At 43.0% G+C, this 68,718-nt stretch overlaps 11 non-coding genes and 42 pseudogenes across 11 annotated transcripts; all 53 read right to left on the bottom strand.

Moving 5' to 3' along the window:
- Window positions 1-18,972: 18,972 nt before the first annotated feature.
- Window positions 18,973-19,087, bottom strand: LOC136729280 (U5 spliceosomal RNA). The gene has a single exon (XR_010808892.1). It is a non-coding gene; the product is annotated as a U5 spliceosomal RNA (small nuclear RNA).
- Window positions 19,088-26,831: 7,744 nt separating this feature from the next.
- LOC136729588 (uncharacterized) lies at window positions 26,832-26,950 on the bottom strand (annotated as a pseudogene).
- A 221-nt stretch (window positions 26,951-27,171) lies between these two features.
- On the bottom strand, window positions 27,172-27,290 carry LOC136729013 (uncharacterized; annotated as a pseudogene).
- Window positions 27,291-27,498: 208 nt separating this feature from the next.
- Window positions 27,499-27,617, bottom strand: LOC136729692 (uncharacterized; annotated as a pseudogene).
- A 216-nt stretch (window positions 27,618-27,833) lies between these two features.
- Window positions 27,834-27,952, bottom strand: LOC136729181 (uncharacterized; annotated as a pseudogene).
- Window positions 27,953-28,157: 205 nt separating this feature from the next.
- On the bottom strand, window positions 28,158-28,276 carry LOC136729721 (uncharacterized; annotated as a pseudogene).
- A 216-nt stretch (window positions 28,277-28,492) lies between these two features.
- LOC136729078 (uncharacterized) lies at window positions 28,493-28,611 on the bottom strand (annotated as a pseudogene).
- A 212-nt stretch (window positions 28,612-28,823) lies between these two features.
- On the bottom strand, window positions 28,824-28,942 carry LOC136729160 (uncharacterized; annotated as a pseudogene).
- Window positions 28,943-29,157: 215 nt separating this feature from the next.
- On the bottom strand, window positions 29,158-29,276 carry LOC136729746 (uncharacterized; annotated as a pseudogene).
- Window positions 29,277-29,494: 218 nt separating this feature from the next.
- LOC136729490 (uncharacterized) lies at window positions 29,495-29,613 on the bottom strand (annotated as a pseudogene).
- Window positions 29,614-29,832: 219 nt separating this feature from the next.
- On the bottom strand, window positions 29,833-29,951 carry LOC136729712 (uncharacterized; annotated as a pseudogene).
- Window positions 29,952-30,165: 214 nt separating this feature from the next.
- On the bottom strand, window positions 30,166-30,284 carry LOC136729607 (uncharacterized; annotated as a pseudogene).
- A 205-nt stretch (window positions 30,285-30,489) lies between these two features.
- LOC136728849 (5S ribosomal RNA) lies at window positions 30,490-30,608 on the bottom strand. The gene has a single exon (XR_010808822.1). It is a non-coding gene; the product is annotated as a 5S ribosomal RNA (ribosomal RNA).
- A 216-nt stretch (window positions 30,609-30,824) lies between these two features.
- Window positions 30,825-30,943, bottom strand: LOC136729577 (uncharacterized; annotated as a pseudogene).
- Window positions 30,944-31,166: 223 nt separating this feature from the next.
- On the bottom strand, window positions 31,167-31,285 carry LOC136729184 (uncharacterized; annotated as a pseudogene).
- Window positions 31,286-31,508: 223 nt separating this feature from the next.
- LOC136729709 (uncharacterized) lies at window positions 31,509-31,627 on the bottom strand (annotated as a pseudogene).
- A 218-nt stretch (window positions 31,628-31,845) lies between these two features.
- LOC136729506 (uncharacterized) lies at window positions 31,846-31,964 on the bottom strand (annotated as a pseudogene).
- Window positions 31,965-32,188: 224 nt separating this feature from the next.
- On the bottom strand, window positions 32,189-32,307 carry LOC136729451 (uncharacterized; annotated as a pseudogene).
- A 210-nt stretch (window positions 32,308-32,517) lies between these two features.
- On the bottom strand, window positions 32,518-32,636 carry LOC136729408 (5S ribosomal RNA). Its single transcript, XR_010809007.1, has one exon. It is a non-coding gene; the product is annotated as a 5S ribosomal RNA (ribosomal RNA).
- A 223-nt stretch (window positions 32,637-32,859) lies between these two features.
- Window positions 32,860-32,978, bottom strand: LOC136729144 (uncharacterized; annotated as a pseudogene).
- Window positions 32,979-33,201: 223 nt separating this feature from the next.
- LOC136728865 (uncharacterized) lies at window positions 33,202-33,320 on the bottom strand (annotated as a pseudogene).
- Window positions 33,321-33,528: 208 nt separating this feature from the next.
- LOC136728923 (uncharacterized) lies at window positions 33,529-33,647 on the bottom strand (annotated as a pseudogene).
- A 217-nt stretch (window positions 33,648-33,864) lies between these two features.
- On the bottom strand, window positions 33,865-33,983 carry LOC136729637 (uncharacterized; annotated as a pseudogene).
- Window positions 33,984-34,204: 221 nt separating this feature from the next.
- On the bottom strand, window positions 34,205-34,323 carry LOC136729029 (uncharacterized; annotated as a pseudogene).
- Window positions 34,324-34,538: 215 nt separating this feature from the next.
- LOC136729526 (uncharacterized) lies at window positions 34,539-34,657 on the bottom strand (annotated as a pseudogene).
- Window positions 34,658-34,866: 209 nt separating this feature from the next.
- Window positions 34,867-34,985, bottom strand: LOC136729650 (uncharacterized; annotated as a pseudogene).
- A 214-nt stretch (window positions 34,986-35,199) lies between these two features.
- Window positions 35,200-35,318, bottom strand: LOC136729745 (uncharacterized; annotated as a pseudogene).
- Window positions 35,319-35,534: 216 nt separating this feature from the next.
- On the bottom strand, window positions 35,535-35,653 carry LOC136729529 (uncharacterized; annotated as a pseudogene).
- A 210-nt stretch (window positions 35,654-35,863) lies between these two features.
- LOC136729445 (uncharacterized) lies at window positions 35,864-35,982 on the bottom strand (annotated as a pseudogene).
- A 220-nt stretch (window positions 35,983-36,202) lies between these two features.
- LOC136729436 (uncharacterized) lies at window positions 36,203-36,321 on the bottom strand (annotated as a pseudogene).
- Window positions 36,322-36,529: 208 nt separating this feature from the next.
- Window positions 36,530-36,648, bottom strand: LOC136728924 (uncharacterized; annotated as a pseudogene).
- A 217-nt stretch (window positions 36,649-36,865) lies between these two features.
- LOC136729651 (uncharacterized) lies at window positions 36,866-36,984 on the bottom strand (annotated as a pseudogene).
- A 220-nt stretch (window positions 36,985-37,204) lies between these two features.
- LOC136729145 (uncharacterized) lies at window positions 37,205-37,323 on the bottom strand (annotated as a pseudogene).
- Window positions 37,324-37,542: 219 nt separating this feature from the next.
- On the bottom strand, window positions 37,543-37,661 carry LOC136729446 (uncharacterized; annotated as a pseudogene).
- A 220-nt stretch (window positions 37,662-37,881) lies between these two features.
- LOC136729438 (uncharacterized) lies at window positions 37,882-38,000 on the bottom strand (annotated as a pseudogene).
- A 207-nt stretch (window positions 38,001-38,207) lies between these two features.
- Window positions 38,208-38,326, bottom strand: LOC136728925 (uncharacterized; annotated as a pseudogene).
- A 217-nt stretch (window positions 38,327-38,543) lies between these two features.
- Window positions 38,544-38,662, bottom strand: LOC136729551 (uncharacterized; annotated as a pseudogene).
- A 220-nt stretch (window positions 38,663-38,882) lies between these two features.
- LOC136729146 (uncharacterized) lies at window positions 38,883-39,001 on the bottom strand (annotated as a pseudogene).
- Window positions 39,002-39,219: 218 nt separating this feature from the next.
- LOC136729084 (uncharacterized) lies at window positions 39,220-39,338 on the bottom strand (annotated as a pseudogene).
- Window positions 39,339-39,553: 215 nt separating this feature from the next.
- LOC136729403 (5S ribosomal RNA) lies at window positions 39,554-39,672 on the bottom strand. Its single transcript, XR_010809003.1, has one exon. It is a non-coding gene; the product is annotated as a 5S ribosomal RNA (ribosomal RNA).
- A 216-nt stretch (window positions 39,673-39,888) lies between these two features.
- LOC136729465 (uncharacterized) lies at window positions 39,889-40,007 on the bottom strand (annotated as a pseudogene).
- A 216-nt stretch (window positions 40,008-40,223) lies between these two features.
- On the bottom strand, window positions 40,224-40,341 carry LOC136729469 (uncharacterized; annotated as a pseudogene).
- Window positions 40,342-40,551: 210 nt separating this feature from the next.
- On the bottom strand, window positions 40,552-40,670 carry LOC136729199 (5S ribosomal RNA). Its single transcript, XR_010808853.1, has one exon. It is a non-coding gene; the product is annotated as a 5S ribosomal RNA (ribosomal RNA).
- A 224-nt stretch (window positions 40,671-40,894) lies between these two features.
- On the bottom strand, window positions 40,895-41,013 carry LOC136729141 (uncharacterized; annotated as a pseudogene).
- Window positions 41,014-41,223: 210 nt separating this feature from the next.
- On the bottom strand, window positions 41,224-41,342 carry LOC136729455 (uncharacterized; annotated as a pseudogene).
- Window positions 41,343-41,551: 209 nt separating this feature from the next.
- LOC136729405 (5S ribosomal RNA) lies at window positions 41,552-41,670 on the bottom strand. The gene has a single exon (XR_010809004.1). It is a non-coding gene; the product is annotated as a 5S ribosomal RNA (ribosomal RNA).
- A 555-nt stretch (window positions 41,671-42,225) lies between these two features.
- On the bottom strand, window positions 42,226-42,344 carry LOC136729358 (5S ribosomal RNA). The gene has a single exon (XR_010808963.1). It is a non-coding gene; the product is annotated as a 5S ribosomal RNA (ribosomal RNA).
- Window positions 42,345-42,559: 215 nt separating this feature from the next.
- Window positions 42,560-42,678, bottom strand: LOC136729062 (uncharacterized; annotated as a pseudogene).
- A 219-nt stretch (window positions 42,679-42,897) lies between these two features.
- LOC136728794 (5S ribosomal RNA) lies at window positions 42,898-43,016 on the bottom strand. Its single transcript, XR_010808817.1, has one exon. It is a non-coding gene; the product is annotated as a 5S ribosomal RNA (ribosomal RNA).
- Window positions 43,017-43,223: 207 nt separating this feature from the next.
- LOC136728856 (5S ribosomal RNA) lies at window positions 43,224-43,342 on the bottom strand. Its single transcript, XR_010808823.1, has one exon. It is a non-coding gene; the product is annotated as a 5S ribosomal RNA (ribosomal RNA).
- Window positions 43,343-43,558: 216 nt separating this feature from the next.
- LOC136729431 (uncharacterized) lies at window positions 43,559-43,676 on the bottom strand (annotated as a pseudogene).
- A 210-nt stretch (window positions 43,677-43,886) lies between these two features.
- Window positions 43,887-44,005, bottom strand: LOC136729341 (5S ribosomal RNA). The gene has a single exon (XR_010808947.1). It is a non-coding gene; the product is annotated as a 5S ribosomal RNA (ribosomal RNA).
- A 215-nt stretch (window positions 44,006-44,220) lies between these two features.
- On the bottom strand, window positions 44,221-44,339 carry LOC136728954 (5S ribosomal RNA). The gene has a single exon (XR_010808831.1). It is a non-coding gene; the product is annotated as a 5S ribosomal RNA (ribosomal RNA).
- Window positions 44,340-68,718: the final 24,379 nt, after the last annotated feature.

The raw sequence follows: 68,718 nt of genomic DNA on the forward strand, positions 1-68,718 counted from the left end.
TAGTCCTTGACAACTTAATTGACTCAAATCTTGGGCTTAATTGGTCAAAATGACCATTGGTTGAAGGTACTCAGGGACTGATGTGTAGAGAGACTTATTAAACCTGCAGGATTGTGGTTTTCCCAGATCAGAATTAACCAGATCACCACAAAGGAACATGGTAGGTGCTATTGCAACACAGATTACACAAATACATTGAAATCCAAGTTTGCAGTGGTCCTTGGGCCATTGGGTGGTGATCCAGATCACTTCAGCAGGAATTTTGCAGTGGTCTGGACTACAACTCTCTCTCTCTCTCTCTCTCTCTCTCTCTCTCTCTCTCTCAATTCAGTGCATTTGAATTGTCAAAGCAATTGGACATGCATACATACATACATACATATACACTCACCTAAAGGATTATTAGGAACACCTGTTCAATTTCTCATTAATGCAATTATCTAATCAACCAATCACATGGCAGTTGCTTCAATGCATTTAGGGGTGTGGTCCTGGTCAAGACAATCTCCTGAACTCCAAACTGAATGTCTGAATGGGAATGAAAGGTGATTTAAGCAATTTTGAGCGTGGCATGGTTGTTGGTGCCAGACGGGCCGGTCTGAGTATTTCACAATCTGCTCAGTTACTGGGATTTTCACGCACAACCATTTCTAGGGTTTACAAAGAATGGTGTGAAAAGGGAAAAACATCCAGTATGCGGCAGTCCTGTGGGCGAAAATGCCTTGTTGATGCTAGAGCTCAGAGGAGAATGGGCCGACTCGATTCAAGCTGATAGAAGAGCAACTTTGACTGAAATAACCACTCGCTACAACCGAGGTATGCAGCAAAGCATTTGTTATGCCACAACACGTACAACCTTGAGGCGGATGGGCTACAACAGCAGAAGACCCCACTGGGTACCACTCATCTCCACTACAAATAGGAAAAAGAGGCTACAATTTGCACAAGCTCACCAAAATTGGACAGTTGAAGACTGGAAAAATGTTGCCTGGTCCGATGAGTCTCGATTTCAGAGTCAGAATTTGGCGTAAACAGAATGAGAACATGGATCCATCATGCCTTGTTACCACTGTGCAGGCTGGTGGTGGTGGTGTAATGGTGTGGGGGATGTTTTCTTGGCACACTTTAGGCCCCTTAGTGCCAATTGGGCATCGTTTAAATGCCACGGCCCGTTGTTTCTGACCATGTCCATCCCTTTATGACCACCATGTACCCATCCTCTGATGGCTACTTCCAGCAGGATAATGCACCATGTCACAAAGGTCGAATTATTTCAAATTGGTTTCTTGAACATGACAATGAGTTCACTGTACTAAACTGGCCCCCACAGTCACCAGATCTCAACCCAATAGAGCATCTTTGGGATGGGGTGTGTAGCGTTATGTTGGGTGTATTTGGATAAGAGTATTTGGGCTCTGAGCTGAAGCACGGATCTAAAGAAGACCTCTCCCCCCCAAAGTTATCAGATTTCCTTTGCTCATCAGCTTGGAACTGGTTTGCATCAAAGTGACAGTTTTGGGGAGGATGGCACCGAGAAGAGGCCAAATAGTTTGTTATTCTGCTATGAGATGTCTGGAGAAAGGGGCCTGTGGGTGATAAAAACTCTTTGAAGTGGATGAGAACCGAAATCCCGACATAGAGCTACGAACCCAGGCCAACCGGCATTTCCAAAAGATGGCATGGATTGACATCAGTCATAAATCAAGCCCCCCTCCAATAGGACACTGGGGGCTGAAACCGAAATCCAATCTCAAGAACGCAGGAACCAATCACCTATTGATCTGACAGACTATAAAGGACAAACACGGCCTTTCTTTCTCTCTCTCTCTCACCTGAACCAGTAACTCGCTGCCACAGCTCAACCTGTAGCTCTGTTGCCCGAACCGGAACCAGAAACCAACCAAGTCTTTGCCGGCAACAGAAGAGTTAAACTGGGAGAAGGAGATTGAGCGAAGAATTCTTTTAAAGGACTTTATTAAATAAATAACTTTACAGACCCACCTGATCAGTGGAGTTTTACAGCTGGACAATTGACTAAGTCGACTGAATACGAAAGTGTCAGTCATTTAAATAGCTATTTGAGTTTTAAGAAACTTGACCCTTGGAACGAACAGGGCCCTGCTTTCCTCAAAGACTTTGTCTTCAAGTAACTACGGTGGAACCCTGCTTACAAAGAAGATTTTGTGCACAACCTTGGAGCCTTCAAACCAGTGGAAAATCTGTTTGGAAACGACTCTACTTTCGCGAAACCCCAACTTCCAGGTGCATCGACTGAGTGGAAGTTCTTGGACAAAGCCGAACCGGACTGCCTTTGTTCCAAACCACACGGACCTCGTGCCGTGTGCTGTTATCTGAGCCCGAAGGCAGAGAGGCCTCTCTGCTACGAAGTTCACATAAGTTTAACAGTTTGGAGTTCATGATTCATGACATTTGAGAAATCAATAAGAAATGTTAATCTGTGATTCATAACTCTAGAATGTGTAATATCATTTAGTTTTCTTAAATATAAATGTGTGTTGCATTAAACTGTTTTGTTGATAATTTTAGAAATAAAATCTGTCAACGCCGAGAAATATCTTCTCATTCCTGTTTAACTGTTTAGTCTGAAATTGACACAAGTTAATAGACACCAGATTATAGGTGGCCTGCCTGCCTATCCTTAATCATTGAATAATAATCAGTTAAGGGAAATTGTGGTAACAAGTAATGATAGGATCTTTCTCTCCACCTAAACGTTAATGAGACTGATATATATATAACGAGAAGTTACCTGACATAAATACTAACCTGCGTAGTTATTTAATGTCTGACTAATAATACTAACAAGAGACTCACCTTCATGTTACTAACTGGTATTGTAGTCAATGTGTTTATAACCTCTTTTGTTTAACGATTTGTGTTATCATATGCGATCCCATGGTCTTTGATTTGGTCACGGAAGTGATTTGTCTTTGATTTGTTGATATAGAGTTGAATTTTAATTAGTTTTTCCCTTTTGTATAATTAGTGTAGTGCTACATTTAGTCTTTGTTTTGAATAAATTTGACAATTTATATCTTTGGAATTGGTGTCTGCGTCCAATTATTACAGAAATTGAGTTCTACAAGATTCCAGGATTCGTGATAAGGTGATACTATAAATTCACTTCTTTAATTGAAATTTATAAGAGTACCTTACGCTACAGGTGGAACGGGAGCTTCGTGCCCTGGATGTGCATCCCACAAATCTCCATCAACTGCAAGATGCTATCCTATCAATATGGGCCAACATTTCTAAAGAATGCTTTCAGCACCTTGTTGAATCAATGCCACGTAGAATTAAGGCAGTTCTGAAGGCGAAAGGGGGTCAAACACAGTATTAGTATGGTGTTCCTAATAATCCTTTAGGTGAGTGTATATGGAAAAGGAACAATATGTGTACATCTCTGCATATGGTGCCCTAACAGATGTGCAAGTTACATGACAGACAGACACTCACACACACTTTCAAAGACAGACAGGCAGACAGACACTCACACACACTTTCACACACTCACTTTCACAGACAGACAGACACAGACACAGACACACATACTTTGACAGACAGACAGACAGACAGACACATGCATATTATGGGTCTTTGTTGGGTAGTGAAATGGGTAGCATCAGTCGCAGTGTGGGTAATGTCAGGGAGCCAATCATAGTCCCCGTTATTTGCATATCGTGGCGCAAAGCATTCTGGGAAAAGCAACTAAACACGTTTAGTCATGTATTTGTCCATAGTTTACACATGAGATGAAAGAGACAGTATGACGTATTGAGCACTTGGGATTCCTCATGTGTATGTGAGGGGCAGAGGAACCGGATCCCAAGTGTGCATCCCAGGTGCTATAGGTTTCAAAGCATGCAGGGGAATAGGCACCCCACCCTGACATGTATAGAAGACTGGATAGGGAGATATAAATAGCAATGGGGAGACTCTTGTACTTGGTGTGGCTCTATCCATATAGTGGGGCCAGCAGCCACTTAGCAGGTGCAGCAATAGAAGCTCAGCCTGGGGAGACTGGATTTAGCATTTCCTCTCCATTTTGATAACTATCCATAATCATTTCTGCAAAATACTTCTATGATACCTATGTATGTTTTTTACTTGTACTATATTATACTATCAAGTATCAGTGTACACATACAATGTGACCTGTTACATTAATACAGAGGCCACGGAAGGCCAGATCACTAATAGCCACTGTCCCCTGATATTACACTTTTTTACAATCACTTTGGCACTCATTTCAGAACCTTGATGTCATTTTTCAAAACTCTAGACACTAAACTCACACCCGATGATCAAAATGCACATTTTTCAAAACTCTAACACTTTTTTACAATTGCTTGGATACAATACACATCAACCTCAGATCATTTGTTCATTGAACTAAAATGACACAACTTAACATCAAAGTATTACCATTTCAAAATGCAATTCACACATTACATCTGAGATCACTGTCTATTCATTTCATTACAAAGATCTAACTATCAATTGATACAGCTGCTCAAAATGATAAGTGACTGTTGCATTACTCTTAATGCATAGTTTTATGGAAACTGACAAACAGTATTCCATGTTTCGATCATGAAAGTTTCAGGATAATGAGATCCATTGACACCAATAACCGAGGAGCATGGTTTCTTAGGGTTACCATAGACTTGACTGTGTCTTCTTGTTTGTGAAGGAACAGGACTGTGTTTTCCTGTCTGGGTTCCCGCAGGCTTAAGTGGGTTTGACCTACTATTAGAAAAAAAAAAAAAAAGGAGCGCTAATTAATTGTTCAATATCTGATACGCCGGTGATAATATAAAATAACATGTTTATAGTTTATAGAAGTTTATAGTGTTTATGGTAAATGAAGAAAAGTCATTAAGTTATATACAAGTTCTATAAATGCAAACATTGAAAAGCATGTTTGTTGTTATTCCTATATAGGATTTAGTATTATTTGTGTTTTCTTGTTTTTTGCTATGTTTTCTCCCCTGTCGTTTATTGTTATTTTGCGGGCTTGCACGCCTTGGTTGTTGTGTACAAAACGATACATAGAAAATGGGAAAACGTGTTACTGTGTGGGAACAGCTCTAGTAAGATGGGCGACCCGCCACTTAAAGGTACACATGTAAGGTACATGTATGATAACTATGGAGTGAAGCGGTGCGTTTGACTGGACAATAGGTGACAGAAAATTAAGGTTTCCAGAAGATGGGACTTTTGATTCAGATAGACTTGAGCACCTAAAAACGGTTTTGCAAAATAGGAATACAAAGCATTAAGAAATGAGAAACCAAAGCTAGCTATCTTAAAACATTTGTTAGAGAAAAGAAAGAAAAGACAACAGGCATAATTCAATCTGAATGCCCCGAAGACAAATTAAAAATATATATATATATATGTTTTTCAGTATAAATGACAGTCCTCAAGATACTGAAGGAAAATTACTAGATAAGTAATAAATAAGGGTAGTTTGAGACACTGCAGGTCAATATAACATGCCAACCAAAACCATGGTATCTGAATTTACTATGGATATAAATTAATATGTGTCTCTTTGTATGTTTGTACGTTTTCAGTTTGCGCAAGGTAAATGTCCATATTTTGACTTTTTCATGTACTGTATAGTCCAGAATATGACTAAGAGAGTCATAAGTCACAAATAGTTACAGAATGATAGCTAAAAAACGCCAGTTAAATATGTTGTAATAACAGACCTACAAGAAAGTCAGCATTTAACTGTACACAGAATGCTATTGCAAACAGAAATAATAATACAAAATTAAGTTATTTAAATAGGTCTTACGAATACAGAAGTTAAAAGTAACATGTTAGAAATGGAATTAGAGCCAAATTTAGAAATAGGAATCCGAGGCAACCACAAACATTCGGTGAAGGTTTCTTACATATTGATAAATAGATAACCAGATACTCCAGGAAATTAACGATGTGCTCATTTGGAAGCTATGAGTTCCACAATGAAGAGTTTTTAAATCCCTAGTAATAGATCCCTAAATACAATGTGTAGGTAAGAAATTAACTATTGATCAGTTCAATCTGGATTCGGGAACAGTTCTTCTGAACCTGTACTGGTGTAGATTGGACTTCAATAGGAGGAAGTGACACAATAAAGACATGAGCCGCGCAGGAGGACAGTCTTAGTGCCCACGCAGGTTCTTAGTTGGGGAAATCATTGACTGGACACATTTTTTGAAAATGTGCTTTCCTGAAGTACCTGGACATCATTATTGAGATCAATGAAAAGGCTTATTTTCCAAAGATTAAATACATTCATTAACTACAATAATGTAGTGAAATGTATATAAATAGTAATAATACAAATCGATCAAATATAACTTGCATTTTCTTGTAAGAAATTAGGAATAGGAGAAAGAACAGCTGTTGGGATGCAGTGCGATGTTATCCAAAATTGAAAGCGGTTGAGAAAGGAGAGTTTGTTCTGTGTGAGACAAATGTACTGCCACGAGAGACTCTGATGGTGATTGACTGGAATATGAGGGAAATTAATGAAGTTACTACAGGTATAACTAAAGGTGTAACATAACTAATTTAATGAAACATAGTCATGGCAAGTTATAAAACTGTTTGGAAATAGTCCTTTCACAAACAGAAATACCCTATCAATTAGGAAGAGGGGGGCAGGGGGCAAGGGCCGTATGTGCTCCTCTGCTCCCCCTGTTCGCCTGAGCAGACAAGCAGCCTGAGATGAGAGAGAGAGACAGAGAGAGAGAGAGAGAGAGAGAGAGAGAGAGAGAAGTCAGAGACAAGGCAGAGACTGTAAGTACGTGTAAGGGTTCATAACTTATTACAAACAGAGCAAGAGTGTAATGAATGGTAATTTACACTGCTTGTATTAATAATGATAATAATATTGATGTTGATACAGACGAATACGTCACATACTAGATGACAACCGCATAAAACTAATAATAATGAAAATAGGAATAATAGGAGTATGGAAATAATTTCAAATTATGGTTTATTGGTAAAAAATGAATTGAGAAACAAAGATTAATAACTGCCATCATTTACCCAACTACTATTAACTATGGTGTTGAAGGAGCTGCTGTAATAGTTATTGTAATGGTCTCAGGTATTTAAGTTAGATAAAAGGACAAAGATAAGCACATTGTTTTGAAACTTTGACAACTCCACACAAAAAGAGTATCTACACTAGGAAGTAAAGCTGATTCAATAAACACAGGAGATATGATGCTGCTGACGACAGCTGAGTGCTGTACTGAAATAATTTGATAAATGAGATAAATTGGAATCAAGATTATTATTATTTTGAATTGTCCCTTTACTAGAAACCTTATAGATTGTGCGAATGTCAACTAATGTGATAGAGATGCCTTTTATAAGGACGATCTCTGATGTTGTGTGAACCACACATTGTGTCTTCAGACTGATTTATTCCACATGGCAGATATGCATATTATGAATCGTGTCCTGAAGGAACCGATGTCTGACCCATATGGAGAAGATGCTGGTGTTCTTGTTGAGACACAGTAGGCCAAGGGCGCGGCTTTAAAGACAGCCTCACAGCAACTTGAACAGACCAATGCTGAGGTCCACTACGCTGAAGTGATGCTTGACTCAGTGGAGAAATAAGTTAAAATACTATAATTAAAGGTTTTCCAGATTATAGGAATCTACAATATATTGTGAAACTGCTCAGATGACGTCCGCAGTAGCACATATTCTTCTATTGATAGTTTAATTTATAATGTACTATTAGTGGAGATGTCACATTATTCAAATGAATAGAATGACAGCCATGAAGTCAGAATCAGTCCATTGCCCTTCACTTAAGATTTGTACAATGTATAATGTTTATAAATCAAAACGCAACAAATATATGTACAATACAGTTTACAAACTGAATTTGTAAAAAAGAATGTTTTGCTGACTTTTGTATTCTCTTTGAAGCAACAAAATGTATGTGTTATGTATGTCGTAACTAGGGTTTGACTTTTATGACCTGGGGCTGGATGAAATTTAATTTGAGATGCACTGTAAAAGCTCCAGGAAATTGCAACTGGCCACTGCACCTTCCATAAGAGAGCTCAAACATTTGCTAATGCATTGGTTGCCTCACAGGCACTCTTTCCCTGGTTTGCCCATGTGGCGCATGGTGTTGGCCACACGGGCAAAGGGGGGATGTGTGCATCAGTCTTTTAAATTGGTTTGCCCCAGGTTTTATAGTAACAGCTTAGCAATATTGTAGAACTTGCCACATTTGTCAAGCTCATAATCCTGCAATATGCAAATAGATTGTGTTCAAAAGCTTAAATGTTGTGGATATGAATATATACTTGTAATAATATATAGGTGTTCTAAATGGGTTGAAGCCTATCCCGTAGGAAGGCTGAAGTAGTAAAAGTAGCAAAAATACAGTTAAGGGATGTTATATGTAGATTTCGCATTCCAGGGAAATTTCCAGTGATAGGAACACTCACTTCACTGGGACAATAGTGCAGGAACTATGCAAAGCCCTGCGAGGTAAACAACATTTTCACTGCCCCATCAGGCTCAGTCAGCTGGAGCAGTGGAGAAACAAAATGGGATATTAAAGAATAAGCTGTCTAATATATGCAAACAAACAGGACTCAAACGTCCAGATCCCCTTCCTATAGTCCTAATGACAATGAAATCGTCAGCAAATTGAGAAAAACAGGTCTTTCTCCGTGTGAGATTATTATGGGATGACTTATGAGACTCTCCATCACTCCTCCATTGTCTGTAAGGGAAATGGACATCCACTTGATGGATGATGCTATGTTGTCTTTTTGTATGGGACTAACACGTGCTTTCGAAGCTGTCCATTCACAGATGAAAGCCGCCCAGACTGAACCATCCCAGCAGGTTTACCACCCCTTCCAGCAAGATGACTGTGTATATCAAAGCACACAAGAGAAAGTCCTCCCAACAGCCCAGGTGGACAGGGCCCTACCAGGTGCTCCTGACCACCCACACAGCTGTGAAGTGCCTAGGAACGACGACATGGATCCACTCCTCACACTGCAAACTTGCCAATCGAGGCGATCAGCACAACCCTGGTGGAGAACAGAGGGATAAAGGAATTGTTCTTCCACATCAGATTTGACATTACTGTATGTATGCAGGCCCTTGTAATTGCTTTTCCAATACTGCCAACTGGTTATTGATGATTGATTTCACATTGTGGTACGAGTATCGAGTGAAATGCGTGCTATCCACCTCAACAACACAGCGATAACATGGAGCCGGCAGGTGATCCAGGTCACAATAGAGGTCAAGCAGTGGGAGGAGGAAGACGTGGTGGTCAAAGGTGTAGCGTAAGGTACACTTATAAAATTCAATTAAAGAAGTGAATTTATAGTATCACCTTATCACGAATCCTGGAATCTTGTAGAACTCATTTTCTGTAATAATTGGATGCAGACACCAATTCCAAAGATATAAATTGTCAAATTTATTCAAAAACAAAGACTAAATGTAGCACTACACTAATTATACAAAAGGGAAAAACTAATTAAAATTCAACTCTAGATCAACAAATCAAAGACAAATCACTTCCGTGACCAAATCAAAGACCATGGGATCGCATATGATAACACACAAATCATTAAACAAAAAAGGTTATAAACACATTGACTACAATACCGGTTAGTAAGACGAAGGTGAGTCTCTCATTAGTATTGTTAGTCAGACATTCAATAACTATGCAGGTTAGTATTTATGTCAGGTAACTTCTCGTTATATATATATCAGTCTCATTAACGTTTAGGTGGAGAGAAAGATCCTATCATTACTTGTTACCACAATTTCCCTTAACTGATTATTATTCAATGATTAAGGATAGGCAGGGCCACCTATAATCTGGTGTCTATTAACTTGTGTCAATTTCAGACTAAACAGTTAAACAGGAATGAGAAGATATTTCTCGGCGTTGACAGATTTTATTTCTAAAATTATCAACAAAACAGTTGAATGCAACACACATTTATATTTAAGAAAACTAAATGATATTACACATTCTAGAGTTATGAATCACAGATTAACATTTCTAATTGATTTCTCAAATGTCATGAATCACAAACTCCAAACTGTTAAACTTATGTGAACTTCGTCGCAGAGAGGCCTCTCTGGCTTCGGGCTCAGATAACAGCACACGGCACGAGGTCCGTGTGGTTTGGAACAAAGGCAGTCCGGTTCGGCTTTGTCCAAGAACTTCCACTCAGTCGATGCACCTGGAAGTTGGGGTTTCGCGAATGTAGAGTCTTTTCCAAACAGATTTTCCACTGGTTTGAAGGCTCCAAGGTTGTGCACAAAATCTTCTTTGTAAGCAGGGTTCCACCGTAGTTACTTGAAGACAAAGTCTTTGAGGAAAGCAGGGCCCTGTTCGTTCCAAGGGTCAAGTTTCTTAAGACTCAAATAGCTATTTAAATGACTTTCGTATTCAGTCGACTTAGTCAATTGTCCAGCTGGATGGCTGGGCACAGGCGGGCAGCGCAGTCTGTAAAGTTCTTTATTTAATAAAGTCCTTTAAAAGAATTCTTCGTACGGCTCAATCTCCTTCTCCCAGTTTAACCCTTCTGTTGCTGGTAAAGACTTAGTTGGTTTCTGGTTCCGGTTCTGGCAACAGAGATACAAGTTGAGCTGTGGCAGCGAGTTACTGGTTTAGGTGAGAGAGAGAGAGAGATGCCGTGCGTTACCCTTTATACGCCTGTCAGATCAATAGGTGATTGGTTCTTTAGTTTGTGAGATTGGATTTCGGCTTCAGCCCCCAGTGTCCTATTGGAGGGGGGCTTGATTTATGACTGATGTCAATCCATGCCATCTTTTGGAAATGCCGGTTGGCACGGGTTCGTAGCTCTGTGTTGGGATTTCGGCTCTCGTCCATTTCAAAGAGTTTTTATTTCCTACAGGCCCCCTTCCCCAGACATCTCACAGCAGGGATTCCAAGCTATTTGGCCCATTCTCGGTGCCATCCTCCCAAGACTGTCACTTTGATGTAAACCAGTTCACATGCTGATGAGTTAAGGAAATCTGATAAATTTGGGGGGGAGAGGTCTTCTTTAGATCAGTGCTTCAGCTCAGAGCTAAAATGCTCTTATCAGAATACACCCAACATAACGCTACACTGGTTAATTCTGTTCTGGGAAAACCACAATCCTGCAGGTTTAATAAGTCTCTCTACACATCAGTCCCTGAGTACCTTCAACCAATGGTCATTTTGACCAATTAAGCCCAAGAATTGAGTCAATTAAGTTGTCATGGACTACCCAGTGAAGACGTGAACTCACGACTAGGTCACACTGTGAGCTCACCAGAGCAGACATTACACTGAGCTCACTGTGAGCTCACTTAGCGCTTTTCCAGCGACATGGTGCCGGTGCTGGAGCCGGAGCTGCTGCTCGGCCTGGGATCCAGCTGATCTTTTTTGAACCGGCCCGCTTTTCCACCGGTTTTGACGTCACTGGATGTGGGCGTTCCCAAGCATGGAGTAGAAGTGGAGAAACACAGCAATAGTATTCAGCACCGAGGCGACTGCGTCTTTAAACCCCATTTAACATCACAATCAAACTCATTCCGCGTCTATGGCAAATCGTAACCCTAATGTTACAAATGTTCCCTAAACACTTATTTTGCAGGATCAATAAAAAATTATTAGGATTTTTTAAACTTTTACTGACACACATAGTTAATAGCAATGTGTTATAACTTTACCGAAAATAATAATCTGTATATCTTTAATTGTTTAGACGTTATTAAGATATAATGCATCTTTCACATAGGGAACATTTGTAACATGTTAGGAAAAACAAACAAATGATTTGAAAATATTCATAATCATACAATTTGTCAGGCTTCATAAGAATGGTATTTATAACATACTCTGTAAAAATCAAGCAAATAGCATTTGTGGTTCACGAGAAAATATATATATATAATCAAAGCTATCAGACTATAGCAGCCGGTGTATGAAGACACATACGATTATACAGCATTATTTGGCAGCTTCGCAAGACCTAATTTGAAACGTTGTTGGTAAGTTAGATAATTAGTGGGGACCCTCTATCTGCAGTTCTTCCCCTCCATAATTGCTAAAATAAAGTTTTACTGACATTTTATTGACCCTACCACTGCATAGGGCACATCTGTAACATGAACGCTACTGAATGGCACATACATTGAAAACTACGGAGAACTGAGACAAATCCACTTTACACTTCATAAATAATCTTAAAACGTTTCCAACCAAGGCAACACCCACTTGAAATACGTTCATTCTCATTTTTGGTAAACAAAAAGAGAGATTGTTACATATGTTCCCTATGATGCATCTACAGAGAGAGAGAGACAGACAGACACTAACTCTCTCTCTCTCTCAGCTGGGAGTGTGTGGGAGGGGTCTGCAGTGAGCGGGAGTGCTGCTGAGAGCTCTGTCCTTTGGCTGCGTTTTTTTGTTGCTTTACTTTTTTCAGTTTGTTTATTTTGTCTTCTGTTTCCAGTGCTTTTCTTATTGTGGGGGAACAGGGGAGGGGAGGGGGCAGTACCGGTAGTTCTTCCCGGGTCGGGGGGTCGGACCCCCTGAATGCGTCTTTTGAAAAACTGACCCGACGCCATGGAGTCAAGATCGCTCCGGTGCAGTTCTGCCCCCTAGAGCAGTGTGTGTTAGCGGTTGGGGAGGTAGCAGGGTGTGAAAATATCAAGTCTGCTGCCATTGTTATCTTCTTAAAAACCACTGATCTGCTCAATCAGCTAGTGGCTAATGGCACAGTGTTAGACGACACTTTCACCCCGGTGTTGCCGCTCGCTGCTCCTGCCCGGAAGGTAACGCTGTCTAACGTCCCTCCGTTCATCCGCACCGGCTCGGGCAGCTGATGTCCGGCATTAAGAGGGTCCCGCTGGGCTGCAAAGCCCCGCAACTGAAACACGTCGTGTCCTTCCGAAGGCAGCTGTATATGATCCTCAATAACATCAATGAGGATCTTAATGTCTCCGAAGTTGGATCTCTCTTGCTGCCACCACCACGAAGATTGCTCTTTAGTAATGTTGGAAAGTCAAAGACAGCAACCGTCAGGGTTCTTGCATATGACGTATTCGTGCTGCACCTCTCTGCAAGGATCCAGGACAGTTTGTCAATGTAAACTCCAGTGCCTGGGAATATTTCCACCTAAAAGACAATGGTAAATAAAAAACAAGTTTATCCCCAAACTATTCTTATATTATGTTAAGTGGAATACATTATCAGTAAGGCTGTGATTATGTTACAGAAATGTGTTATTAAAGACCACAGTATGTCTCAATTCTAAGTTTATTAATTTACAGACATAATAAAGTCAGTGAATCTGTGACACCCATAATTCAATTACATTCTTATTATCAACTTTAACTATGAATATAACTGATAATGTAGCATCATTAGATTGTTTACAACCAATATTTGTTTTCAATATATATATTTTTACCTTGTCTTTGTAATATTGTAGACCAAGAGTGTTATACCTGTTTTGGTGATTCTTTGTCAGATTCAGAACAATTTGCTGTGGGGCTGTCAGAACCACTTGATGGTGACACACTTTTGTCTTCATCGCTGATAAATGTGGCTTTTGTTACAATTTTTTTCAGATTGTCCAAAAGGTCTGGAATCTCTGGAGAAAAAAACCTTAGTATTAAATGATAATCATTTCTAGTAATATATTTAATACAAAGTGAAAACAAAACCATCAATGCCTGCAATTATACTTGAGAGACTTGCTCTATGTTATTGGCAAACTGACCTTTTTGTGGGTCATTAACATTAGCTACGAAAAAAATAAAAGAGATAAAATACAAGAATTACCAGGTCTAATGTAATGCATATAGTCATTAATGTAGGATTATGAAGTTATGTTGAAAAACTTTATTTAATAATCAGTATTATTAAACTATTAGACAGTGCACATTAAGAGTCTGTATTGTGGTTCTAGATTACTTCAGTATGATCAACTATAATACATTACTCTGGAATCTAAATTACTGAAGAATAACATTTATCAAGGTAAGGAATTATTTGCTATAAATAAAAAAACTTACCATCAACCATACGGTTTCGAAGACATTGGTTTTCAATTTTAAGTCTTGTGTTTTCCTTTTCGAGCTGCTTAACGTTTTGCTGTAGCTCAACTTCACTGGACTCTTTAAATGTCTGTAGAATATGACGGGATCTAATTCTTGAAGCTCCATCGGTTTTCTTTCTTATTTTGTGCTGTATTCAGAGAGGAAAAGAGTTTAAAATGAATATATATATATATATATATATATATATATATATATATGAAAATGATTTAAAAAACACAATCCTGCAATACATTTATTTAATATTTGCAGTAATTATCTCACCGGTAACTGTGGTTCATCAAGGTCACTATCATCTGAAATTTGAAGTTTTTTGTTTGGTTTAGGTACTGTCTTCATTTTAGGACAGGGCATTTTTGTTAGGTCATTAAGTTTTCTTCTTAGTTCGCCTTCTTTTCCTAAAATAAAAATAAAATAAATAAAACCCTGCATTATGTCCACAGATATTTGATGATTATATTTATTTGTCATAAAAATACTGTGCTTTGACCATACAAATTAAGATGAACAGCCAACACTGAATCAAAACTGAAGTTAAATTATATCTGGTTTAATTTATTTTGTGATTTGGGGGATTTTATTGTAAAGCACAACACACAATAAATCGTTCTTACAAATGCCAGTCATGTATGACGAGTTTTTAGTGCCCTCACCACCACCTACCATGTTATAAGAGTATGTTAGAAGTACAACACATTAATAACTTAAACATTCATTTCAAATATACTGTGATTGTATACACTCACCTAAAGGATTATTAGGAACACCATACTAATACTGTGTTTGAGCCCCTTTCGCCTTCAGAACTGCCTTAATTCTACGTGGCATTGATTCAACAAGGTGCTGAAAGCATTCTTTAGAAATGTTGGCCCATATTGATAGGATAGCATCTTGCAGTTGATGGAGATTTGTGGGATGCACATCCAGGGCACGAAGCTCCCGTTCCACCACATCCCAAAGATGCTCTATTGGGTTGAGATCTGGTGACTGTGGGGGCCAGTTTAGTACAGTGAACTCATTGTCATGTTCAAGAAACCAATTTGAAATGATTGGACCTTTGTGACATGGTGCATTATCCTGCTGGAAGTAGCCATCAGAGGATGGGTACATGGTGGTCATAAAGAGATGGACATGGTCAGAAACAATGCTCAGGTAGGCCGTGGCATTTAAACGATGCCCAATTGGCACTAAGGGGCCTAAAGTGTGCCAAGAAAACATCCCCCACACCATTACACCACCACCACCAGCCTGCACAGTGGTAACAAGGCATGATGGATCCATGTTCTCATTCTGTTTACGCCAAATTCTGACTCTACCATCTGAATGTCTCAACAGAAATCGAGACTCATCAGACCAGGCAACATTTTTCCAGTCTTCAACTGTCCAATTTTGGTGAGCTTGTGCAAATTGTAGCCTCTTTTTCCTATTTGTAGTGGAGATGAGTGGTACCCGCTGGGGTCTTCTGCTGTTGTAGCCCATCCGCCTCAAGGTTGTACGTGTTGTGGCTTCACAAATGCTTTGCTGCATTCCTCGGTTGTAACGAGTGGTTATTTCAGTCAAAGTTGCTCTTCTATCAGCTTGAATCAGTCGGCCCATTCTCCTCTGACCTCTAGCATCAACAAGGCATTTTCGCCCACAGGACTGCCGCATACTGGATGTTTTTCCCTTTTCACACCATTCTTTGTAAACCCTAGAAATGGTTGTGCGTGAAAATCCCAGTAACTGAGCAGATTGTGAAATACTCAGACCGGCCCGTCTGGCACCAACAACCATGCCACGCTCAAAATTGCTTAAATCACCTTTCTTTCCCATTCAGACATTCAGTTTGGAGTTCAGGAGATTGTCTTGACCAGGACCACAGCCCTAAATGCATTGAAGCAACTGCCATGTGATTGGTTGGTTAGATAATTGCATTAATGAGAAATTGAACAGGTGTTCCTAATAATCCTTTAGGTGAGTGTATATCAAATAGCATGTAAAGACTTTAATGTTTTTTTTTTTTAAATAAACATTGTTACCAGTCATAATGATCTGCGCTTCATGGACAGGCCATCCACCTTTTGGAGGTTTGTTCGTGTCTCTCCACTCTGCTCTGAAGTTTCGAGTCGTCTCTTCGTCATCATCAGCAATGCTGAATAAATCAAAATTGCGAAAGCAAGCAGTGGGAATCACGCTGTAAGAGTCTTTGTCGACCCCGCTTTCCCACTTCACCAACGCGTGCATCACCGCCATACTACCTTCACCTTCTCGTCCGTTTTTTCTGCGCGTTTTTCCCCCGACAAGTCACGGCACAAAAAACAGTCCCGCTCTGCATTCTGGTACTTGGCGTTCTTAATAACACCAACAGGGTGTAATCGCATAGACCACTCGAGTATAAAGTACTACATATCCCATCTGTTACAGTTTTTTTTCTTCTTCTGAAACTGCAAGCGCACTACATAAAGTTTGGCAAATGAAGAAATTTGGATGATGAGTTTACAATCTTATAAACAGTATTTAAGTAAACCTAGATATGCAATTCCAAAAAGAACAGCATCGAGATGGAGAAACAGGATACAAAAATAATAATACAATGTTTATACTTTTTGTATTTTAATTACAGTATGTAATTATTGCCTTTTGATTTACATTTACAGAAAAAGAACGGCGGCAAACGTGGACTACCCAACAAGAAGCAACAAAGTTACTAAAATATCAGATTCTCAGGTAAGCTTCATGCAGCCATACATGTATAATTATAAAATCAATCCAAAAAATAGACCTTGTTTACCCTACAACTGATTTGAGTGTTAATTCTATTTAAGATATAAAAAAATATTTTGTTTTCTGAACTAATAATCTGTGAACATTCTATTATCTCTATAATTTTAATTAATACATTTATTTTATTATTGGTGGAACATTATATTTTTCAGCTCAGATGATTTCACGTACCATCAATTTTTCTGTTAATAAATGTGCAAAAACAAATCAGATGGATAGGCCCCTACATATGAACATTAAGTTAAAGGCCTAGAGTGAGTGTTCTTCACTTCCAGTCATGGCGGGCCACAATCCAGCTCTTTGTAACTCATCAACAACCAAAGACCTGGGAAAAGGGTTAAATGGCTTCAGTTAAGCCAATTAGGTAATTAAGAGCTCAACTGGAAAAAAAACAGCAGGCATAGGGGTACTTTAGGACCACAGTCACTGATATAACCTACAATGTTGTTGTAATGAAAATCAGCAGACAGTGGGCCTCCTCCAGGACTAAGGTTGAGAAGCACTGGTCTTGAAGACCACAATAACAATCGACCTCAAGGGCTAGGGATATTCGAGGTGATGCTAAACCAGTCCTGAATGTTTAAATATAATGTTATTTTCTTGTAGTGTGCCGTTGCTGTTAATGCAACCAGTTATATTGAGCCATCAAATACAGAAGCTGACGAAAGACATCAACATGTAAATTTAGTTGTAAATTTAAAGTGTGTGTGAAAAGTATTTTGTATATGGAGATTAACCCATAGTTTCACAGATAAATTGTGGACCAGTGATATTCAGGATCTTCAAAACAAGTCCTGAATGCTCAAACTTAACACTTCTTTTTTTAGAGTGTCGTTGCTGTCAATCCAGCCAGTGATGTGGAGCCATCAGATACAGAAGCTGATGAAAAACAACATGTAAATTTCCTAAATTAATATGGTGCATCAAAATACTTATTTAGCACTTTCAACTGTTTCTTTGTGATTCCTAAAATTACTTTACAGGCTGGGGCTGGGGGAAGACACTGCGCCCGCCTGGAGAAGCCTGTACAAGCCCCCCTCAATAAGAGAGCTGGCAATCTGCAGTGGAGGGTGTTACACACCATTATTGCTGTCAATTCTTTTATTACTGTTCTTAACCCTGCTGTGTCCGACGCCTGCCCATTCTGTGCTCAGAGAGAGACCGTGTTTCACTGTTTCAGCACTTGCTCTCGGTTGTCACCCATTTTTAGTCTTTTAACTCGTCTTTTTACTGATCTTAACCTGATTTTTAACACAAAGGTTTTTATTTTAGGGGCGCGATACACCAGAAGGACCAAACATGTGGACCAGCTGGTAAACTTCTTGCTGGGCCAGGCTAAAATGGCCGTCTATAAGACTAGGAAGAACAGAGTGTGTGGGGAGGGCAGTGAGGATGCAGTGAGAGTGTTTGCCATGCTGGTCAAGTGCAGAGTCAGACTAGAGTTTAACTATTACAGGCTGATGAATGATTTGGAGAGTTTTGAACAGGTCTGGTGTATTAATGATGCCCTTTGTGAATTGTATGACGGGGAGTTGGTTTTTATTATGTAATTCATTTATAGGGTTTAGTATTTGATGGTTGTTTTGTTGTGTGTATTGGGTTGCTTTCTTTAAAAGTGTACAGATCAGTGGCGGAGTTAATGCTTGTTGGGGGGAGACAAACAAAGGGGAACACTATTTTTTATTTATTTATTTATTTTCTTTTGTATGAATTATTGCGTGTTGCAAACAGGCAATGAAGTCTGATAAAAGTCAAAAAGTCTCTCTCTCTCTCACACACACACACACAGCCAGCAAGACACACAGAGCCAGCCAGCTCAGCGATGACATCACAAACATCTCTCTCAGGTGACTCCTATGACATCACAGAGCACGTACATTCCGTTGCTTGCCGTCTGTCAACCACTCAGTCACTGCCAGCCAGACTGGCTGGCTGACTGGATGGTGGGGCTGCTTGCTGCTGCTGCGTACCTTAGCAAGCTTATTTGCTTGACCGGCCTTCCTCCTCCGCCCACATGCCCACCTATGTCCGATCTGCTGTTCACCTGGATCACAGCTCCGCCCCAACAAGGCAGAGCCTCCCAAGAATGGTACAAACTCACCCACGATCCCCTCCACGGAAAGCTATAGCAAAAGGCAAAAGCATTATACGTAATGAAGAGGAACCCGAGTCCAAGACGCATCCGACCAGCCATACATATTTGTGTGTATTAAAGATCACATTTTATTACATTTAGATTTTCTGTACTTTATTACATCTTTTTGTGATTTTTAAATGTATTGTTTCTTTTCCTTATATATGTATGTATGTATGTATGTATGTATGTATGTGTGTGTGTGTCTGTGTGAAAGTGTATGTGTTTGTGTGTCTCTGTGTGAAAGTGAGTGTGTGTGTGTCTGTCTCTGTGTTTGTGTGTCTGTCTCTGTGTGAAAGTGAGTGTGTGTGCGTGTGTCTGTCTGTGAAAGTGTGTGTGTGTGTGTGTGGGTGTGACAGTGTGTATGAGTGTCTGTCTGTCATGTAACTCGCACATCTGTGAGGGCACCATTTTTGCAGAAAGAGATGTACACATTTTGGAGCAACATATGCTGCCATCCAGACATCGTCTTTTCCAGGGACGTCCCTGCATTTTTCAGCAGGATAACGCCAAACCACATTCTGCCCAGATTACAAGCGCATGGTTGCGTAGGCAGAGAGTGCGGGTGCTAGCATGGCCTGCCTGCAGTCCTGACCTGTCTCCGGATTGAGAATGTGTGGCGCACTATGAAGTGCAAATTAAGACAACGAAGGCCCTGTGCAGTTGCGCAGCTGAGGAAATGCATAATGGATGAATGGGGGGAAATCCCACTTGCTAAACTTAACCAAGTGGTGTCTTCAGTGCCCAAGTGCTTAATAAGTGTTATTAAAAGAAAAGGTGATGTTACATAGTGGTAAACAGTCGACTGTCCCAACTTTCTTGGTTTCTTTTCACTGCTAATGAGATGCTGTAGAGTGAGTTAGTTATATTGCTTTCAGGAGCTCTAATCGTATTGATGAGTTCATGCAGCATTTGTAATTGAATTTCAAAAAGAAATCCTTGCTGTCTGGCCTGTGTGTATGAGATGTACTCTGTCAATCTTTGGCTAACAACTGAAACATTGGTAGAACAGAAATGGCAACATAAAAAAGAAAAGTACATTTTAAAAGAGCACATTAAATAGGATGAATATACAGTTTTTTACAATCACTTTGTCACTAATTTCAGAACCTTGATGTCATTTTTCAAAACTCTAGACACAAAACTCAAAACGGTCATCACTTGTAACACAGGCTGTCCAATGTTCAAAACATTGCATTGTGCATTCATATCTTTAAAGAAACCTTGCACTTGCAGACTTGTTGGTTCAAATAATTCATTTATCATGAAATACCATAGTAACATTTATTTAGATCACCCACACAGAAGATACCGATAGTTTCACTGTGTAGTTGTTCGTACAATCATTAAATATTGTAGTACAAAATATGTGATACATGTTTCATTATGGTACTACACATAAATACATCACTGTAAAAGGACTAGTAGAGAGAATACTACAGACACAGTGGAATCATTGAACAAAATCTGAAATGTATTGATGCAATACAATCAAATCACACCATAGGTTTCTTTGAAGCCATGCAACAATAATTAGCTACAAAAAAGAACAAAACTACAGTAAAATGTCAACTGCAGTGTTCCTCACCTGGCTTAGTGTAAAACAAAGGATTGATTACTGTACTTCTGAATTTCCATCAGCCCTGTGTTCAGGTTCAGGTTCTCACAACCATTTTTCACAAGAGGCATCTTGAAACTGAACATACCTGAACATACTCAGTCATCAGCTGCTTCACTCTGTCTGCATTTCTTTCAAAAGGCACACTATACTCTGTGCTACACATTGGTATGCAGTATACAGTCATTTGACAATTGAGAGTAGCCTAATGTTTAGTGCATGCTGAAGACTTGCCGCTTCTCAGTACGGAAATTTCTGATGATTGAGGCCACAGTTGATCCTGAGTTGATTCTGAGGTTTGATTGAATCATTGTAGCTGCCTCAGTCATGGTCATGCCATGATTTACAACATGCTCTACAACTATTTCTCGGATTTCACTGGACACTATTTGCTGTTGCTGCCGCTGTCTGGTCCGTGGCCTTGTCCTCTACCACGTTCCCCCAACACCTCTCAAATGAGGCCCATGGCTGCCTCTCTGGTGAGGCCTAAGCCCTCCTCTATGACGAGGCCCACGACCACCTCTCAGAAGGGGTGCATGTCCCCTTCCATTCCTTTGACCACCACGTCTTCCTCCTCCCACTGCTTGACCTCTATTGTGACCTGGATGACTTGCCGGCTCCATGTTATCACTGTGTTGCTGGGGTGGATAGCACTCATTTCACTCGATACTCGTACCACAATGTGAAATCAATCATCAATAACCAGTTGGCAGTATTGGAAAAGCAATTACAAGGGCCTGCATACATACAGTAATGTCAAATCTGATGTGGAAGAACAATCATCTTCAACCAGGTTGGAGCGTTAGTTGCAATGCCTTTAATACACGCAGCGTGGAGAGGAACAGTGACTCAAGTAGATCCCAAAGTCGCTCTGCCTTCATTTTAACAGTCAGAGCTTTTATACACAAAAATCAAAGAGCTGGTTATAATCAGAAAGTCATTACTATGTTATCTTAAAAGTTAGCTAAGCAGAATTTATATCATTATAGGACAGAGTTCATAGATCAACACATGGATTAGGGAGCAGGCACTTCAATCATACTGTTTGACATTGTCTCCAAGATTCTCATCGTAAATAACAAACAGAAATCAAACTACCTTCTGGCCTGACCTTCTAGCTTGACCTTATCTTTCTTAAGTATACAAGAGAGAAAAACAGGTATTAGAGAAAAAATTTCTAACTTTCCTTCCACACTGCAAACATGGTGTGGAAAAGTGCTACATGATGATGAATGATGATGAAATATTACATCCATAGATAATGTAGTCCAACTGGTTCATGCTCCTCGTTTATTGATGTCAATGGATCTCATTATCCTGAAACTTTCATGATCGAAACATGGAATATTGTTTGTCAGTTTCCATAAAATTATGCATTAAGAGTAATGCAACAGTCACTTATCATTTTGAGCAGCTGTATCAATTGATAGTTAGATCTTTGTAATGAAATGAATAGACAGTGATCTCAGATGTAATGTGTGAATTGCATTTTGAAATGGTAATACTTTGATGTTAAGTTGTGTCATTTTAGTTCAATGAACAAATGATCTGAGGTTGATGTGTATTGTATCCAAGCAATTGTAAAAAAGTGTTAGAGTTTTGAAAAATGTGCATTTTGATCATCGGGTGTGAGTTTAGTGTCTAGAGTTTTGAAAAATGACATCAAGGTTCTGAAATGAGTGCCAAAGTGATTGTAAAAAAGTGTAATATCAGGGGACAGTGGCTATTAGTGATCTGGCCTTCCGTGGCCTCTGTATTAATGTAACAGGTCACATTGTATGTGTACACTGATACTTGATAGTATAATATAGTACAAGTAAAAAACATACATAGGTATCATAGAAGTATTTTGCAGAAATGATTATGGATAGTTATCAAAATGGAGAGGAAATGCTAAATCCAGTCTCCCCAGGCTGAGCTTCTATTGCTGCACCTGCTGGCCCCACTATATGGATAGAGCCACACCAAGTACAAGAGTCTCCCCATTGCTATTTATATCTCCCTATCCAGTCTTCTTTAAGTCAGGGTGGGGTGCCTATTCCCCTGCATGCTTTGAAACCTATAGCACCTGGGACGCACACTTGGGATCCGGTTCCTCTGCCCCTCACATACACATGAGGAATCCTAGGTGCTCAACACGTCATACTGTCTCTTTCATCTCATGTGTAAACTATGGACAAATACATGACTAAACGTGTTTAGTTGCGTTTCCCAGAATGCTTTGCGCCACGATATGCAAATAACGGGGACTATGATTGGCTCCCTGACATTACCCACACTGCGACTGATGCTACCCATTTCACTACCCAACAAAGACCCATAATATGCGTGTGTCTGTCTGTCTGTCTGTCAAAGTATGTGTGTGTGTGTCTGTGTGTGTCTGTGTCTGTCTGTCTGTGTGTGAAAGTGTGTGTGTGTCTGTCTGTCTGTCTGTCATGTAACTTGCACATCTGTGAGGGCACCACTAATGCAGAAAGAGATGTACACATATTGTTTATTTTCCATATATATGTATGTATGTATGTATGCATGTCCAATTGCTTTGACAATACAAATGAATTGAATTGAGAGGGAGAGAGAGAGAGTAAGAGAGAGAGAGACAGACAGACAGACAGACAGACAGAGAGACACACACACACACACACACACACACACACAGAGAGCCAGCCAGCCAGCTCAGCGATGACATGACGAGCCTCTCTCAGCTTACTGCTATGACATCACAGAGCACGTACATTCCGTTTAACAAATCGTTAAACAAAAAAGGTTATAAACACATTGACTACAATACCGGTTAGTAAGACGAAGGTGAGTCTCTCGTTAGTATTATTAGTCAGACATTAAATAACTACGCAGGTTAGTATTTATGTCAGGTAACTTCTCGTTATATATATATCAGTCTCATTTACGTTTAGGTGCCGAGAAAGATCCTATTTGTTACCACAATTTCCCTTAACTGATTATTATTCAATGATTAAGGATAGGCAGGGCCACCAATAATCTAATGTCTATTAACTTGTGTCAATTTCAGACTAAACAGTTAAACAGGAATGAGAAGATATTTCTCGGCGTTGACAGATTTTATTTCTAAAATTATCAACAAAACAGTTGAATGCAACTCACATTTATATTTAAGAAAACTAAATGATATTACACATTCTAGAGTTATGAATCACAGATTAACATTTCTAATTGATTTCTCAAATGTCATGAATCACAAACTCCAAACTGTTAAACTTATGTGAACTTCGTCGCAGAGAGGCCTCTCTGGCTTCGGGCTCAGATAACAGCACACGGCACGAGGTCCGTGTGGTTTGGAACAAAGGCAGTCCGGTTCGGCTTTGTCCAAGAACTTCCACTCAGTCGATGCACCTGGAAGTTGGGGTTTCGCGAATGTAGAGTCTTTTCCAAACAGATTTTCCATTGGTTTGAAGGCTCCAAGGTTGTGCACAAAATCTTCTTTGTAAGCATGGTTCCACCGTAGTTACTTGAAGACGAAGTCTTTGAGGAAAGCAGGGCCCTGTTTGTTCCAAGGGTCAAGTTTCTTAAGACTCAAATAGCTATTTAAGTGACTGACACTTTCGTATTCAGTCGACTTAGTCAATTGTCCAGCTGTAAAACTCCACTGATCAGGTGGGTCTGTGAAGTTATTTATTTAATAAAGTCCTTTAAAATAATTCTTCGCTCAATCTCCTTCTCCCAGTTTAACTCTTCTGTTGCCGGCAAAGACTTGGTTGGTTTCTGATTCCGGTTCTGGCAACAGAGCTACAGGTTGAGCTGTGGCAGCGAGTTTCTGGTTCAGGTGAGAGAGAGAGAGAGAGAAAGACTGTCCGCTGTTCCTTATAGTCTGTCAGATCAGTAGGTGATTGGTCCCTGAGTTCTTGAGATTGGATTTCGGTTTCAGCCCCCAGTGTCCTATTGGAGGGAGGCTTTATTTATGACTGATGTCAATCCATGCCATCTTTTGGAAATGCCGGTTGGCCTGGGTTCGTAGCTCTATGTCGGGATTTCGGCTCTCATCCACTTCAAAGAGTTTTTATCACCTACAGGCCCCTTTTTCCAGACATCTCATAGCAGAATTCCAAACTATTTGGCCTCTTCTCGGTGCCATCCTCCCCAAAACTGTCACTTTGATGCAAACCAGTTCCAAGCTGATGAGCTAAGGAAAATGTGATAACTTTGGGGGGGGAGAGGTCTTCTTTAGATCAGTGCTTCAGCTCAGAGCCCAAATGCTCTTATCCAAATACACCCAACATAACGCTACATATGTATGTATGTATGTATATATGTGTAGAAGGAAAATTAGAAATTATTTTCTTACACCTGTTTTTCTCTCTTGTATACTTAAGAAAGATACGGTCAAGCTAGAAGGTCAGCCCAGAAGATAGTTTGATTTCTGTTTGTTATTTACGATGAGAACCTTGGAGACATTGTCAAACGGTATGACCTACGTGCCTGTTCCCTAAAACCATGTGTTGACCTATGAACTCTGTTCTATAATGATATATGTTCTGCTTAGTTAGCCTTTAAGATAACATTGTAATGACTTTCTAGCATGTATGGATGTATGTATGTATGTATATATATATATATATATATATATACACTCACCTAAAGGATTATTAGGAACACCATACTAATATTGTGTTTGACCCCCTTTTGCCTTCAGAACTGCCTTAATTCTACGTGGCATTGATTCAACAAGGTGCTGAAAGCATTCTTTAGAAATGTTGGCCCATATTGATAGGATAGCATCTTGCAGTTGATGGAGATTTGTGGGATGCACATCCAGGGCACGAAGCTCCCGTTCCACCACATCCCAAAGATGCTCTATTGGGTTGAGATCTGGTGACTGTGGGGGCCAGTTTAGTACAGTGAACTCATTGTCATGTTCAAGAAACCAATTTGAAATGATTGGACCTTTGTGACATGGTGCATTATCCTGCTGGAAGTAGCCGTCAGAGGATGGGTACATGGTGGTCATAAAGGGATGGACATGGTCAGAAACAATGCTCAGGTAGGCCGTGGCATTTAAACGATGCCCAATTGGCACTAAGGGGCCTAAAGTGTGCCAAGAAAACATCCCCCACACCATTACACCACCACCACCAGCCTGCACAGTGGTAACAAGGCATGATGGATCCATGTTCTCATTCTGTTTACGCCAAATTCTGACTCTACCATCTGAATGTCTCAACAGAAATCGAGACTCATCAGACCAGGCAACATTTTTCTAGTCTTCAACTGTCCGATTTTGGTGAGCTTGTGCAAATTGTAGCCTCTTTTTCCTATTTGTAGTGGAGATGAGTGGTACCCGGTGGGGTCTTCTGCTGTTGTAGCCCATCCGCCTCAAGGTTGTACGTGTTGTGGCTTCACAAATGCTTTGCTGCATACCTCGGTTGTAACGAGTGGTTATTTCAGTCAAAGTTGCTCTTCTATCAGCTTGAATCAGTCGGCCCATTCTCCTCTGACCTCGAGCATCAACAAGGCATTTTCGCCCACAGGACTGCCGCATACTGGATGTTTTTCCCTTTTCACACCATTCTTTGTAAACCCTAGAAATAGTTGTGCGTGAAAATCCCAGTAACTGAGCAGATTGTGAAATACTCAGACCGGCCCGTCTGGCACCAACAACCATGCCACGCTCAAAATTGCTTAAATCACCTTTCTTTCCCATTCAGACATTCAGTTTGGAGTTCAGGAGATTGTCTTGACCAGGACCACACCCCTAAATGCATTGAAGCAACTGCCATGTGATTGGTTGGTTAGATAATTGCATTAATGAGAAATTGAACAGGTGTTCCTAATAATCCTTTAGGTGAGTGTATATATGTATGTATGTATGTCCAATTGCTTTGACAATACAAATGAATTGAATTGAGAGGAAGAGAGAGAGAGAGAGAGAGAGAGAGAAAGAGAGAGAGAGAGACAGACAGACAGACAGACAGACAGACAGACAGCTCAGCGATGACATCACGAGCCTCTCTCAGCTGACTGCTATGACATCACAGAGCACGTACATTCTGTTGCTTGTCGTCTGTCAACCACTCAGTCACTGCTAGCCAGACTGTCCCTAAGACAAAGTGTACAATACTTCAATTATATCTCCTCCAGACAGATAAAGAGTATTAAGAGCTACGATGAAGTTACCCAGGAGATGTAAAAAGCTTGCATCACCTGGTATTTCCTGGAGGTCACCCATCCAAGTACTAACCAGGCCCTGGCCCGTTTAGTTTCCAAGGTCTGACGAGATCGGGCACGTTCAGGACGGTGTGGCCGCAAGCCGAGATGCCTGGCTGCATGATGTCTCTTAAAGGCTGGCGGGTATTGACGGAATTTCCAGCAAAAAATAAAAAATAAAAAAATAAAAAAATGGAGGGAAAAATAACAGTGCAGGAAAGGGTGTTGAAAGTAGCCGGGAACGTGTACAATTCTTCAATTATATCTCCTCCAGACAGAAAGAGAGTATTAAGAGCTACGATGAAGTTACCCTGGAGACGTAAAAAGCTTGCAGCACCTGGTATTTCTAGGAGATCTCCCATCCAAGTACTGACCAGGCCATGCCCCGTTTAGCTTCCGAGATCTGACGAGACGGGGTGCGTCCAGGACGGTGTAGCCGCAAGCCGAGAGGCCTGGCTGCATGATGTCTCTTAAAGGCTGACGGGTGTTGACGGAACTTCCAGCAAATAAAAAAAGAAAAATGGAGGGAAAAATATCAGTTCAGCAAAGGGTGTTGAAAGTAGCCGGGTACGTGTACATTTCTTCAATTATATCTCCTCCAGACAGAAAGAGAGTATTAAGAGCTACGATAAAGTTACCCAGGAGACGTAAAAGCTTGCAGCACCAGGTATTTCCAGGAGGTCTCACATTCAAGTACTGACCAGGTCCTGCCCTGTTTAGCTTCCGAGATCTGATGAGATCGGTCGCGTTCAGGACGGCGTGGCCGCAAGCCGAGAGGCCTGGCAGCATGATGTCTCTTAAAGGCGGGCGGGTTTTGACGGACCTTCCAGCAAAAAAAAAAAGAAAAAAGAAAAATGGAGGGAAAAATATCAGTGCAGCAAAGGGTGTTGAAAGTTGCCGGGTACGTGTACATTTCTTCAATTGTATCTTCTCCTGACAGAAAGAGAGTATTAAGAGCTACGATGAAGTTACCCAGGAGACGTAAAAAGCTTGCAGTACCTAGTTTTTCCAGGAGGTCACCAATCCAAATACTGACCAGGTCCTGCCACGTTTTGCTTCCTAGATCTGACAAGATCGGGCGCGTTCAGGACGGTGTGGCCGCAAGCCAAAAAGCCTGGCTGCATGATGTCTCTTAAAGGCTGGCGGGTATTGACGGAACTTCCAGCAAAAAAAAGAAAAATGGAGGGAAAAATACCAGTGCAGCAAATGGTGTTGAAAGTAGCCGGGTACGTGTACAAATCCTCAATTATAACACCTCCAGACAGAAAGAGAGTATTAACAGCTACAATGAAGTTACTCAGGAGACTAAAAAGCTTGCAGCACCAGGTATTTCCAGGAGGTCTCCCATCCAAGTATTGACCAGGCCCTGCCCCGTTTAGCTTCCGAGATCTGACAAGATCGGGCACGTTCAGGTCAGTGTGGCCGCAAGCCTAGAGAGCTGGCTGCATGATGTCTCTTAAAGGCTGGAGGGTATTGACGGAACTTCCGGCAAAAAAAAAAAGAAAAAAGAAAAATGGAGGGAAAAATATCAGTGCAGCAAAGAGTGTTGAAAGTAGCCGGGTACGTGTACAATTCTTCAATTATATCTCCTCCAGACTGAAAGAGAGTATTACGAGCTACGATGAAGTTACCCAAGAGACGTATAAAGCTTGCAGCACCTGGTATTTCCAGGAGGTCACCCATCCAAGTACTGACCAGGACCTGCCCCGTTCAGCTTACGCGATCTGACGAGATCGAGCGCGTTCAGGACGGTGTGGACACAAGCCGAGAGGCCTGGCTGCATGATGTCTCTTAATGGTTGGCGGGTATTGACGGAACTTCCAGCAAAAAAAAAAAAAAAGAAAACGGAGGGAAAAATATCAGTGCAGCAAAGGATGTTGAAAGTAGCCAGGTACGTATACAATACTTCAAATATATCTCCTCCTGACTGAAAGAGAGTATCAAGAGCTACGATAAAGTTACCCAGCAGACGTAAAAAGCTGGCAGCACCTGGTATTTCCAGGAGATCTCCCATCCAAGTACTGACCAGGTCCTGCCCCGTTTCGTTTCCGAGATCTGACGAGATCGGGCGCGTTCAGGTCTGTGTGTCCGCAAGCCGAGATGCCTGGTTGCATGATGTCTCTTAAAGGCTGGCGGATATTGATGGAACTTCCAGAAAAAATAAAAAATAAAAATAAAAATGGCGGGAAAAATATCAGTGCAGCAAAGGGTGTTGAAAGTAGCCGGGTACGTGTACAATTCTTCAATTATATCTCCTCCAGACAGAAATAGAGTATTAAGAGCTACGATGAAGTTACCCAGGAGACGAAAAAGCTTGCAGCACCTGGTATTTCCAGGAGGTCACCCATCCAAGTACTGACGAGGCCCTGCACCGTTTAGCTTCCGAGATCTGATGAGATCGACCGCGTTCAGGACGGTGTGGCCGCAAGCCAAGCAGCCTGGCTGCATGATGTCTCTTAAAGGCTGGAGGGTATTGATGGAACTTCCAGCAAAAAAAAAAAAAGAAAAAAGAAAAATGGAGGGAAAAATATCTGTGCAGTAAAGGGTGTTGAAAGTAGCCGGGTACGTGTACAATTCTTCAATTAAATCTCCTCCAGACAGAAAGAGAGTATTAAAAGCTACGACGAAGTTCCCCAGGTGACGTAAATAGCTTGCAGCACCTGGTACTTCCAGGAGGTCTCCCATCCAAGTACTGACCAGGTCCTGCCCCGTTTAGTTTCCGAGATCTGACGAGATCGGGCGCGTTCAGGACGGTGTGGCCACAAGCCGAGACGCCTGGCTGCATGATGTCTCTTAAAGGCTGGCGGGTATTGACGGAATTTCCAGCATAAAAAAAAAATAAAAAAATAGAAAAATGGAGGGAAAAATATCAGTGCAGGAAAGGGTGTTGAAAGTAGCCGGGTACGTGTACAATTCTTCAATTATATCTCCTCCAGACTGAAAGAGAGTATTAAGAGCTACGATAAAGTTACCCAGGAGACGTAAAAGCTTGCAGCACCAGGTATTTCCAGGAGGTCTCACATTCAAGTACTGACCAGGTCCTGCCCCGTTTAGCTTCCGAGATCTGACGAGATCGGGCGCGTTCAAGATGGTGTGGCAGCAAGCCGAGATGCCTGGCTGCATGATGTCTCTTAAAGGCTGGCGGGTATTGACGGAATTTCCAGCAAAAAAAAAAAAAAAAGAAAAACGGAGGCAAAAATATCAGTGCAGCAAAGGGTGTTGAAAGTTGCCGGTTACGTGTACAATACTTCAATTATATCTCCTCCAGACAGAAAGAGAGTATTACGAGCTACGATAAAGTTACCCAGGAGAAGTAAAAAGCTTGCAGCACCTGGTATTTCCAGGAGGTCACCCATCCAAGTACAGACCAGGCACTGCCCCGTTTAGCTTCCGAGATCTGACGAGATCGGTCGCATTCAGGACGGTGTGGCCACAAGCCGAGACGCCTGGCTGCATGATGTCTCTTAAAGGTTGGCGGGTATTGACGGAACTTCCAGCAGAAAAAAAAAAAGAAAAAGAAAAATGGAGGCAAAAATATCAGTGCAGCAAAGGGTGTTGAAAGTTGCCGGGTACTCAATTATATCTCCTCCAGACAGAAAGAGAGTATTAAGAGCTACGATAAAGTTTCCCAGGAGAAGTAAAAAGCTTGCAGCACCTGGTATTTCCAGGAGGTCTCCCATCTAAATACTGACCAGGCCCTGCCCCGTTTAGCTTCCGAGATCTGACGAGATCGGGCGCATTCAGGACGGTGTGGCCACAAGCCGAGACGCCTGGCTGCATGATGTCTCTTAAAGGCTGGAGGGTATTGACGGAACTTCCAGCAAAAAAAAAAAGAAAAAAGAAAAATGGAGGGAAAAATATTTGTGCAGTAAAGGGTGTTGAAAGTAGCCGGGTACGTGTACAATTCTTCAATTAAATCTCCTCCCGACTGAAAGAGAGTATTAAGAGCTACGATGAAGTTACCCAGGAGACGTAAAAAGCTTGCAGCACCTGGTATTTCCAGGAGGTCAACCATCCAAGTACTGACCAGGCCCTGCCCCGTTTAGCTTCCGAGATCTGACGAGATTGGGGGCGTTTAGGACGGTGTGGCCGCAAGCCAAGAGGCCTGGCTGCATGATGTCTCTTAAAGGCTGGCGGGTATTGACGGAACTTCCAGCAAAAAAAAAAAAAAAAAGAAAAAAAGAAAAACGGAGGGAAAAAAATCAGTGCCGCAAAGGGTGTTGAAAGTAGCCAGGTACGTGTACAATTCTTCAATTAAATCTCCTCCAGACAGAAAGAGAGTATTAAAAGCTACGACGAAGTTCCCCAGGTGACGATAAAAGCTTGCAGCGCCTGGAATTTCCAGAAGGTCTCACATTCAAGTAATGACCAGGTCCTGCCCAGTTTAGCTTCCAAGAGCTGACGAGATGGGGCGCGTTCAGGACGGTGTGGCCGCAAGCCAAGACGCCTGGCTGCATGATGTCTCTTAAAGGTTGGCGGGTATTGACGGAACTTCCAGCAGAAAAAATAAATAATAATAAAAATAAAAAAATTGATGGAAAAATATCAGTGCAGCAAAGGGTGTTGACAGTAGCTGGGTACGTGTACAATACTTCAATTATATCTCCTCCAGACAGAAAGAGAGTATTAAGAGCTTCGATAAAGTTACCCAGGAGACGTAAAAGCTTGCAGCACCAGGTATTTCCAGGAGGTCTCACATTCAAGTACTGACCAGGTCTTGCCCCGTTTAGCTTCCGAGATCTGATGAGATCGGGCGCGTTCAGGACGGTGTGGCCGCAAACCTAAAGGCCTGGCTGCATGATGTCTCTAAAAGGCTGGCGGGTATTGACGGAACATCAAAGAAAAAAAAAAAAAAAAAAATAGAAAAATGGAGGGAAAAATATCAGTGCAGCAATGGGTGTTGAAAGTAGCCGGGTACGTGTACAATACTTCAATTATATCTCCTCCAGACAGAAAGAGAGTATTAAGAGCTACGATGAAGTTACCCAGGAGACGTAAAAGCTTGCAGCACCAGGTATTTCCAGGAGGTCTCACATTCAAGTACTGACCAGGTCCTGCCCCGTTTAGCTTCCGAGATCTGACGAGATCGGGCGCGTTCAGGACGGTGTGGCCGCAAGCCGAGATGCCTGGCTGCATGATGTCTCTTAATGGCTGGCGGGTATTGACGGAACTTCCAGCAAAAAAAAAAAAAAAAAAAAGAAATAGAAAAATGGAGGGAAAAATATCAGTGCAGTAATGGGTTTTGAAAGTAGCCGGGTACGTGTACAATTCTTCAATTATATCTCCTCCAGACAGAAAGACAGTATTAAGAGCTACGATGAAGTTACCCAGGAGACGTAAAAAGCTTGCAGCACCTGGCATTTCCAGGAGGTCACCCATCCAAGTACTGACCAGGCCCTGCCCCGTTTAAATTCCAAGATCTGATGAGATCGGGGGCGTTCAGGACGGTGTGGCTGCAAGCCAAGAGGCCGGGCTGCATGATGTCTCTTAATGGTTGGCGGGTTTTGACGGAACATCCAGCAAAAAAAAAAAAGAGAAATGGAGGGAGAAATACCAGTGCAGCAAAGGGTGTTGAAAGTAGCCGGGTACGTGTACAATTCTTCAATTATATCTCCTGCAGACAGAAAGAGAGTATTAAGAGCTACGATGAAGTTACCCAGGAGACGTAAAAAGCTTGCAGCACCTGGTATTTCTAGGAGGTCTCCCATCCAAGTACTGACCAGGCCCTGCCCCGTTTAGCTTCCGAGATCTGACGAGATCGGGCGCATTCAGGATGGTGTGGCCGCAAGCCGAGAGACCTGGCTGCATGATGTCTCTTAAAGGCTGGCGGGTATTGACGGAACTTCCAGCAAATAAAAAAAAAAAAAGAAAAAAAGAAAAATGGAGGGAAAAAAATTAGTGCCGCAAAGGGTGTTGAAAGTAGCCAGGTACGTGTGCAATTCTTCAATTAAATCTCCTCCAGACAGAAAGAGAGTATTAAAAGCTACGACGAAGTTCCCCAGGTGACGAAAAAAGCTTGCAGCACCTGGAATTTCCAGAAGGTCTCACATTCAAGTAATGACCAGGCCCTGCCCAGTTTAGCTTCCGAGAGCTGACGAGATGGGGCGCGTTCAGGACGGTGTGGCCGCAAGCCAAGATGCCTGGCTGCATGATGTCTCTTAAAGGTTGGCGGGTATTGACGGAACTTCCAGCAGAAAAAATAAATAATAATAAAAATAAAAAAATTGATGGAAAAATATCAGTGCAGCAAAGGGTGTTGACAGTAGCTGGGTACGTGTACAATACTTCAATTATATCTCCTCCAGACAGAAAGAGAGTATTAAGAGCTACGATAAAGTTACCCAGGAGACGTAAAAGCTTGCAGCACCAGGTATTTCCAGGAGGTCTCACATTCAAGTACTGACCAGGTCTTGCCCCATTTAGCTTCCGAGATCTGATGAGATCGGGCGCGTTCAGGACGGTGTGGCCGCAAACCTAGAGGCCTGGCTGCATGATGTCTCTTAAAGGTTGGCGGATATTGACGAACTTCCAGCAAAAAAAAAAAAGAAAAATGGAGGGAAAAATATCAGTGCAGCAAAGGCTGTTGAAAGTAGCCGTGTACGTGTACAATACTTCAATTATATCTCCTCCAGACAGAAAGAGAGTACAAAGAGCTACGATGAAGTTACCCAGGAGACAAAAAAGCTTGCAGCACCAGGTATTTCCAGGAGGTCACCCATCCAAGTACTGACCAGGCCCTGCCCCTTTTACCTTCCGAGATCTGACGATATCGGGCGCGTTCAGGACGGTGTGGCCGAAAGCCAAGAGGCCCTGCTGCATGATGTCTCTTTAGGCTGGTGGGTATTGACGGAACTTCCAGCAAAAAAAAAAAAAAAAAAAAGAAAAATGGAGGGAGAAATATCAGAGCAGCAAAGGCTGTTGAAAGTAGCCGGGTACGTGTACAATTCTTCAATAATATCTCCTCCAGACTGAAAGAGAGTATTAAGAGCTACGATGAAGTTAACCAGGAGACGTAAAAAGCTTGCAGCACCTGGTATTTCCAGGAGGTCACCCAACCAAGTACTGGCCAGACCCTGCCCCGTTTAGCTTCCGAGATATGATGAGATCAGGCGCGTTCAGGATGGTGTGGCCGCAAGCCAAGAGACCTGGCTGCATGATGTCTCTTAAAGGCTGGCAAGTATTGACGGAACTTCCAGCAAAAAAAAAAAAAAAAAAAAAATAGAAAAAGGGAGGGAAAAATATCAGTGCAGCACAGGGTGTTGAAAGTAGCCGGGTACATGTACAATTCTTCAATTATATCTCCTCCAGACAGATAGAGAGTATTAAGAGCTACGATAAAGTTACCCAGGAGACGTAAAAGCTTGCAGCACGAGGTATTTCCAGGAGGTCACACATCCAAGTACTGACCAGGCCCTGCCCCGTTTAGCTTCCGAAATCTGATATGATCGGGCGCGTTCAGGACGGTGTGACTACAAGCCAAGAGGCCTGGCTGCATGATGTCTCTTAAAGGCTGGCGGATATTGACGGAACTTCCAGCAAAAAAATAAAATAAAAAGAAAAATGGAGGGAAAAATATCAGTGCAGCAAAGGGTGTTGACAGTAGCTGGGTACGTGTACAATACTTCAATTATGTCTCCTCCAGACAGAAAGAGAGTATTAAGAGCTACGATGAAGTTACCCAGGAGACAAAAAAGCTTGCAGCACCAGGCATTTCCAGGAGGTCACCCATCCAAGTACTGACCAGGCCCTGCCCCTTTTACCTTCCGAGATCTTACGAGATCGGGCGCATTCAGGACGGTGTGGCCACAAGCCGAGAGGCCTGGCTGCATGATGTCTCTTAAAGGTTGGCGGATATTGACGAACTTCCAGCAAAAAAAAAAAAGAAAAATGGAGGGAAAAATATCAGTGCAGCAAAGGCTGTTGAAAGTAGCCGTGTACGTGTACAATTCTTCAATAATATCTCCTCCAGACTGAAAGAGAGTATTAAGAGCTACGATGAAGTTACCCAGGAGACGTAAAAAGCTTGCAGCACCTGGTATTTCCAGGAGGTCACCCAACCAAGTACTGGCCAGACCCTGCCCCGTTTAGCTTCCGAGATATGATGAGATCAGGCGCGTTCAGGACGGTGTGGCCGCAAGCCAAGAGACCAGGCTGCATGATGTCTCTTAAAGGATGGCGGGTAATGACGGAATTTCCAGAAAAAAAAAAAAAAAAAGAAAAATGGATGGAAAAATATCAGTGCAGCAAAGGATGTTGACAGTAGCTGGGTACGTGTACAGTACTTCAATTATATCTCCTGGAGACAGAAAGAGAGTTTTAAGAGCTACGATGAAGTTACCCAGGAGACGTAAAAAGCTTGCAGCACCTGGTATTTCCAGGAGGTCACACATCCAAGTACTGACCAGGCCCTGCCCCGTTTAGCTTCCGAAATCTGATATGATCGGGCGCGTTCAGGACGGTGTGACTACAAGCCAGGAGGCCTGGCTGCATGATGTCTCTTAAAGGCTGGCGGATATTGACGGAACTTCCAGAAAAAAAATAAAATAAAAAGAAAAATGGAGGGAAAAATATCAGTGCAGCAAAGGGTGTTGAAAGTAGCCTAGTACGTGTACAATTCTTCAATTATATCTCCTGGAGACAGAAAGAGAGTATTAAGAGCTACGATGAAGTTACCCAGGAGACGTAAAAAGCTTGCAGCACCTGGCATTTCCAGGAGGTCACCCATCCAAGTACTGACCAGGCCCTGCCCCGTTTAAATTCCAAGATCTGATGAGATCGGGGGCGCTCAGGACGGTGTGGCTGCAAGCCAAGAGGCCGGGCTGCATGATGTCTCTTAATGGTTGGCGGGTTTTGACGGAACATCCAGCAAAAAAAAAAAAGAGAAATGGAGGGAGAAATACCAGTGCAGCAAAGGGTGTTGAAAGTAGCCGGGTACGTGTACAATTCTTCAATTAAATCTCCTGCAGACAGAAAGAGAGTATTAAGAGCTACGATGAAGTTACCCAGGAGACGTAAAAAGCTTGCAGCACCTGGTATTTCTAGGAGGTCAGCCATCCAAGTACTGACCAGGCCCTGCCCCGTTTAGCTTCCGAGATCTTACGAGATCGGGCGCATTCAGGACGGTGTGGCCACAAGCCGAGAGGCCTGGCTGCATGATGTCTCTTAAAGGTTGGCGGGTATTGACGGAACTTCCAGCAAAAAAAAAAAAAAAAAAAAAAAGAAAAATGGATGGAAAAATATCAGTGCAGCAAAGGGTGTTGACAGTAGCTGGGTACGTGTACAATACTTCAATTATGTCTCCTCCAGACAGAAAGAGAGTATTAAGAGCTACAATGAAGTTACCCAGGAGACAAAAAAGCTTGCAGCACCAGGTATTTCCAGGAGGTCACCCATCCAAGTACTTACCAGGCCCTGCCCCTTTTACCTTCCGAGATCTTACGAGATCGGGCGCATTCAGGACGGTGTGGCCACAAGCCGAGAGGCCTGGCTGCATGATGTCTCTTAAAGGTTGGCGGATATTGACGAACTTCCAGCAAAAAAAAAAAAGAAAAATGGAGGGAAAAATATCAGTGCAGCAAAGGCTGTTGAAAGTAGCCGTGTACGTGTACAATACTTCAATTATATCTCCTCCAGACAGAAAGAGAGTACTAAGAGCTACGATGAAGTTACCCAGGAGACAAAAAAGCTTGCAGCACCAGGTATTTCCAGGAGGTCACCCATCCAAGTACTGACCAGGCCCTGCCCCTTTTACCTTCCGAGATCTGACGATATCGGGCGCGTTCAGGACGGTGTGGCCGAAAGCCAAGAGGCCCGGCTGCATGATGTCTCTTAAAGGTTGGCGGGTATTGATGGAACTTCCAGCAAAAAAAAAAAAAAAAAAAGAAAAATGGAGGGAGAAATATCAGTGCAGCAAATGCTGTTGAAAGTAGCCGGGTACGTGTACATTTCTTCAATAATATTTCCTCCAGACTGAAAGAGAGTATTAAGAGCTACGATGAAGTTACCCAGGAGACGTAAAAAGCTTGCAGCACCTGGTATTTCCAGGAGGTCACCCAACCAAGTACTGGCCAGACCCTGCCCCGTTTAGCTTCCGAGATATGATGAGATCAGGCGCGTTCAGGACGGTGTGGCCGCAAGCCAAGAGACCTGGCTGCATGCTGTCTCTTAAAGGCTGGCAAGTATTGACGGAACTTCCAGCAAAAAAAAAAAAAAAAAAAAATAGAAAAAGGGAGGGAAAAATATCAGTGCAGCAAAGGGTGTTGAAAGTAGCCGGGTACATGTACAATTCTTCAATTATATCTCCTCCAGACAGATAGAGAGTATTAAGAGCTATGATAAAGTTACCCAGGAGACGTAAAAGCTTGCAGCACTATGAATTTCCAGGCGGTCTCACATTCATGTACTAACCAGGTCCTGCCCCGTTTAGCTTCCGAGATCTGACGAGATCGGGCGCGTTCAGTATGGTGTGGCCGCAAGCCGAGATGCCTGGCTGCATGATGTCTCTTAAAGGATGGCGGGTATTGATGGAATTTCCTGCAAAAAAAAAAAAAAAAAAATAGAAAAATGGAGGGAAAAATATCAGTGCAGCAAAGGGTGTTGAAAGTAGCCGGGTACGTGTACAATTCTTCAATTAAATCTCCTGCAGACAGAAAGAGAGTATTAAGAGCTACGATGAAGTTACCCAGGAGACGTAAAAAGCTTGCAGCACCTGGTATTTCTAGGAGGTCAGCCATCCAAGTACTGACCAGGCCCTGCCCCGTTTAGCTTCCGAGATCTTACGAGATCGGGCGCATTCAGGACGGTGTGGCCACAAGCCGAGAGGCCTGGCTGCATGATGTCTCTTAAAGGTTGGCGGGTATTGACGGAACTTCCAGCAAAAAAAAAAAAAAAAAAAAAAAGAAAAATGGATGGAAAAATATCAGTGCAGCAAAGGGTGTTGACAGTAGCTGGGTACGTGTACAATACTTCAATTATGTCTCCTCCAGACAGAAAGAGAGTATTAAGAGCTACAATGAAGTTACCCAGGAGACAAAAAAGCTTGCAGCACCAGGTATTTCCAGGAGGTCACCCATCCAAGTACTTACCAGGCCCTGCCCCTTTTACCTTCCGAGATCTTACGAGATCGGGCGCATTCAGGACGGTGTGGCCACAAGCCGAGAGGCCTGGCTGCATGATGTCTCTTAAAGGTTGGCGGATATTGACGAACTTCCAGCAAAAAAAAAAAGAAAAATGGAGGGAAAAATATCAGTGCAGCAAAGGCTGTTGAAAGTAGCCGTGTACGTGTACAATACTTCAATTATATCTCCTCCAGACAGAAAGAGAGTACTAAGAGCTACGATGAAGTTACCCAGGAGACAAAAAAGCTTGCAGCACCAGGTATTTCCAGGAGGTCACCCATCCAAGTACTGACCAGGCCCTGCCCCTTTTACCTTCCGAGATCTGACGATATCGGGCGCGTTCAGGACGGTGTGGCCGAAAGCCAAGAGGCCCGGCTGCATGATGTCTCTTAAAGGTTGGCGGGTATTGATGGAACTTCCAGCAAAAAAAAAAAAAAAAAAAGAAAAATGGAGGGAGAAATATCAGTGCAGCAAATGCTGTTGAAAGTAGCCGGGTACGTGTACATTTCTTCAATAATATTTCCTCCAGACTGAAAGAGAGTATTAAGAGCTACGATGAAGTTACCCAGGAGACGTAAAAAGCTTGCAGCACCTGGTATTTCCAGGAGGTCACCCAACCAAGTACTGGCCAGACCCTGCCCCGTTTAGCTTCTGAGATATGATGAGATCAGGCGCGTTCAGGACGGTGTGGCCGCAAGCCAAGAGACCTGGCTGCATGCTGTCTCTTAAAGGCTGGCAAGTATTGACGGAACTTCCAGCAAAAAAAAAAAAAAAAAAAAATAGAAAAAGGGAGGGAAAAATATCAGTGCAGCAAAGGGTGTTGAAAGTAGCCGGGTACATGTACAATTCTTCAATTATATCTCCTCCAGACAGATAGAGAGTATTAAGAGCTATGATAAAGTTACCCAGGAGACGTAAAAGCTTGCAGCACTATGAATTTCCAGGCGGTCTCACATTCATGTACTAACCAGGTCCTGCCCCGTTTAGCTTCCGAGATCTGACGAGATCGGGCGCGTTCAGTATGGTGTGGCCGCAAGCCGAGATGCCTGGCTGCATGATGTCTCTTAAAGGATGGCGGGTATTGATGGAATTTCCTGCAAAAAAAAAAAAAAAAAAATAGAAAAATGGAGGGAAAAATATCAGTGCAGCAAAGGGTGTTGAAAGTAGCCGGGTACGTGTACAATTCTTCAATTATATCTCCTCCAGACAGATAGAGAGTATTAAGAGCTACGATAAAGTTACCCAGGAGACGTAAAAGCTTGCAGCACGAGGTATTTCAAGGAGGTCTCACATTGATGTACTGACCAGGTCCTGCCCCGTTTAGCTTCCGAGATCTGACGAGATCGGGCGCGTTCAGGACGGTGTGGCCGCAAGCCGAGAGGCCTGGCTGCATGATGTCTCTTAAAGGTTGGCGGGTATTGACGGAACTTCCAGCAAAAAATAAAATAAAAAGAAAAATGGAGGGAAAAATATCAGTGCAGCAAAGGGTGTTGAAAGTAGCTGGGTACGTGTACAATACTTCAATTATATCTCCTCCAGACAGATAGAGAGTATTAAGAGCTACCATGAAGTTACCCAGGAGACGTAAAAAGCTTGCAGCACCTGGTATTTCTAGGAGGTCTCCCATCCAAGTACTGACCAGGCCCTGCCCCGTTTAGCTTCTGAGATCTGACGAGATCGGGCGCATTCAGGACGGTGTGGCCACAAGCCGAAAGGCCTGGCTGCATGATGTCTCCTAAAGGTTGGCGGGTATTGACGGAACTTCCAGCAAAAAAAAAAAGAAAAAAGAAAAATGTAGGGAAAAATATCAGTGCAGCAAAGGGTTTTGAAAGTAGCCTAGTACGTGTACAATTCTTCAATTATATCTCCTCCAGACAAAAAGAGAGTATTAAGAGCTACGATGAAGTTACCCAGGAGACGTAAAAGGCTTGCAGCACCTGGTATTTCTAGGAGGACTCCCATCCAACTACTGACCAGGCCCTGCCCCGTTTAGCTTCCGAGATCTGACAAGATCGGGCGCATTCAGGACGGTGTGGCCGCAAGCCGAGAGGCCCAGCTGCATGATGTCTCTTTAAGGCTGGCGGGTATTGACGGAACTTCCAGCAAAAAAAAAAAGAAAAAAGAAAAATGTAGGGAAAAATATCAGTGCAGCAAAGGGTTTTGAAAGTAGCCGGGTACGTGTACAATTCTTCAATAATATCTCCTACAGACTGAAAGAGAGTATTAAGAGCTATGATGAAGTTACCCAGGAGACGTAAAAAGCTTGCAGCACCTGGTATTTCTAGGAGGTCTCCCATCCAAGTACTGACCAGGCCCTGACCCGTTAGCTTCCGAGATCTGACGAGATCGGGCGCGTTCAGGATGGTGTGGCCGCAAGCCAAGATGCCTGGCTGCATGACGTCTCTTAAAGGCTGGCGGGTATTGACGGAACTGCCAGCAAAAAAAAAAAAGAAAAATAGAGGGAAATATACCAGTGCAGCAAAGGGTGTTGAAAGTAGCCGGGTACGTGTACAATTCTTCAATTATATCTCCTGGAGAAAAAAAGAGAGTATTAAGAGCTACGATGAAGTTTCCCAGGAGACGTAAAAAGCTTGCAGCACCTGGTATTTCTAGGAGGTCTCCCATCCAAGTACTGACCAGGCCCTGCCCCGTTTAGCTTCCGAGATCTGACGAGATCGGGCGCATTCAGGACGGTGTGGCCACAAGCCGAAAGGCCTGGCTGCATGATGTCTCTTAAAGGTTGGCGGGTATTGACGGAACTTCCAGCAAAAATAAAAAATAAAAAAAGAAAAAAGAAAAATGGATGGAAAAATATCAGTGCAGCAAAGGGTGCTGACAGTAGCTGGATACGTGTACAATACTTCAATTATATCTCCTCCAGACAGAGAGAGAGTATTAAGAGCTACGATAAAGTTACCCAGGAGACGTAAAAGCTTGCAGAACTAGGTATTTCCAGGAGGTCTCACTTTCATGTACTGACCAGGTCCTGCCCCGTTTAGCTTCCGAGATCTGACGAGATCGGGCGCGTTCAGGATGGTGTGGCCGCAAGCCGAGATGCCTGGCTGCATGATGTCTCTTAAAGGCTGGCGGGTATTGACGGAACTGCCAGCAAAAAAAAAAAATAAAAATAGAGGGAAATATACCAGTGCAGCAAAGGGTGTTGAAAGTAGCCGGGTACGTGTACAATTCTTCAATTATATCTCCTGGAGACAGAAAGAGAGTATTAAGAGCTACGATGAAGTTACCCAGGAGACGTAAAAAGCTTGCAGCACCTGGTATTTCTAGGAGGTCTCCCATCCAAGTACTGACCAGGCCCTGTCCCGTTTAGCTTCCGAGATCTGACGAGATCGGGCGCGTTCAGGATGGTGTGGGCCCAAGCCAAGATGCCTGGCTGAATGATGTCTCTTAAAGGCTGGCGGGTATTGACGGAACTGCCAGCAAAAAAAAAAAGAAAAATAGAGGGAAATATACCAGTGCAGCAAAGGGTGTTGAAAGTAGCCGGGTACGTGTACAATTCTTCAAATATATCTCCTGGAGACAGAAAGAGAGTATTAAAAGCTACCATGAAGTTACCCAGGAGACGTAAAAAGCTTGCAGCACCTGGTATTTCTAGGAGGTCTCCCATCCAAGTACTGACCAGGCCCTGCCCCGTTTAGCTTCTGAGATCTGACGAGATCGGGCGCATTCAGGACGGTGTGGCCACAAGCCGAAAGGCCTGGCTGCATGATGTCTCTTAAAGGTTGGCGGGTATTGACGGAACTTCCAGCAAAAAAAAAAAAAAAAAAAAATAGAAAGATGGAGGGAAAAATATCAGTGCAGGAAAGGGTGTTGAAAGTAGCCGGGTACGTGTACAATTCTTCAATTATATCTCCTGCAGACTGAAAGAGAGTATTAAGAGCAACGATAAAGTTACCCAGGAGACGTAAAAGCTTGCAGCACCTGGTATTTCCAGGAGGTCTCACATTCAAGTACTGACCAGGTCCTGCCCCGTTAAGCTTCCGAGATCTGACGATATCATGCGCGTTCAGGACGGTGTGGCTGGAAGCCGAGAGGCCCGGCTGCATGATGTCTCTTTAAGGCTGGCGGGTATTGACGGAACTTCCAGCAAAAAAATAAAATAAAAAGAAAAATGGAGGGAAAAATATCAGTGCAGCAAAGGGTGTTGAAAGTAGCCTAGTACGTGTACAATTCTTCAATTATATCTCCTGGAGACAGAAAGAGAGTATTAAGAGCTACGATGAAGTTACCCAGGAGACGTAAAAGGCTTGCAGCACCTGGTATTTCTAGGAGGTCTCCCATCCAAGTACTGACCAGGCCCTGCCCCGTTTAGCTTCCGAGATCTGACGAGATCGGGCGCATTCAGGACGGTGTGGCCGCAAGCCGAGAGGCCTGGCTGCATGATGTCTCTTAAAGGTTGGCGGGTATTGACGGAACTTCCAGCAAAAAAAAAAAAAAAAAAGAAAAATGGATGGAAAAATATCAGTGCAGCAAAGGGTGTTGACAGTAGCTGGGTACGTGTACAATACTTCAATTATATCTCCTCCAGACAGATAGAGAGTATTAAGAGCTACGATAAAGTTACCCAGGAGACGTAAAAGCTTGCAGCACCAGGTATTTCCAGGAGGTCTCACATTCATGTACCGACCAGGTCCTGCCCCGTTTAGCTTCCAAGATCTGACGAGATCGGGCGAGTTCAGGATGGTGTGGCCGCAAGCCGAGATGCCTGGCTGCATGATGTCTCTTAAAGGCTGGCGGGTATTGACGGACTTTCCAGCAAAAAAAAAAAAAAAAAAAACGAAAAATGGAGGGAAAAATATCAGTGCAGCAAAGGGTGTTGAAAGTAGCCTAGTACGTGTACAATTCTTCAATTATATCTCCTGGAGACAGAAAGAGAGTATTAAGAGCTACGATGAAGTTACCCAGGAGACGTAAAAAGCTTGCAGCACCTGGTATTTCTAGGAGGTCACCCATCCAAGTACTGACCAGGCCCTGCCCCGTTTAGCTTCCGAGATCTGACGAGATCGGGCGCATTCAGGACGGTGTGGCCACAAGCCGAAAGTCCTGGCTGCGTGATGTCTCCTAAAGGTTGGCGGGTATTTACGGAACTTCCAGCAAAAAAAAAAAAAAATGGATGGAAAAATATCAGTGCAGCAAAGGGTGTTGACAGTAGCTGGGTACGTGTACAATACTTCAATTATATCTCCTCCAGACAGAAAGAGAGTATTAAGAGCTACGATGAAGTTACCCAGGAGACGTAAAAGGCTTGCAGCACCTGGTATTTCTAGGAGGTCTCCCATCCAACTACTGACCAGGCCCTGCCCCGTTTAGCTTCCGAGATCAGACGAGATCGGGCGCATTCAGGACGGTGTGGCCGCAAGCCGAGAGGCCCAGCTGCATGATGTCTCTTTAAGGCTGGCGGGTATTGACGGAACTTCCAGCAAAAAAAAAAAGAAAAAAGAAAAATGTAGGGAAAAATATCAGTGCAGCAAAGGGTTTTGAAAGTAGCCGGGTACGTGTACAATTCTTCAATAATATCTCCTACAGACTGAAAGAGAGTATTAAGAGCTATGATGAAGTTACCCAGGAGATGTAAAAAGCTTGCAGCACCTGGTATTTCTAGGAGGTCTCCCATCCAAGTACTGACCAGGCCCTGCCCCGTTAGCTTCCGAGATCTGACGAGATCGGGCGCGTTCAGGATGGTGTGGCCGCAAGCCGAGATGCCTGGCTGCATGACGTCTCTTAAAGGCTGGCGGGTATTGACGGAACTGCCAGCAAAAAAAAAAAAGAAAAATAGAGGGAAATATACCAGTGCAGCAAAGGGTGTTGAAAGTAGCCGGGTACGTGTACAATTCTTCAATTATATCTCCTGGAGAAAAAAAGAGAGTATTAAGAGCTACGATGAAGTTACCCAGGAGACGTAAAAAGCTTGCAGCACCTGGTATTTCTAGGAGGTCTCCCATCCAAGTACTGACCAGGCCCTGCCCCGTTTAGCTTCCGAGATCTGACGAGATCGGGCGCATTCAGGACAGTGTGGCCACAAGCCGAGAGGCCTGGCTGCATGATGTCTCTTAAAGGCTGGAGGGTATTGATGGAACTTCCAGCAAAATAAAAAAGAAAAAAGAAAAATGGAGGGAAAAATATCAGTGCAGCAAAAGGTGTTGAAAGTAGCCGGGTACGTGTAGAATTCTTCAATAATATCTCCTCCATACTGAAAGAGAGTACTAAGAGCTACGATGAAGTTACCCAGGAGACGAAAGAGCTTGCTGCACCTGGTATTTCCAGGAGGTCACCCATCCAAGTACTGACCAGGCCCTGCCCCGTTTAGCTTCCGAGATCTGACGAGATCGGGCGCGTTCAGGACGGTGTGGCTGCAAGCCAAAAAGCCTGGCTGCATGATGTCTCTTAAAGGCTGGTGGGTATTGACGGAACTTCCAGCAAAAAAAAAAAAAAAAAAAAAAAAAATGGAGGGAAAAATATCAGTGCAGCAAAGGGTGTTGAAAGTAGCCGGGTACGTGTACAATACTTCAATTATATCTCCTCCAGACAGAAAGAGAGTATTAAGAGCTACGATGAACTCACCTAAAGGATTATTAGGAACACCATACTAATACTGTGTTTGACCCCCTTTCGCCTTCAGAACTGCTTTAATTCTACGTGGCATTGATTCAACAAGGTGCTGAAAGCATTCTTTAGAAATGTTGGCCCATATTGATAGGATAGCATCTTGCAGTTGATGGAGATTTGTGGGATGCACATCCAGGGCACGAAGCTCCCGTTCCACCACATCCCAAAGATGCTCTATTGGGTTGAGATCTGGTGACTGTGGGGGCCAGTTTAGTACAGTGAACTCATTGTCATGTTCAAGAAACCAATTTGAAATGATTCGACCTTTGTGACATGGTGCATTATCCTGCTGGAAGTAGCCATCAGAGGATGGGTACATGGTGGTCAAAAAGGGATGGACATGGTCAGAAACAATGCTCAGGTAGGCCGTTGCATTTAAACGATGCCCAATTGGCACTAAGGGGCCTAAAGTGTGCCAAGAAGACATCCCCCACACCATTACACCACCATCACCAGCCTGCACAGTGGTAACAAGACATGATGGATCCATGTTCTCATTCTGTTTACGCCAAATTCTGACTCTACCATCTGAATGTCTCACCTCTTTTTCCTATTTGTAGTGGAGATGAGTGGTACCCAGTGGGGTCTTCTGCTGTTGTAGCCCATCCGCCTCAAGGTTGTACGTGTTGTGGCATCACAAATGCTTTGCTGCATACCTCGGTTGTAGCGAGTGGTTATTTCAGTCAAAGTTGCTCTTCTATCAGCTTGAATCGAGTCGGCCCATTCTCCTCTGAGCTCTAGCATCAACAAGGCATTGTCGCCCACAGGACTGCCGCATACTGGATGTTTTTCCCTTTTCACACCATTCTTTGTAAACCCTAGAAATGGTTGTGCGTGAAAATCCCAGTAACTGAGCAGATTGTGAAATACTCAGACCGGCCCGTCTGGCACCAACAACCATGCCACGCTCAAAATTGCTTAAATCACCTTTCATTCCCATTCAGACATTCAGTTTGGAGTTCAGGAGATTGTCTTGACCAGGACCACACCCCTAAATGCATTGAAGCAACTGCCATGTGATTGGTTGATTAGATAATTGCATTAATGAGAAATTGAACAGGTGTTCCTAATAATCCTTTAGGTGAGTGTATATGTATGTATGTGTATGTATGTCCAATTGCTTTGACAATACAAATGAAATGAATTGAGAGAGAGAGAGAGAGAGAGAGAGAGAGAGAGAGAGAGAGAGAGGGAGGAATATGAGCTCCTAAAAAACATTTGTTTTTATACATAAGCGGATTTAATTTGTGATTTACAAATGAATATATAGCACTATAAACATACACAGAAGACATGGAATAGAAATTCAGAAGAAAAAGTATTCAAAAAATAATAATTTTAAGAGAAACACAAAAATAAGAAAGCAGAGAGACAGTTCAGGAAGAAAAGTCAGAAAAGAAAAGCTGAAGACAAGAATTGGAGGTAAGAGACAAATAATTAAACAAAAAAATATGTATTAATAAAATAAATAAGCATTCTCAGTAGTTGACTCAGCCAATGAAAATGCAGAGCTCCGATTTGAATAGAGTGACAGTAGGAGAGAGCCCAACTGCCACTGAGACTGATAGAAATCTATCGAACAGCAGTCTGACTGCAGAGCTGCCTTTTGAAATCCGATACCCTGAAGACATTCGCTCTGCACAGGCTAAGAAGGACTACAAACAAGCTGTGATGAGAGCATCTCCTGAGACCCTCATCCTAGACTACACCGGTAAAGGAGAAAACAGGGTCAAGAACAATCTACTGTTCTACACCGCCTTTCACAAAACCCTGTGCCAGACATACCCCAATAACAACAAGAGGGGCATTAGCAGAGGCAGGCAGATCTCAGTGCTGGTAGAGAAAGACACAGACAGTGTGATGCTCACTTTTAATGTATACCACAACGGGACCATCATGGTGCAGGGCAGCGAGAGCAGCCTGGACCAATTAGCTCTCGGCTTCCACACCTCAAAGCAGCAGACTGAGGTAGAGAAACAAGAGCCAGAGCCGGCCACCCTGCAGTCTGCCCCCAGCCACACGGAGCCAGACAGTGCCCCATCTCCCACAGACTGCCCCCCTGTCTCCCCAAAACTCTCCAGCAACATTAAAACACTAAAGGAATGCCTATCAGTGCTGGAGCTGGAGTTTGCGGAGTTCAGGGAGCAGACCTTGAGCACCCTGGCCCAGACCTCCTTGTGCGATCAGCTCCGGGATGAGATGCACAGACTAAAGATGCAGCACAAGGCTGAAATCCATGAGCTGAGAGCAGCAGTGAGAGACCTGGAGGAGCAGAGCCAAACCCTGAGGACGGAGCTGCGCAGAGCGAGGGAGGAGCTGACCAGGACACCCCAGCACAGCCAGCTAAGGAGCCTGCAGAGCCAGCTGGAGGAGCTAAGAGAGGAGCTACACATCACTGGAGCACAGAGACTGCACTGCACTGACCCCACAACACCTCCAACCCCTGACGCACCCACTGATCCACCCACACTCCCCACCACTCCTGACACACCCACTATCACCAGACCTGCCACTAATACACAACCCCCTGAAACGCCACTCCCCCAAAACACACCCGCTGCCCCCACCACTCCCGACGCAAACCCGGAGTGGCAGGTCAACGCAGAGGTGGTCATTCTGAGCGAATCCAATGGGAAGTTCCTGGTTGAGAGGCGCCTCTTCCCTGGGCGAAAAGTGAAAAAGCTTTGGTGCTCCACAGCACAGAGAGCCCTGGAGCTGCTCTCCAAGAGGAGGCTTTGCCAAGTCAAACACATCCTCATCCACACCGGCACTAACGACCTGAGTGCCCGCAGGGGCGATGTGGCCTCAGCCCTGAGACAGGTAGCAACGAAAGCCACAGAGGAATTCCCAACTGCCAAAATTTCCATCTCCACACTGCTGCCCCGCACAGACGTGCCCCTGCACATCATCCAGGCCATCAACGCAGAAGTGTCCCGAAGATGTGCCCTCCTCCCCAACGTCCACCTGGCACACCACTGAGACATCCAGCCACATCACCTGTATGACCACGTCCACCTCAACAAGACGGGTGTGAGGATCATCTCAAAGGTCCTCAAGGACACAACCCTGGGCCGAAACCCCACACACCCCCACCTCGAGACCAGGAGCAACCCCCCCAGCCCCCGGCCACATCCCCAGCCACCGGCTCCACCCCAGCCCCAGCCCCTGAGGGCCCGTCCAGCACAGCAGAGCGGACAGCCGGGGACCAGCACAGCCACACAGCCACGCAGCAGCGGCTTCCAGAGCCTGGAGGCCCGATGCTGCCCAGCTGGCCCAGATAAGGCAACTCCTCAGTGTCATCTGTACCACACTGCTGAGTTAACTGAGCCTCAACACACATATATATGGTTGTGGAGATGGAGAGTAAGAAAAAATGTGATTTAATTATTCTGATATTTTGATGCAAAGATAAAATCTTTGAGTGATTATTATGTATATCCATATATAATTATTAATAGTAATATAATATCAGTTGTAGACCACAAATTAAACTTTCTTATGTAGAAGAGACAAGTATAATAAAATATATTAACATGTCCTTTAAAATAAGCAGTTGGAATATGCAGGGTTTACGCTCCTCAACTTTTGGAATGAAGAGCACAGGCCCTGAACTGATCAACACTGTAAATAGTTCAGATGTTTTCATTCTTGTAGAGACTTGGTGCTGTGCAGATATGTCTATACACTGGATGGATACAATGGATACAGGGAGCTGATTGTGCCCTCCTATAAAAAACCCAAAGTCAGGTGTGGCAGGGCCTCGTGGGGGATTATCGTGTGGTACAGGGAGGAGCTCCGAGCAGCCCTATGCCCAGTACAGAGAGGAGACACACACCTGTGGATGAAAATCAGAAAAGACACCCTACAAAATAACACAGATATATACCTATGTGCAATTTATATGCCACCCGCAGACTCCCCCTACTATAATGAGGAAGGCTTTCATGAGCTTCAAAACGAAATCTGCCACTTCCAGACCCTGGGCTCTGTACTGCTGTGTGGCGATCTCAATGCCAGGACTGGCAGAGAGATGGACTACATCAATACAGAGGGGAACACACACCTGTTCGGAGACTCCCCGCTGTGCCACACACACACCTCCACACTGACACAGCCACGACAGCGTGGTAAACAAGAGCAGGAAGCAGGTAGTGCGCCTATGTAAAAGCCTGGGTCTATATATCATCAATGGCAGGACCAGGGGGTACTCTCTGGGGAGATTCACATACTGCTCGGCTCTGGGCAGCAGTGTGGTGGACTACGCCATAACTGACCTGGACCCACAAGCCAACAATGCGTTTATAGTCAGACAACAATCTCCACTATCAGACCACAGCCAAATAACACTTTACCTAAAAAGATCAGCGCAGCCACAAGTCAGAGCCAAACTTCCCACAAAACTGGTCTCCCTGCCACCCAGTTAGAGATGGTCAGAGCCCAGCACAGAGAACTACACAAGAGCCCTGAATAGTGATGAGATTGAAAACATGTTAGACAGATATCAATCCTCACACTATCAAATAAACCAAAACGGAATAAACTCAGCCACCAAAACACTGAATGAAATATTTGAGAGACTGGCTTTAAAATCAAACATTAAAACAATTAAAAACCAAAATATGAAATCGTCTAAAAGAAAAAAAGAACAGTGGTGTGACCAGGAGTGTGAAACTTCTAGGAAACACCTGAGACATCTCTCCAACACTAAACACAGAGAGCCCGACAACCAGGAGGCTCGCCTCAGCTACTGCCAGGCCCTGCGGCACTACAAGCAACTCCTCAGTAAGAAAAAAGACCACTATATGGGCAGAATAAATACCCCAAAAACAAAAAATGAAATACCAATTCAAAATGGAGAAATCTGGAAAACACACTTTGAAAAACTTTACCAAAATGTTGAAAACAATCCAAAGCCAGAACAGGTTAAAATATTAAAAAACCTAAATAAATTGGAAGAAATCATTAAGAATAACCAAAATCCCTTAGATAACCCATTTACAATACAGGAACTAAAACATCAACTCAAAATCCTCAAACCCAGGAAAGCCAGCGGCCCCGACAGCATCAGCCCTGAGATGCTGAAGCACAGCAGCCCGCAGCTGCAGGAGGCTCTGCTCAAACTCTTTAACCTGGTGCTGAGAGCCGGGTGTTTCCCTGAGGTCGGGAATCAAGGATTGATCACCCCGATTTTTAAAAGTGGAGACAAATTAGACCCCAATAACTACTGGGGCAGCTGTGTGAGCAGTAACCTGGGGAAGGTGTTCTGCAGTATCATCAACGCCCAGATACTGGCCTTCCTTACCAAGCACAGTGTCCTGAATAAGAGTCAGATTGGCTTCCTACCAAAACACCGCACAACCGATCATATTTACACTCTACACACCCTCATAAATAAATATACCCAAAACAATAAAGGAAAAATATTTGCCTGTTTTGTAGACTTTAGAAAGGCATTTGACTCAATCTGGCACAAGGGATTATTTTATAAACTTCTACAGAGTGGTGTAGGGGGTAAAGTTTATGACATCATTAAATCAATGTATTCTGAAAACAAATGCGGAGTTCAAATTGGCAACTCAAGAACAGAGTTCTTCACTCAGGGGCGGGGAGTGAGACAGGGCTGCAGTCTGAGTCCAACACTGTTCAACATCTACATCATCGAGTTGGCCACAGTGTTGGAGCAGTCTGACGCCCGCAGCCTAACTCTCCATGACACAGAGATCAAGTTCCTGCTCTACGCAGACGACCTGGTGCTGCTGTCGCCCACAGAGCAGGGGCTTCAGCAGAACCTGGCGCTGCTAGAGCAGTACTGTCAGAAATGGGCCCTGGCAGTCAATCTGGACAAGACCAGAGTTATGGTTTTCCAGAAAAAAGCCCCATCTCAGGGAAACAGGTACCGCTTCACTCTGGGCAGCACTGGATTAGAGCACTGCACCAGATACAACTACCTTGGCCTGACCATCAGTGCGTCAGGGAGCTTCAGCCTGGCTATAAACGCATTAAAAGACAAGGCACGCCGGGCATTTTATGCCATAAAGACACAATTTGGGAAAACAACAATACCAATAACTATTTGGATTAAAATATTAAACTCCATCATCCAACCAATCCTGCTATATGGGAGCAAAGTGTGGGGTCCCCTCATGAACCTCAATAACAACAATTGGGACAAAAGCCCCATGGAAATATTCCACCTAGAATTTAATAAAAACATCTTACACGTACACAGAAACGCCCCCACGGCTCTGAGGCTCACAGAGCCCGAACACACAATGACCAAAACAACAACAATTGGGAAAATTGACATGTACCTGAAAAGCAAATACACAAAAGATTAGAGACACGAATTAGAATTACAAAACAAATTGGAATGCTACCGGGCCCTGAATAGAAACATTACATTGGCTGAATACTTAAAAATCCAAAATATAAAAGAGAGACAAAATCTAACTAAATACAGGCTCAGTGACCACAGCCTCGCCATTGAAAAAGGCCGCTACAGAAAATTCTGGGTTGCCAGAGAAGAGCGGCTGTGCAGCCAGTGTGACCTAGGGGAGGTCGAAACACAGGCGCATTTCCTGCTGTCCTGCCCTAAATACACAAAAATCAGGGAGACATACTTTAAAATATTAAAAATGCATATCCCTGAGTTCAGCATGATCCCCGATTGCTGCAAACTCCCCGTCCTGCTGGGAGAGGAGGAGCGCACTGCCTTCTTAGCAGCGCAATATGTATCCACCTGCCACAGCCTGCGAGACAGTGTGTAGACACCAGCCTGTGGCACTCCATTTGCAAAACAAAATAAAAACAGTGATTTTTCTGATGTCATGACACAAATTTTGATACAAACAACAAATATGGTTTATATCCTACTTAATTTTATTTCAATGTGTACTATATTTGTTCCACTGAATCTTGTATTGCAATGTTTTGTCTTGATTGATAGAACATTTGTATCTGCTTTGGCAATATTGTGATAGATCATGCCAATAAAGCACCTTTGAATTGAATTGAAATGAATTGACAGACAGACAGACACACGCACACACACACACACACACACACACACACACAGAGCCAGCCAGCCAGACAGCCAGCCAGCTCAGCCATGACATCACGAGCCTCTCTCAGCTGACTGCTATGACATCACAGAGCACGTACATTCCGTTGCTTGCCGTCTGTCAACCACTCAGTCACTGCCAGCCAGACTGGCTGGCTGGCTGGATGGGGGGGCTGCTTGCTGCTGCTGCGTACCTTAGCAAGCTTATTTGCTTGACCGGCCTTCCTACTCCTCTGCCCACATGCCCACCTATGCCCGATCTGCTGTTCACCTGGATCACAGCTCCGCCCCAACAAGGCAGAGCCCCCCAAGAATGGTACAAACTCACCCACGTTCCCCTCCACAGAAAGCTTTAGCCCAAAATAAGGGACACATTCTGCCCAATATGTCAGCGCCAACCACAGCCTGAGGGACACAGTGACACACGAGCACCGGCTGTAAATATAATGTAAATACTCGTTTGTAATGCATGTCATTGTATTTCAAAAAAGGAATCTGGAAATGGTATACCTATTTTCTTTATTTGTATGTATTAAAGATCACATTTTATTACATTTTCTTTTTCTGTACTTCATTACATCTTATTGTGATTCATAATTCTATTATTTATTTTCCGTGTATATGTATGTATGTATGTATTGTGACAAACCAAGGGGCAGGGTCATACATGGCAGATATGTCAGGCCAGGTCTGCTGCAAGGTGTGTACTCTAGGGTAGAATACCGACCCTAGGCAACTACACTCCCCAGAAACCCTCAGGCAGCCATTCTAGCACCTAATGTGGTCACTTGGTGTTACTTCCTCAATTATTCACCAGGTATATAAGGCGGGCCTGAGAGAGAGAGAAGTGAGAGACAATAGGGTGAGTTATCTGGAAAACAGAGGTAGCTCATAAGGAGAAAGCCAAGACTTATTTATTCCAGACTTTGTTTAAAATAGAATGATTATGTAAGATTAGTTTCAACTCCAGTGTGAGTTAGGTTTTGTTTTCAGATTTGTTTTGTTTGAAGTAAACATACAGGCACAGCCCTGTATTTGCAACCTCCTCCCTGGGTCATGACTGGTTTTTACTCCTAAGAAGATCACAGAGAAGACCCGCACATGTGTACAGCCAAGGCGTTTTGTCACATTTGGTGTAGAATGCGGGCAGCACCTCATGAAACCCAGACTGGCTGAGTGAATTTTTTTATCCAAAAAAAAAAAAACTACAGGCTGTAATAGCCCAACAGGAAGCGACCAGGGTGCAGCAGGTGGCTCACCAGGATGCTATGCGGATGCATCAGGAAGCACTGCAGGTCCAGCATGATACAAATAAAATGTTTAGAGAAGAGCAGGAAAAGGTGACTAAAGAGCTGAAAGAGAGTGTTGAAGCACTTGCAACCAGGATTTGGCCACAGGGGGCTGCAACCCATTCCAGTCCCCGCACCAATCACTTTCTGCAGAAAATGACAAAACAGGACGATGTTGAGGCCTTCCTTATGACCTTTGAGAGGACAGCAGGGAGAGGGATGGCCAAAAGATTCCTGGGCAGGGCTTGTGGCACCTTATCTGGCAGGGGATGCACAGAAAGCGTACTTTGATCTGGAGCTGAAGGACGCCCAGGTCTATGATAAATTGAAAGCGGAGATAATGACCCGATTGGGCGTGACCACCGCAGTGAGGGCACATCGGTTTCAGCAGTGGGCCTACCAACCAGGACAACCAATCCGAACGCAGATGTTTGATCTGATCCATCTGGCCAGGAAATGGCTACAGCCAGAGGTCCATTCATCAGCCGAGGTGGTGGAGGCCATAGTCCTTGACAACTACCAACGCTGTTTGCCCAAGGACGTTCGACGCTGGGTTGGCCAGAATGAGGTGCTGTCCGCTGACACCTTGGTGGCCATTGTAGAGCGGTTCTATACAGCCGGAGCAGCAGAGCATGTACCGGAGGTTAAAAACTCGTTCCCCAGGCCATGACGAACCAGCGGACCGGGTAAGATGGTTCCAAAGTACTCTGGGAAACATGACGCGCTGGATTGGAAGAAAAGAGCAAGACTGGGGGGGGCAAAGGTGGGGCCTAAAGCCGAGACTAAGGGTTATAGGGGGTCACCATCACAACCAATTGTCTGCTACAATTGTGACAAAGTAGGACATATTGCGGCCCACTGCCCAGGTAGAGAGGAACCAATGCAATGTAATGTGTGTGATATGGGGAAAGAGAAACCGGTATTTTATGCCTGCCCTGTTGGGACGGATGTTTTCATAGGCGGAGTACCTAATCCAAAACACATGTGTACAGTGATAGTCGATGAGAAAGAAGTGGCTGCTCTACTCGACTCTGGCAGTATGGTTACACTGGTCACAGAAAAATTAGTAGCGACCAACAAGCTGGATAGACATCAGGAGCTCAGTATCACATGCACACATGGTGACACACGCCCCTATCCCACAGCCCTTGTAAACATACAGACAGAGGCCGGGAAACTAGATTACGAAGTCGGTGTGGTACCCAACATGCCATATGATGTGATACTGGGACGATATTTTCCTAATTTTGGAAAACTAGATAGAAAACATAGTAAATTGGAAATGCACACTGAAAACTGTAAGCCAGAAGTTGCCTCGATCCCACAACTAGAGCTAAAAGTAGACCTGGTTCCAGTTGAGTCGACAGTGAAGGTTTTGGTTGGGGAAAATTAAACTGAAAACATAGGGGTGGAATGTAGTGACGTAGATGACCCTATGGAGGGTGAGGAACCCAGCACTAGCAGGGTGGGTGAGAATCCATTCATAGAGACCCCTGAAGCTGACAATGTAGAAGTGTCAGTGTTAGAGGGACTCCCCACTGATTTTGGCAGCGCACAGGTGCGAGATCTCACTCTACACTATGCTAAAGAAAATGTGAAGGTAGTAAATGGGACCCCTATGACTACTGCAGACCCGCCAACAGCTTATCCTTATTTTATGGTAAAAAATGACCTATTGTACCGTGTAAATAAGATAGGGGTGGACATTGTGGAGCAATTGCTAGTTCCCACCCCATTCAGACGAACAGTTCTCAATCTGGCACATGGGCATATCCTGGGGGGACATCTGGGGATGGACAAAACCAAGGATAGACTCCTGAGGAGGTTTTACTGGCCAGGCGTACATGCAGACGTGACAGAACATTGTAGCTCATGTCCTGAATGTCAACTACATGCTCCTAAACCAGCCTTCAGAAGCCCACTGGTCCCTTTGCCCATCATAGAGACCCCCTTTGCTAGGATAGCTATGGATGTGGTGGGACCTCTCCCGAAATCAGCCAGAGGGCATCAGTATATACTGGTTATTTTGGATTATGCCACCAGGTACCCAGAAGCCATTCCACTGCGGACCATGGCTTCAAAAGGTATTGCAAAAGAGCTAATGTTGATGTGTAGTAGGGTGGGGATACCGAGGGAGATATTAACAGATCAGGGCACACCCTTTATGTCTAAGGTTATGACCGATCTGTGTAAATTGTTGCAGGTTAAGCAGTTGAGAACATCAGTCTACCACCCACAAACAGATGGGTTGGTTGAGAGATTTAATAGGACCCTGAAGTCCATGCTAAGAAAGGTAATCGATAAGGATGGGAAAAATTGGGAATTCATGCTGCCCTACTTGATGTCTGCCATTAGGGAAGTCCCACAGGCTTCCCTGGGCTTTTCGCCTTTTGAACTGTTATATGGGAGGCACCCCAGGGGGATATTAGACATAGCCCGTGAAACGTGGGAACACGAGTCCACTCCTTTCCGGAGTGTAGTCGAGCACATCAATGCTATGCAAGAGAGAATAGCCACAGTCACTCCCATTGTGAGAGAGCACCTAAGGCAGGCACAGGAACACCAACAATTCGCCTATAATCGTCAGGCTACACTGAGGGTGTTCCAGCCTGGTGATAGGGTGTTGGTGTTGGTTCCCACTGTAGAATGTAAATTTCTGGCTACGTGGATGGGACCTTATGAGATTATAGAGCGAATACGGGAAGTGAACTATAAGGTTCAGCAACCCGGCCGCCGACCCCCAGAACAAATATATCATGTCAACTTAATAAAAGCCTGGAAGGACAGGGAAGTGTTGATGTTGACTTACCCCCCTCAGCCACTAGGGACACCGAAGGTGAATATTGCAGCTGCCTTGTCACCTGACCAGTTGAAGGAGGTGAACGACTTGATAATACGTAATAGGGAAGTTTTCTCAGGCATACCGGGGCGTACCCATTTAGTCTCTCACAACATTGTGTCTCTCCCAGGAAAGAAGGTAAATATGAGGCCTTACAGGGTACCAGAAGCTCGCAGGAACACTATTAGAAATGAGGTTAAGGAAATGCTGGAGGCAGGGGTTATTGAAGAATCCCACAGTGAGTGGTCCAGCCCTATAGTCATGGTTTCCAAACCTGATGGCTCCTGGAGATTCTGTAATGATTTTAGAAAGGTTAATGAAATTTCAAAGTTTGATGCATACCCAATGCCCCGAGTAGATGAATTGTTAGAGAATATTGGGAATGCTCGCTATATTTCAACTATTGACTTAGCCAAGGGCTACTGGCAGATTCCCTTGACCCCGGGTGCCAAAGAAAAAACAGCCTTTGCAACCCCAAATGGTCTGTTTCACTACACAGTGATGCCCTTTGGCCTGCATGGTGCTCCTGCCACCTTTCAAAGGTTGATGGACCACATACTTAGACCACACAGGACGTATGCGGCAGCATATTTAGATGATGTGGTCATTCACAGTCCAGATTGGGAATCACATTTGTCTCAGCTCCAAGCGGTATTGGATTCAATACATGCAGCAGGCCTGATGGCTAATCCAACCAAATGCAATTTGGGGTTGGAAGAGGCCAAATACTTGGGCTATACAGTAGGGAGGGGTATGGTGAAACCCCAAATATCCAAGGTTGAAGCCATAAACTCTTGGCCTAGGCCTGTCAATAAAAAGCAGGTTAGGGCATTTTTAGGGTTAACTGGGTATTACCGGAGGTTTATTCCCAACTATGCTACCTTAGCGGCCCCTCTGACTGATATGACTAAGGCTACAGAACCCAATATGGTTAGATGGGGTGATACAGCAAACCGGGCTTTCCGGAGCCTACAGGAGGCGCTCTGCCGCAACCCCGTTTTAATGGTACCAGACTTTCAGAAAGAATTTATAGTCCAGACGGACGCCTCTGAGGTGGGGATCGGAGTGGTTTTGTCCCAAAGAATGGGTGATCACGAACACCCGGTGTTGTTCCTTAGCAGAAAGTTGGAATCCAATGAAATAAATTATTTGGTAGTTGAAGAAGAATGTTTGGCAGTGAAGTGGGCTTTGGACAGTCTTCGATACTATTTGTTGGGCAGGCACTTCACCCTGATCACTGACCATGCCCCCCTCACTTGGATGCATCGTTCGAAAGACAGGAATGCCCGTGTGATGAGGTGGTTTTTGAGTCTCCAACATTTTCATTTCACACTGCAGCACAGGCCAGGGAAGGCCATGGGGAATGTTGATGGGCTGTCCCGGGTGCATGCTTTTTTGCGGCTGTCGCTCGACCTATGGGGTCGCAGCTGGGGGGGAGGATGTGGGACAAACCAAGGGGCAGGGTCATACATGGCAGACATGTCAGGCCAGGTCTGCTGCAAGGTCTGCACTCTAGGGAAGAAAACCGACCCTAGACAACTACACTCCCCAGAAACACTCAGGCAGCCTAATGTGGTCACTTGGTGCTACTTCCTCAATTATTCACCAAGTATATAAGGCGGAAAGATAGAGTCAAGCTAGAAGGTCAGGCCAGAAGCTAGTTTGATTTCTGTTTGTTATTTACGATGAGAACCTTGGAAACAATGTCAAACGGTATGACCTACGTGCCTGTTCCCTAAAACCATGTGTAGACCTATGGACTCTGTTCTATAATGATATATGTTCTGCTTAGTTAGCCTTTAAGATAACATAGTAATGACTTTCTAGCATGTATGCATGTATGTATGTATATATATATATATATATATATATATATATGTATGTATGAATGTATGTATGTCCAATTGCTTTGACAATACAAATGAATTGATTTGAGAGGGAGAGAGAGAGAGAGAGAGAGAGAGAGAGACAGACAGACTGAAAAACAGACAAACAGACACACACACACACACACAGACATACACACACACACACAGAGCCAGCCAGCCAGCCAGCTCAGCGATGACATCACGAGCCTCTCTCAGCTGACTGCTATGACATCACAGAGCACGTACATTCCGTTGCTTGCCGTCTGACAACCACTCAGTCACCGCCAGCCAGACTGGCTGGCTGGCTGGATGTGGGGGATGCTTGCTGCTGCTGCGTACCTTAGCAAGCTTATTTGCTTGACCGGCCTTCCAACTCCTCTGCCCACATGCCCACCTATGCCCGATCTGCTGTTCACCTGGTCACAGCTCCGCCCCAACAAGGCAGATTCTCCCAAAAATGGTACAAACTGATCCACGTTCCCCTCCACGGAAAGCTTTAGCCCAAAATAAGGGACAAATTCTGTAACAACATAATGGATGCCCACCCAACCTGTGACAAAACTGAGAAAAAAGAAAAACGCCAGTCCTCCTGGGGGAGGGACACACAGCCACCCTGGCTGCCCAATATGTCAGCGCCTACCACAGCCTGAGGGACACAGTGACACACGAGCACCAGCTGTAAATATAATGTAAATACTTGTTTGTTATGCATGTCATTGTATTTCAAAAAAGGAATCTGGAAATAGTAAACCTATTTTCTTTATTTGTATGTATTAAAGATCACATTTTTTTACATTTTCATTTTCTGTACTTCATTACATCTTATTGTGATTCATAATTCTATTATTTATTTTCCGTGTAGATGTATGTATGTATGTATGTATGTATGTATGTATGTATATGTATGTATGTCCAATTGCTTTGACAATACAAATGAATTGAATTGAGAGGGAGAGAGAGAAAGAGAGAGAGAGAGAGAGAGAGAGAGAGGAATATGAGCTCCTAAAAAACATTTGTTTTTATACATAAGCGGATTTAATTTGTCATTTACAAATGAATATATAGCACTATAAACATACACAGAAGACATGGAATAGAAATTCAGAAGAAAAAGTATTCAAAAAATAATAATTTTAAGAGAAACACAAAAAGAAGAAAGCAGAGAGACAGTTCAGGAAGAAAAGTCAGAAAAGAAAAGCTGAAGACAAGAATTGGAGGTAAGACCTTTCACCTATAGAGACAAATAATTAAACAAAAAAATATGTATTAATAAAATAAATAAGCATTCTCAGTAGTTGACTCAGCCAATGAAAATGCAGAGCTCCAATTTGAATAGAGTGACAGTAGGAGAGAGCCCAACTGCCACTGAGACTGATAGAAATCTATCGAACAGCAGTCTGACTGCAGAGCTGCCTTTTGAAATCCGATACCCTGAAGACATTCGCTCTGCACAGGCTAAGAAGGACTACAAACAAGCTGTGATGAGAGCATCTCCTGAGACCCTCATCCTAGACTACACCGGTAAAGGAGAAAACAGGGTCAAGAACAATCTACTGTTCTACACCGCCTTTCACAAAACCCTGTGCCAGACATACCCCAATAACAACAAGAGGGGCATTAGCAGAGGCAGGCAGATCTCAGTGCTGGTAGAGAAAGACACAGACAGTGTGATGCTCACTTTTAATGTATACCACAACGGGACCATCATGGTGCAGGACAGCGAGAGCAGCCTGGACCAATTATCTCTCGGCTTCCACACCTCAAAGCAGCAGACTGAGGTAGAGAAACAAGAGCCAGAGCCGGCCACCCTGCAGTCTGCCCCCAGCCACACGGAGCCAGACAGTGCCCCATCTCCCACAGACTGCCCCCCTGTCTCCCCAAAACTCTCCAGCAACATTAAAACACTAAAGGAATGCCTATCAGTGCTGGAGCTGAAGTTTGCGGAGTTCAGGGACTAAAGATGCACCACAAGGCTGAGATCCATAAGCTGAGAGCAGCAGTAAGAGACCAGGAGGAGCAGAGCCAAACCCTGAGGACGGAGCTGCACAGAGCGAGGGAGGAGCTGACCAGGACACCCCAGCACAGCCAGCTGAGGAGCCTGCAGAGCCAGCTGGAGAAGCTAAGAGAGGAGCACAGAGACTGCACTGCACTGACCCCACAACACCTACAACCCCTGACGCACCCACTGATCCACCCACACTCCCCACCACTCCTGACACCCCCACTATCACCAGACCTGCCACTAATACACAAACCCCTGAAACGCCACTCCCCTAAAACACACCCGCTGCCCCCACCACTCCCGACGCAAAACCCGGAGTGGCAGGTCAACACAGAGGTGGTCATTCTGAGCGACTCCAATGGGAAGTTCCTGGATGAGAGGCGCCTCTTCCCTGGGCGAAAAGTGAAAAAGCTTTGGTGCCCGACAGCACAGAGAGCCCTGGAGCTGCTCTCCAAGAGGAGGCTGTGCCAGGTCAAACACATCCTCATCCACACCGGCACTAACGACCTGAGTGCCCGCAGGGGCGATGTGGCCTCAGCCCTGAGACAGGTGGCAAAGAAAGCCACAGAGGAATTCCAAACTGCCAAAATCACCATCTCCACACTGCTGCCCCGCACAGACGTGCCCCTGCACATCATCCAGGCCATCAACGCAGAAGTATCCCGAAGATGTGCCCTCCTCCCCAACGTCCACCTGGCACACCACTGAGACATCCAGCCACATCACCTGTATGACCACGTCCACCTCAACAAGACGGGTGTGAGGAAGGTCCGTTTTTAGTGTTTCTCTGAACACATCCAAGCTTACCTAGGCGCTACATATTATTTTCAATTACCCGTAATTCTGATCTGTATTTTGGCTTGTTAATAGAAGTTATTGAAGTTGGACTCCTAATTCAAAATAACCAATATGTATCTCAACGTAATTTACTGACAGACATCACTCTTTATCACTTTCACTTTTGAAGGAACTGCTTTGTATTCTGTGTATTGTTTTATTGTAGTGCTGCTTCCTTTCTTGGCCAGGTTTTACTTGCAAAAGTGATTTTATTCTCAATGTAAGCTCAAAGTCAAATAGTTTAAATAAGAAAACAATGTATTGAAATGAGAACATCATGAACCTGTGTAATTGTGCTGAAGGACAAGCACTGAAAGCAGAGAGAATTTTGTGTTTTGCATTGAATAGCCTTAAAGAAAACTATGCCGTTTTTGGAAACTTTCATATTTAAGTTGAATGTAGGCAAAAACATTCCAGTCACTCTGAAGAGAGAATACAGTTTACTGTTCGAATAAGTAGCCCCTGAATTGAAGATAAAAATCAAAAGTGCTGTTCGTAATTAGTTTACACTTTTACATCAGATGTCTTGTTTTTGCGTTCCAAATTGAGGAGTTGTGGCATATAATGTAAATGAAGTTACTTCACTAGTAGTGCGATTTTTACGTTGTGTATGTGTGTTTGTATATATGAACTCATACATTTTTTAAAGATTGTATTTGGAAAACAAATTCAGGTATAGCACGTGTCCCCCTTTTGAATGGGTTCTATATATAACATTTTAAAACGAATGGTTCTGTGTAGAACGCTATGTTTGGGGGTTCTTCATGTAACCCCTTTGAAGGGGTTCTACATAGAACCATAAAGGGATCCACCAGAGCGATTACTCGAGGAACCCTTTATGGTTCTGTGCAGAACAATTTCTTCTAAGAGTGTGGAGTGTCGCCACACAATTTCTCTCAGAGGGCTTTTGACCAATGGCAATCCAATCCTGAATGACGTCACCACTATCCTGTTGTACTTTATGGGAGAGATGTATTAAGTAGTTTATAATGAGAAGAATAACAATAATCACCTGTTTTTCATAGGTTTTGTATCCATGGTCTCCTTCATATTAGGAAAGGAAGTTGATCCATAGCCTACTCAGAGACAACTGAGAGTTGGTCTCTGAGCAGCAGCACAAAGGGGTCGAGTCTCTCAATGTCCGTGTGTTGGAGATATTCCACCATATTGGTCCCAGCCTTTAAAACAATGTTAAAGAAGATGTTAAAGATATTGTAGAAATATATTGCAGAAGAGCAGAACTACAATCACACTTTTTCAATGCTATTGCTGTTTTCTACCTCCCTGGTGAGGTACCAATGCGGGAAGTTTGAGAGAGTATTTCTAAAATGTGTATGATCCAATACACACAGTTATTTAAAAAGCTGACGTCTTGTACATGCTCACCAGAACCAAGCCTAATTAAATAACACATTTAATATTAAATAAGTACATGTGCAGTAGCCACTTGGACAATTACAGATCCCCAGGTCAAAACACAACAGAAAGACATGGAAGATCGTATTTTCAAATCACATCTGTGGCCCCCATAACTGTAATTTGGTATTAGTGGGTCAAAGGATTTATTTGGTTCAAGTGATAATAAGATCATATTTTGAAATGAAACACTACAGGATGTCATATTTAAAATGACTGTGAGTACCTTTCTTTAGTGACGGTTCTGAGGGGGGCAGGGATTAGTTGAGTGTGCTAATTGGAGCTGTGAAGTGTGCAGAGAAAATACAAATGTTTTCTTTTAATATGAAAACAAAGAACTTTTTTTTAACACCGACCTGGGATTGTGTTTCTTTCCAAGTTTCCTTATTGTTTCTGAGAAGAGACTGTTCACTTGCAAAGTGAATTGGACCCGTGTGACTCGCAGGTAAGGAGAGCCCGTGTTGAACTAAGATGGCTACAGTGAGTTTTCCTGGACAAAGCTCGGGCAAAGGATAGCGCAGAGTGCACCTGCACCTGAGATTGTGTTGAGAAGCTTTGTGATAAGAGCAGGTAAAGAGGGAAAAGAAACACAAGTATTTTCTTTGTTTGAAGAACACATTTTGTTTTAACTGAAACGGGACTACAACTTTTGAAAGGGAAATAGTTGCTAGTGCACTGTATTTTTATTGAGTTTATTAGAAGAAAAAAGCTTATATTTTGGACAGAACGAACTCGTTTGGCATGCAACTAGCAGCAAACGATGTGAAGCAAACAAAACAGTTAGCAAGTTAGCAAGTTACAGGCTGTCCTAGGTCCGGGGGTGCTTATGGTTGTTTATGGGTTCCCTTACCTTAGCCAGTGTCATGTACGGGTGTCCGTACCTTACTGGAGTGTTTGTTTTTATTATAATATATATACATAAAATAATATATAATAATGTAATATTTCAGATAAATCGTCACAGTGAGTGACACCAGCATTATTGGTTTTTTGAGAAATAAAAAAACAGAATGTAGAGAAGAAAATGTTGGAAGGAAGTTGGGAGAAAGACTGGTCTCCGAAGGAGCACCGGGACTGGTGGAAGCAACAACAACCAGATAAGACAGAGAAAGGAATTGTGATATTGTGTCAGGTTTAACAGAAATGGAAGATCATCATAAACAGTAATGTGAATTGAGAGAAGAAGTTGTGAAAAATACGATAGAATTAATAGAACTACAAGGCAAATTAGAAGGGCAAGAAAAGTGGTCAGAAAAGGTGAAGGTGTAGGTGCGCGATGTGCTGCCGTGTTAGGAGCGCGTCGCGACACAGATCACTCCGAGGACGACAGGCCCGATTGGGATGATTTAGATGGCAAAGCATGGGAATATGAAAAAGGAGGTTTTGCTAGCGCTCCTCCCCCATATAATCCGGAATATAAATCAATCACTGATTTTGGTTATAATAATACATTGTATCCAGATCTGACCGCTCTGAAAACGGTCCCAGCTGCACCCATGCAAGTCAAAACTAGACAGAGTAAAGAGGAAGGTCAATCAATAGTCTATACGACTAAAACCCATGTCCCCTTCTCCCCAGGAGAAAAAGAAATGATATGGGCGTCCCTCCCAAAATTAAAACCAAACCAGGGTAACACAACTTTTTGGGATATTCTAGATGAAAAGATGGTTATTCACCTCCTTCACCCGCACGATGTACACATCATCGTGAAGGCTAAATGTCCGCCCAACATTTGGATACAGTTACTACGAGAATATCAGACCGGGGAGTGGGCTAATGTAGCCTCTACAGATGAGGAGGAAATAACAGAACTTTTTCACAATGGATCAAGAAAACTGAGATCGTGAAATAATGAAATAATCGAGTGGGATTATTTGACATTTTATTCTAAATAATCATAAGCTTAAATAATAAGTTATAAGGGCTGTTTGAGACACTGCAGGGTCAATAAAACATGCCACAGATCGGATATCTGAATTATCTTTAGATATCAATGTGTATGTGCTTTGTGTGTTTATGAATATGTATAGTTTGAAGGTGATATAAGGTAAATGTCTATGTTTTGGCAATCATTTTAGAATTATATTTAAAAATGTAACAACAGATTTATCATATTCATGAGGATCTTTGGCTCTATACAGAGTGCCTCAAGCATCAGAAATCAGAAAGAAAGACTATTATAAGAAAAGTAATCCAAAATATACATTGAATAAACAGATGGATAATAATAGTAATACATAAATAGTCATGGTGTCTCCACAAGAAGAACCAGAATTTGTTTGTTAAACATCATGTTATGGACAAGCTCTGTCAAAAGTCAAATTCAAGGAAACGAAAGGCTAGAAGAGAGCCTGGTGCAGCCCTGACAGCCTGTGAAAGCAGGAGAATGTAAACAGTCTGGTGACATGTTACAGTCTTTCAGAAAATGTTTGGTTATTGGTGCCTAGCATATAATACCTGAAATGAAAGTCAAAGTAGACCATGGTTTTAAGATGAGTGATGTAGGAAAAGGGTAAGATACCGCAGAAGTATAAGATTACAACTATAGAATAAGTAAGCTCAAGTAATATAAAATGCTTTACAGGAGAAAAGTAAGAATGGAAAGGAAGAGTAAAAGAGAAGGTGTCCTAGGATTATGGGAATCATTATTGAGATCAATGGCCTATTGGCTAATATTTTGTTAGGTACATATATGACTTCAATAAACGAATAATGGAGTGACATCTGTATAAATATAAATAAAACATATTGATAAAAAAACCTGAATACATTTCTTGTAAGAAATTAAGAATAGGAGAAAGAATAGCTGTTAGAATGCAGAGCAATGTTAACCAAAGTTGAAGAGGGTTTGAGTAAGTTGACGAGGGTCTGAGTAAGTTGATAAGGCTTGGGAAGCAGGAAAAGGTGAGTTTGATGTGTGTGAGACAAATGTGCTGCCACTTTTAGCACAGAGAGCTTCTGATGGTGATTGAATGAAACGTGGGAAAATAAATAAACTTGATGTAGGATAAATGAATAAATAATTGAATGAGATATGAGCCGCAGAGACCTCCCACATTGGAAAGTGGACTACAGCAGATAATCCTCTCCTCTCCCAGGGCAGGGTGATTAAGTGGGGACGCGTGTGAAGAGTGCAGGTGGACCCAGGTGAGTTGTGAAAGAAAGAAGAAACAAAAATAATAAGGCACGCGTGCAAACAATCAAAATAATACTAAGTGAATAACAAATTAAACAATAAAGTGAAAGATAATCAACACACAAAATAATGGCAATATAGAACCAAACAAAATACACAAGCCATATTGCATAAAGTGAAGTGAAATATAAATATAATAAGTAATGGTGATTAAGGAGCTAATTAACACCGTCCGTGACATTTACATTGGTTGGGTGTGTGGATACCAGTAATAATTTTTGTTTTATTGAAATACAAAATAATTCTATTTTTCCGAAGTGCTGAACTTTAATACAGTCTAGAAAGATTAATATTTTTTGTCTTGGGCTATATTATTATTACCATAGTTTTTCTATTGTATAAGTATCTTGGAGTAGAGGCATAGGTGGGCATGTGGGCAGAGGAGTAGGAAGGCCGGTCAAGCAAATAAGCTTGCTAAGGTACGCAGCAGCAGCAAGCAGCCCCCACATCCAGCCAGCCAGCCAGTCTGGCTGGCAGTGACTGAGTGGTTGACAGACGGCAAGCAACGGAATGTACGTGCTCTGTGATGTCATAGCAGTCAGCTGAGAGAGACTCGTGATGTCATCGCTGAGCTGGCTGGCTGGCTGGCTGGCTGGCGGGCTGGCTGGCTCTGTGTGTGTGTGTGTTTGTGTGTGTGTCTGTTTTTCTGTTTGTCAGTCTGTCTGTCTGTCTGTCTGTCTCTCTCTCTCTCCCTCTCAATTCATTTGTATTGTCAAAAGCAATTGGACATACATACATTCATACATATATATATATATATATATATATATATATATATATATATACATACATACATACATGCTAGAAAGTCATTACTATGTTATCTTAAAGGCTAACTAAGCAGAACATATATCATTATCGAACAGAGTTCATAGGTCTATACATGGTATTAGGGAACAGGCACGTAGGTCATTCTGTTTGACATTGTCTCCAAGGTTCTCATTGTAAATAACAAAGAGAAATCAAACTACCTTATGGCCTCCTGACCTTCTAGCTTGACCTTATCTTTCTTAAGTATACAAGAGAGAAAAACAGTTGTGAGAAAAGAATTTCTAACTTTCCTTCCACACATACATACATACATACATACATACATACATACAAACCAGAGGCATGCAAAAAAATATAAAGAGGAAGAAAATGTTGTATAGCACATACAAAAGGGATGGTGATGAAACAAAATACATAGAATATGTTGAGCTGCAAAGAGATCTTAAGAAAGGGATCAGGAAAGCAAAGAGGGAAATAGAAAGAAACATAGCTCTTGGAGCTACAACCAATGCAATGAGCTTTTTTCAAAATTACAACAGCAAGCGGTCAATTAAGGAGGAGGTGAAACAGATAAAGGGCAAAAATGGAGGTATCTTGGAAAATGAACAAGATGTGGCAAATATTCTAAATGAGTATTTCACAGAGGTTTTTACAAAAGAAAAAACAGATGACATGCCACAGGTTGACAATCAATCCAGTCAAACCCTAAGAGAGATCAGGATAAATGAGGAGGAGGTACTAAAGGGACTAGCAGAATTAAAATCAAACAAATCACCTGGGCCAGATGGGATATTTCCAACAGTACTTAAAGAAATGAGGGAAATTATGTATAGGCCGTTAACTCGATTATTTCAAATGACACTTAGAACAGGGGATGTTCCCACTGACTGGAAGACAGCAAATTTCATACCAATCCACAAGAAAGGGGACAAAACTGAGCCAGGAAATTACAGACCAATCAGTCTCACCTGCATCACCTGTAAAATGTTGGAAAAAATGATTAGACAGAAAATAGAGGAGCATCTCAATGAAAACCATATTCTTGGAGATAGTCAACATGGGTTTAGACGAGGCAGATCATGTCTTACTAACTTAATACATTTTTTTGAACATGCAACTGCAGCTGTAGATCACGTGAAAGCATATGACATGATATACTTAGATTTCCAAAAAGCTTTTGATAAGGTTCCACACCAAAGACTGATCCTCAAATTGGAAGCTGTAGGCATTCAGGGTCATGTAAGTAGATGGATTATGAACTGGTTGATGTATAGGAAACAGATTAGAGGAGTCACTTCTAACTGGAGTGAGGTTGTTAGTGGAGTTCCACAGGGATCAGTACTAGGGCCTTTGCTTTTTCTAATCTATATTAATGATCTGGACTCTGGGATACTTAGCAACCTTGTCAAATTTGCAGATGATACTAAAATAGGTGGCTTAGCAGATACAATCTTGGCAGCACATGCTATTCAGAGGAACTTAGATAAATTCAGTTGTGGGCTGACACCTGGCAAATGAAATTCAATGTGGACAAGTGCAAGGTAATACATGCAGTAAAACAAAAATGTCCACTATAATTACACTATGGGAGGTACAGATCTAGATGAAGTAATGCATGAGAAAGACCTAGGAATCTATGTGGATTCACTTTCTCCATCCAAACAATGTGGGGAAGCAATACAAAAGGCATACAGAATGCTAGGGTATATCGTCAAAAGTGTAGAATGTAAAACAAGGGAAGTAATGTTAAGACTGTACAATGCGCTAGACCTCATCTGGAATACTGTGTACAGTTCTGGGCACCACACTTCAAGAAGGATATTGCTGCTTTAGAGACAGTTCAGAGGAGAGCAACCAGACTTATTCCAGGTCTGAAGGGAAAGTCCTACTCGGAGAGACTGAGGGAACTGAACCTTTTCACCCTGGAACAGAGGAGATTACGTGGGGACTTGATCCAAGTCTTCAAAATCATGAACGGTTCCTCAAACCAGAGGAGCTTTTCCAGATCAGCAGGGACACACGCACCAGGGGACAACAAATGGAAATTGGGCTTCAAGGCATTCAAGATGGAAAGTGGTAGAAGCTGAAAGTTTGGGAACATTTAAAAATAGACTGGATAGGATCCATGGATCACTTAGATATTAATGGACACCAAACGAGCATGATGGGTCGAATGGCCTCCTCTCGTTTGTAAACTTTCTTATGTTCTTATGTTCTTATGAATGTTCCCTAAGCATGTTTCAAATGTTCCCTAATTTATGTTACAAATGTGCCTTAGCACCTCTCTCTCTCTCTCTCTCTCTCTCTCTCTCTGTCTCAATTCAGTGCATTTGTATTGTCAAAGCAATTGGACATGCATACATACATACATACATATATATGGAAAATAAACAATATGTGTACATTTCTGCATTAATGGTGCCCTAACAGATGTGCAAGTTACATGACAGACAGACAGACAGACACTCACACACACTTTCACACACACACACACACACACTTTCACAGACAGACAGACAGACAGACACACACACACACACACACACACACTTGTATACCTGACACGTATAGAAGACTGGATAGGGAGATATAAATAGCAATGTGGAGACTCTTGTACTTGGTGTGGCTCTATCCATATAGTGGGGCCAGCAGCCACTTAGCAGGTGTAGCAATAGAAGCTCAGCCTGGGGAGACTGGATTTAGCATTTCCTCTCCATTTTGATAACTATCCTTAATCATTTCTGCAAAATACTTCTATGATACCTATGTATGTTTTTTACTTGTACTATATTATACTATCAAGTATCAGTGTACACATACAATGTGACCTGTTACATTAATACAGAGGCCACG

Source organism: Amia ocellicauda, unplaced genomic scaffold (genome assembly GCF_036373705.1).
Source record: "Amia ocellicauda isolate fAmiCal2 unplaced genomic scaffold, fAmiCal2.hap1 HAP1_SCAFFOLD_30, whole genome shotgun sequence".
Lineage (NCBI taxonomy): Eukaryota > Metazoa > Chordata > Actinopteri > Amiiformes > Amiidae > Amia > Amia ocellicauda.